Source organism: Spermophilus citellus, assembly GCF_964194105.1.
Source record: "Spermophilus citellus genome assembly, contig: SCAFFOLD_421, whole genome shotgun sequence".
Lineage (NCBI taxonomy): Eukaryota > Metazoa > Chordata > Mammalia > Rodentia > Sciuridae > Spermophilus > Spermophilus citellus.
The window spans coordinates 1-60352 of NW_027672878.1; the positions used below are offsets into that span (position 1 = coordinate 1).

The following is a 60352-nucleotide window of genomic DNA, read 5'->3' on the forward strand; positions in this document are numbered from 1 at the left end:
CCCCGACTCCGCCCTCGCCGAGCCGAGCCAGGCCCGGGTCGACCCTGACCCTAAAGCGCCGAGCGAGGTCCCCCGTCCTCAGCCCCGACACCGCCCAGCCGAGCCGAGCCAGGTCCCGGCCCCGACCCTGAGGCACCGAGCGAGGCCCCAGCCCCGGCCCCCTCGCGCAGAGTGAGGCCCCGACCCTGCCCCCCGCCGAGTGAGGCCCGGAACTCCGGCCGCGGCACACGCCCAGAACGACGCTGCCCCTGCGAACCCAACACCACGTGGGGACAGAGCTGGTGCCCAGGCGGCAGGGGAAGCCGCAGCAGCCGCCACGCGCTACCCGCTCGGGGCGGCCCAGCTCAACCTGAGGCGCCCGCTTCCCAGCGAGGAGCCTCGCCCGTAGCACCGCCTGCGAGAGGGACGCCCCCAGGGTCTTCGCTTCTGTCCCGCGGGAGCCCAAGACCAGCGGCGGGAGGGCGCCCCAGCGTCTGGGGCCCCCACTGCCTCCCGGCCACCACCTACCGTGGCTCCTCCCGGCCTGTCGTCTGGCTGCGGGCCCAGGGCCGGAACAGGACCTCGGAGCGTCGCGTGCTCCTGGTTCCACGTCGCCCAGGCCCTCCTTCCCCCGTCACCGTCCCAGGTCTGGCACCTCAGCCACTGACCACAGGTTCCACAGCGCATCCTCTTTAATACCGACCGTTGACGCACGACGCACGACGGGGAGGCGTTCTGGGGGCGTGCGCGTGGGGGGGGCGTGCGCGTGGGGGGGGCGTGCGCGTGGGGGGGGCGTGCGCGTGGGGGGGGCGTGCGCGTGGGGGGGGCGTGCGCGTGGGGGGGGCGTGCGCGTGTGGGGGGACCTGCGCGGGGGGGGGGACCTGCGCGGGGGGGGGACGTGCGCGTGGGGGGGCGTGCGCGTGTGGGGGGACCTGCGCGGGGGTGGGGGGACGTGCGCGGGGGGGGGACGTGCGCGGGGGGGGGGGGGACGTGCGCGGGGGGGGGGGGGACGTGCGCGCGGCGTGCGCGTGTTTTTAATGAAAATTTCCTCCAGGAGACTGACTTGAGTCAATGTGCCCTATAGGGTGATTCTCCTGTATCTGGCATCTGTTGTAGTTTTTTGCATAATGCACACCCAGTAGGAACTGATGGGTAACACTTGGCATGGGCGTCCTTCCACCCCTCCCACAGCACTTGGCATGGGCTTCCTTCCACCCCTCCCACAGCCACCCTGAACCACTAACTTCCAAATTCTTTAAAATCCTGGCCTTGAAAATTGTGAATTTGCTTTCATACTAACTGTAGTAGATAGATGGATGGAACAAACAGCTTTTCTCCTATATTTTTTCCCTTTCAAATGATTTCTTATTGTTTTTTTGCTTCTTTAATTAATGTTTCTTTCTTACATCCTTGCCAAATTTTATAATAATTTGATAGATTTTTTCTATAAAAGATTGATTTCTTGTATATATTTTCCTACAACTAAAATATTTATGCTGAAATATAAGATCTAAGAAATTTTCAAGTAAATATAGAGTCCAAATTCAAAAGTTATTTTGGCTGTAGTGATTGATGTGATTATTGTAAGATTAAAATAGAAAAATTACATTCCATGTTTTGACACTATTTAACGTGGAAATTAAAATTATATTGTACTAGAAGTACATCTCTTAATGAGATTGATGGGTTTTTTTTTCTAGCTCATGAATTCATGCAATTTTTTTTTTGAGACAGTAGTTTGCTCTGTTCCTCAGTTTGGCCTCAAATTTATAGACTAATCCTCTTGCCTCAACTTCTCAAGTAATTAGGACTATGGGTGTGCACTTCTGTGCCCCAGAGTAAAACAAGTTGTAGTGCCAAGTCTGCTGCTGTTTTTCTTTGTTACATATGTAAGAATTGAGAGTTCCTCTGGGCATGCTGGTACATGTCTATAATCCCAGCAGCTCAGGAGGCTGAAGCAGGAGGATCAAAGCGAGTCTCAGCAACTTAAATAAAATATTTTTTTTTTAAAAAAATGGCTAGGGATGTGGCTAAATGGTTAAATGCCCCTGGGTTCAATCCCTGGTTCCTGCTCCAAAAAGCAAAACAAAAGAACTTAGAAAGTCCCTATGCACATTCATTCATTCATTCATTCACTCAGTTTTTGGTGATGTGAACTGAACCCAGGCCTTTAGTAATGCTAGGTATGTGCTCTGCCACTGAGGCTACATCCCCAGCAATTTGGCACAAGATTTAATTCAGTAACCTGCATTGTTAATTTTCATTCAAAAATCAAACATATGTATGACCCTTAGTTAAAAAAAAAATAATGTAGAAAGCAAAAACAAACAAAAAACTTTCCCAAACTGCTTCATCACAAGTAGATATAACAGTCCATTACTATTAGATTCTTTTCTTTGTATGTTTGTACTCCCCCCCGCCACACACACACACCTTTTTTGGCTTATGGAGATTAGCTAATATTTCACTTGTCTCATTACGCGCACATTTTTATTTTAATTTTCCTACCTCTTGGATTTATATTCTAGTCTTTTTTTCTCCAAGCCAGTAATTTGTTTTCATTTTATAAATCTTTTCAGCACAGGTGACAAGTGGGCACCTGAGAGTGAGGGCCAGTGACTCCAGAGCCTGAGGCGCGGCTACCAACGAGACCACCCTAGAGCATTGCCTGCTGTTTAACTGTGTAGGGGCCCCAGAGCTGGGAGGAGGAAGCAGGGGTGTCCTGCCCCTTTTATACATTTTAAATTCCTTGTTTTCATGCCCTTCTTCTTCCCTTATCTTGCTTACATAAAGCAATCATTAATTTTCCCCAAACTAAAGCATGAACCAAAAGCATCTACAATTTCCCATTATGTACAACATTGAAAAATGACAACAAATTGATGACTTGTGGAATTATATTGATGAAAATTGGAATGAAGTCAGGAATAAGCACTGACAAAGAAGTAGCAGTAAGCATAGGCATTCTAAGTTTGATTTTGTATTAAATAATTTCATAAAGCCATTGATTAGCCATTGTACATACATCTACAGATATTTGGTTCACAAAAAGAAGAAAAAAGGAAAGAAAACTGGACATGCACAAATTTTAAAATTTAATATTTATCAGAAAGATAAATAGTCTTCCTATCAGTAAATCTACATAATTACTAACTTTTTTGGTATTCATGTGATTTGAAATAACACAAAAACCTAAGTATGTTGAATGATACAGCTAATACTCCAATTGTAGCAGATTTGTAATCACCACCTAATTTATTACTAAGAATGTCATTATATGCATACAGCCAACTTTAATGGCCAAGTTCCTCATTTTCTGATAGCAATGTGTGGTGACTTCAGATTAAAGCCCTCCAAATGCAGATTGTCTCATAGTAGAGAATTCTATTAACTAAAGTTCTCTTATACCCCTCTATGATTATATAGGAATCACTGATTGGAGAAATGCCCATGTTCAAACATCTTTTGGAATAGATGGGCTATTCCAAGAGTGACAGGAGGCATGGACACTTTAGGAAGTTGACGTGAATCTGAGAGACTGGAACAGTCCATCCTCTGGCATGCCTGAAGGGAAACACAGTTGCCTAAAGCTGTCATTTTATGATTTCAGTTCATGTAGCTATATCCATCCTTTCTATGCCTCTTTCATATCCCTTCTTCCTCTTTAATCCTTGCTCAGCAGGCATGAAAAGTACTGAGGAATGCATGTATTATAAAGGTCTTTTAGTTTAAAAACATAAAACATTTTCACACTTGTTAACGTGATATAGGTCATGCTTAAGAAACATAGGGAAGAGAGGATAAAGAAATCATCTTAACAGTTGTACAACTGTTGATCCAATAGGTTGGCCATTACCAAATCTCAGGGAGAACCAGAAGAATGGGTTGGTTGCATTCAGAATGCAGCATCCTCTCATTTGCATATTTCCTACATTATTGCTCCCCAAGTGCTATAGTTTAGACCCCCAAAGTCCAGCTATTAAAAGACTTAGATCTCAGTGTGGCAGTATTGAAAGGTGATGGAATCTTTAAGAAGTGGTCCCCAACTGGGCACAGTGATGTATGCCTATAATCCCAGCAGCTTGGGAGGCTGAGACAGGAAGATCGAGAATTCAAAGCCAGCCTCAGCAAAAGTGAGGCACTAAGCAATTCAGTGAGACCCTGTCTCTAAATAAAATACAAAATAGGGCTGGATATATGGCACAATGGTTGAATGCCCCCAAGTTCAATCCCTACAAGATGCTCCATGTTCATTTTGAATACTCCGAAGAGTAGTTCATACTGACATCTAGCCCATTAACTACATGGATCATTCTTGCCCCTTCTGCTTGCTTACCTGTGACCTCTCACATTGAGAAAATTGGCTTTCTCATCCCTCCATCCATTTAATTAGTTTTTCAATTCCAGGACATATGTACAGCTGTATCATGAGTTCAATCCCTGGTACTCCCTTCCCCCCCCCCAAAAAAAAATAATGGACATTCTTGCCTTATACTCAGTCTTGAGAGGTGGCACTAAGATTTCATAATCAGGTATGCTCTTAGCTATCGGCTTTTTGTAGAGATCTTTATCAGGTTGAGGAAGTGCATTCTATTCCTATTTTGCTGAGAGTTTTTATCATGAATAATGTTGAATTTTGTTGAATTTTTTTTCCTGCTTCAATTGTATGATTATGTATTCTTTATTAGGATTTTAATATGGTATAGAATATCAATTTATTTTTAATGGACTGTTTTTAGAACAGTTTCAGATTTACAGAAAAAAATTGAAGTTAGTAGAGAGTTCCCTGATATCCTACACCCATTTTACCTATTTATACAGTATGCCATTTATATTTATTGGGATGATATTTATAATTGGCATCTTACATTAATATGATAATTTGTTATAATAAGTGAGCCAAAGTCAGTACCTTATTATTAACTAAAGTCTATACTTTTCTCAGATTTTGTTAGTTTCTTAAACTCTTTTTCTAATCTATATTCCATCTAGGATACTACAAAATATTTAGTCATTAGGTGGCCTTAGGTGCTTCTTGGCTGTGACAAGTTTTCAAGGTTTCCTTGTTTTAAATGACTAAAGAGTTTTTAGGGGTATGGACCAATATTTTGTAGAATGTCCCTCTTCTGGGTTTATCTGTTATTCCCATCGCTAGGTTGTAGTTACTGGTTTTAGGTCAGAGGACTAGAGGTAAAGTGCCCTTTCCATCAGATCACGTTCACACAACTCACCACTGTTGATGTTGACCTTGATCATGTGGCCACGCAGTGTGTGTGAGGTTTCTTCACCGTGAAGTTATGCCCACTCCTCTCTCCAGTGCTCTTTCACAGGAAGTCACGCTGCTCTTCTCCTCCCTCGTTTATTTACTCAGTCATTTTTATATCAGTCTGTTCCTTCAACACCACATTTTGCTGCTTGGATTGTTTCAACTTTGGCCATCGGGAGTTCTTTCAGTTTACTCCTCTGACATACACCCCTTGTTGTGGCTGTGTGGTTTTAGGTTTGTTCATTTTCACTTTGGTGTTAGAAGCCAAGGTCTGGGCACGAGGTGTACTCGTTGCTGATGGGATGTTGTTGCTTCCAAGTCTTCTCAGCTGACAGACCACAGAGTGGGTGTGTGCACTAGCCCATGTGCTGTGTGCATCATGAAAACTTCATATGCTACCACCTGTGTTGGTAAGGAGCCGAAGAGTAGTTCATGCTGACATCTAGCCCATTAACTACAAGGATCATTCTTGCCCCTTCTGCTTGCTTACCTGTGACCTCTCACATTGAGAAAATTGGCTTTCTCATCCCTCCATCCATTGAATCAGCTTTTCAATTCCAGGTCGCACATATAGCTATCATGATTTTTAACACACATGTTCATGGAAAACAACTTCATCAGCTGCAGTAAGTGCTTATGTCCACTGCCTCTTCCTTTAGTTGTTTCCAGATTTACACACACTCTGTGTAACACACACCCTGCTCACCACAGTGAAGGTGTTTAATGTTTAAAATGCAGTTAGATTCTTGTGACGTAGTCTGTCCTTCCCAGGGTCCCCCGTCTGCTACATGCCGTATCACAGTTTAACTGCGCGTGTTAACTAGGCTCACTCTATGCATGGTCAATTTCTATGGTTTGGGCAAAGGTGTGATGTCATCTTTCCATCCTTGCAGTATCATACAGAATATTTTGACCCCCCTAAATGCTCCCCTGTGCTCTGCCTTTCCCATCCTCTCCACCCCACACACACTTCCTGTGCTCTTGGCAATGACTGATCTTGCTCTTTGCGGGTCGGTCTCTTCAGACTGTCACACAGTTGGGCTTATGCACTGTGCACCCTTTAAAAATGGCTCCTTCCACTTAATAGTACACATTTAACCTTCCCCATGTCTTTTGTAGCCTGATGACTCATTTTAATAATATTTCATTACATGGACCTATCGTTCGATTGTTTGCCTGTTCACCTATTGAATGGAAACTTGGTTGCTTAAAATTTTGGCAAACAAATAAAGCTTCTGTAAACATCCATGGGCAAGGTTTTTTGAGGACATGAGGTTTCAAACCAGTTGAGCAAATACTTGCGGGTGTGATTTCTGCATCATGCACTAAGACTCTGTTTAGCACCGCCATTTCTTATTCCTGGCAGCATCCCTGATGTCCCACATCCTTGCCCGCAGGTGGTAGGTCAGTGTTAGGATCTAAGTTGATCTTACAGGGAGGTGTGTAGTCACACACCATTGTTCTAATGTACAATCACAACATATTTCCCTGTGCTTACTTGTCATTTGTATTTCTCCTTTGGTGAAGTATGTCTGGACTTACTTTTTTTTTTTTTTGGTACTGGGGCTTGAACTCAGGGGCACTCAACCACTGAGTCACACCCCAGCCCTATTTTGTATTTTATTTAGAGACAGGGTCTCACTGAGTTGCTCAGCTCCTCACCTTTGCTGAGGCTGGCTTTGAACTCGCGTTCCTCCTGCCTCAGCCTCTCGAGCTGCTGGGATTCCAGGTGTGCACCACTGCACCCAGCCCTGGACTTACCATTTTTAAGTTGAATTATTTGATTTCATGTTGGATTTTTAAGATTTCTTTGCAAAACACGTATCTGACAGTAAACTTGTGTCCTAAACACACAAATATCTTCTCTCGGACTGTGGCTTTTCTTTGTGGAGTCCTCACGTGTTCTGTAATGTAGGAGTGTTTCATTTTAATGTTTTCTTTCATGGTGTTTCCAAAGACTCTTCTCCAGATCCATGGCCACTTTCATCTCCTGCTCCGTTGCCTTCCAAAAGTGTCTCGATGTGGCCTTTTAGGGTCAGGTCTGTGGCCTCTTCTGAAGCTCTATGTAAAAGGTAGCTTCTGTGTCTGGATTCTCTCTTGCCAGGGGGCTTGGTTGCCATGGGACCAGCTGTTGAGAAGAAGACCAGCCCGCCCTTAGTCAGTGTTGTATGGTTGGCCCCTCCACCCGTGCGTCTGTGCCCCCCCGGGCCACCTGCCGTCATTGCCGTAGCTTTCTATGCCATTCAGATCTCACATCAGCCTTGCTTTCTGTGACCGCCCTGCGTAACTGTGGTGCCTTGTTCTGGTTGCATGTTGCTAGATTAATTCTCCAGCACTTTAAGGGTTTCATGTCCGAGTTCACAGGAGATCTGGTGCAGGCCATCGTGTCCTCTTTTCTGCCTCCTCTTCCTGGTTTTGATGATGGGTCCTGCTAGTCTCACAAAGGAAGGGCCTTGGAAAATCTTTTCTCTAACTCTTGTAGAATTTACTGGTGAAATGATCTGAGTCCTAAAATGTTTTTTTCAGGGTGTTTTAAACTACAGACTCGACTTCCTTCCTTGCCGTGTGGTTGCTCAGACTGGCTGCGTTTCAGTCTGGACATTCCCTCTGGGTTCCTCATCTCTTCATTCCCACCACTTCCCCAGGAGAACTTCCAGACTGGGCGGGGGTCCTCTGGCGGGTGCTTGCTCTGCTCCCAGGACTTTCCCTGTCCACCAGTTGGTCTGTAGTGACCTGCGTGAGATGGTCATGTCTTCTCTCCATCAAACTGTGCATCTTGAGGATGGGACTGGGTTACCTGCGTGGCCCAGCTGTGAATGGATCTAACTAGGCAAAGAGCAACACCAGGGCAGATGGCCCCATCCTGGCAGCACAGGCTCGGACACAAGTTGGATTTCTGTACATGAAGTCATTCAGAGGAATACCAGATCACCTCTTAGATACCGTGGGGTTCAACTGTCGCTTCTGTCTGTCCGTATCTGTCAAGCACACCAGTCTTGCTAGGGATTCATTGATTCATTGGTTTTTTTACCCTTTATTATTTCCTTCTTTAAGATTATTTTGCAGTTCATTTTGGGTTTGTTTGGTTGGTTGTTGTACTAATTTGAAAGCTTTCCTTTTTCTAATTTCTCAAATTGGGAACTCAGATTATTAATTTGAGATCTTTCTTTTCCAATATAAACATTTAATACTATAAATTTCCCTCTAAGTATTGCTTTAGCTCTGTCCCATAAATTTAATTTTTTCATGAAGCTTAATACTTTTTCATTTTCATTCTGTCCAGGGGTTTTGAAATTTCCCTCAAGCTTTCTCTTTGCCCTGTAAGTGGCCTACTCACCGTCCAGAGGTCTGCAGGCTTTCCTGTCATCTTTCTCGCGTCATTTCCGGTCTCACTGCATCAGGATCCCAGGACACAGCTCCTCCCGTCTGCTCTGGGTGGCTGAGGTTTGCTTTGTGACTCGGGCTCCTGGCCTGTGCCACATCTTGGTCTGAGGTTCCAGGTACACTTGAAAGCACGTGTCCAGCTGTAGGAGCAGGACGGTCCACGACCCACACGTCAGTGCCCTTCAGTCAGTGGCCTTTCGCGGTTTATCCCTGCCATTTTCTGTCTGCTGGTCCGCTGGCTCCTGGGAGAGAAGTGTCCAGCATCCAAGCCTGGCTGCGGATTTGTCTCATGCTCCGGTTTTCCTTGGAAAGGAGCATATGCTTCTGAGTGGCCCGCCAGCCTGTGGACTTCGTCTGCCCCCAAGTCCCCTGCATCTTGGTGCCGTTTGCTGGGGCATTGTTCCCCTCCGTCCCCTTGGCCTATCTGGGGCTAGTATTTAAAGTGGACTGCTTCTGGACAGCAGACGAAAGAAGCTAAAGGACCAGAAGCTAACGTGTGTCCTCTTCTGGTCTCTTCGTGGCCTGTTCTTTTGCACTTAACCCAGTGATTCACGTGTTTGGATTTGGGTCTGTTTTGCTCCCTGTCTTGTTTCTCTGCCCCTCTCTTCCTCCTTTTTGACTGTTGTACCTTGTTTTAGTATTTCATTTTTCTGTTTTTTGTAGACTTTTTCTCATAGTTTCCCCATGGATTGCTCTGGGGGAGGCAGTATTGTGTTCAGTCCACCCTAAACCCTTGCTCTGGCCAGGTTGTGTGTTTCACCCACCCAGCGTGGCCCGGCGCCTCGCCCACTGTGACAGCACCGTCTGCAGGGCCTCCTGTGTGCTCGAGCCCTGGCTGGGACCGTTTTACTTGCGCTGCATGTTTTGAAGAACTTGAAAAGCATGGAGGCTGCATGCTCTCTGCCCGCGCGGCTCTTCATTCTGCCTGTTTGAAGTTCCAGGCTGCCCTCTGGCGCCATTTCCTTTCTTTCGAAAGAACTGCTTTTAGCCCTTCTGAAGATCAGGGCTACTGACAGCAAATTACCTCTGCTTTTCTGTTGTATCTGAGTGTCTCCGTGTCAGCTTCCTTCCTCGAGGATCTCTTGAGTTGCATGTAGAATTCTGAGTTGCCGGTTCTTGTCTCTCAAGACACTGGAAGTGCCGTCTGCCGCCTCCAGCTGGGGTTCTGACTGCCACGCGGATGGCTGCCCCCACCTGGGATGAGCTGCTTCTCCCAGTGGCCTTGAAGATCTCCCTCTGGGTCCTCAGCTTTCCGCCTTTGATCATCATGTGTCTGCAAGTGGACTTCTTGCCCTGCTGGCGGTTTGTAGTGCTTCTTGAATCTGTAGTTGATGTCTTCTGCCAAACTGGGGACATCCAGCTTGCTTGCTTTTTTCCTACACCACACTCTATCTTCTCCTGCTGGAAATCCAGTCACATGGACACTAGGTCTTTTAACTCTGTCGCACGTATCCCCAAGACTCTTCTTGGTCTTTTAAGTACATGTTCTCTCTCTCCAGCTTGGGTGGTTTCTCTGGGCTTGGCTGCAGCCATTTATCTGTTCTCTTTTCTTTGTGGAGTCCTCATGTGTTTTGTGAGGACTGATCCCATGAAGAGTGGTTTATAATGTGGATTATTTATTTTTCAGCACTAAACTTTCTACTTCATGGTCCTTTGCTTCTGTTTCTTTGCTGAGGCTTTGGGTCTTCATTTGTTTCAAGTGTGTTTTCTCTTCTTGCAGCATTTCTATAACACATCCTTTAATGTGTTTATCAACGATTTCAACTTCTGTGTCAACGATTTCAACTTCTGTATCAGCTCAGCCTTGGCACGTGACAATTTATCTTTTCCCCAGCAAGTTGGGATTTTTCAAATTGTTTGCACACTTAGGAATTTTGTATTAAAACCTGATCATCTCGAATAAGACTCTGGATCTTGCATAAATCCTGTAAGTAATGTTGGTACTTGGATTTTAGGAGATAATCAGCCTGGTTAGAGTTAGTTCATAGGTCCCACCTGGCCTTCTGTGGATTGTGATTTCCGTGTCCATCTCATTTATGGTCCCTTTCCAATCTGTCCACTTGTATACCATTCAACGCCCAGTTTGAACTTGGTAGTGCCTAACCCTATACCAGTTCTCAGAGTTTGGTTTACTGTCAGAACCACCTGTGCACAGCTCAGCATGTGGACAACTCACCTGGACACAGGAAAGTATAAACAACCTTTTGGTTGAAAGACTCCTCTTTCTTCCAATCTCCCTCATAGCTTCCAGTTCTCAGGGCTTCCTTTTCAGTCCCCTGACACAAAAGTGTGGCTTAATGAACCCAGCTCTGCTACATACTTTCAGTGACTGAGCCCGGATCAGGGTGGAGCAGCAGAGAGGAAAAAGCAAAGGGTTTTGCCACCTCCCAGGGCCACACTTTCCTATCAGAAAGGACGTCTCCTTCTCAGGGGTTTAGGCTCTTGGGCACCAGATTCCACTACACCACCATAGGATTGCTGGGGAGGGCTGAGGCACAGTTGTTCAGAGGTGACAGCATGGGGCAGGTCCCCTTCTCTAGACTCTGCTGATCTCTGTGCTCAGGTTCCAGGAAGGGACGGGAGCAGTGTGCCGCCTCATCTCACCTGGACCAGAGCCTCCATCGCTCTGCTCCACTTCATTTCCAGAGGCTTATTCTGGCTGCTCTTGATGGCCAGGTGTCATCAGGCCTAATAGCCAGGACTCTTGCCTGCTCCAAAGGAGTCCTGATCCCAGCTGGCTGAGACTGTGTGGGGAATTCTGCAGCAACTGGGTGCTGATCTCTGTGGCCAGCCAAGTGCGTGGACACAGCCCAGCTACTGGGATGATTCCTGAGCAGGGCCTGCATTGGCACGTGGCATGTGCCCCTTAGCTGTCTCCTTCACTGCAGCCTGGTCAGGGAAGAGCATCAGGGACAGGGCAGCTGACAGAGGGCCCCTCTGCGGCACCTGTTTGATGAGGTGGCTCTTGCCATGATGCCACCACAGGGGAGGACAAATGCCCAGGACAAAGAAAGGACTCACCGGAGATCAGCAGAGCAGAGCCAGGCTAGGCTGATCCCTGACTGCTTCCTCCTCCTGCATGCCTGGCACATCGTGCCATCGGCCCTATCAGAGCCACTCTGGCTGGCGGCCCACCCGCAGGCCACCGTGAACTCCCGGACATGTGGAAAACCAGCCACCGTGCACTGTTCCCCTAAACCTGGGGTTAAAGAACGACCTCCCGCCTCCCAGCTGGTGAGGCACAGTCCAGGTGGATTTGGTTAGAGTGTGTGTCTAAATAGCCACCCAAGCCAAATGAGAGGAGAGGGAGCTCTGAGACCCAACTCGGCCTGCAGCAGAGGCCGCCTAGACCCAGCCACATCAACACAGCCTGGTTCCTGGAGCCTGGAACAGGCTGGAGAAGCGGGTGGCGAGCAAAGGAAAGGAACACCAGAAGGTGGCATGCAGAGAACGCCTCTCACTGCACTGGGGCCCACTCCCCAGAGAGCCATACTGGAGAAGGATGGTATTTCAGTGGTTGTCCTTTGAGCCACCCAAAATGACTGGGCCACTGAGGACATGGAGTCCTTCAAGACCAAATTCTATTTTCCACACTGATGTGTGCTGATTTTTATGAGCAAATTTTCCTACACTGTCGGATGATGTGCCAGGAAGCATCAGCCCCTGCTTGTATGCTGATGCAGTACAGCGTCTGACTGTGCCTAGGCTGGGGCTAGAGGCTTTGCCTTTGAGAGGTGCACAAACTAATTAGCACCCTGGCTCCCTTCAGGGTGAATTTTAAGATACATTTGTGATAAGATATGCTCAGTTGTGATGTATTGCATCCTTTGAGCTATGCTGCCTCATAAGTCACACTGTGTGTACCTGTTCAGAGATGGTTATTCCCATGATGAGCCAACAATGAGCTGAGCATGTTGGATACATCTGCTCCTATGTGGATGTACCATGGTTTCCTTATGTGATGCGTTTCCACCTAGAAAGGTGCTATGGAATCTGGCATCCTGTGTCAGAGGAGAGCTCAATGGCCCCTCTCTTTCTTGGCACGGCTCTGCTCCGGTTGGGTTCCCTACCTCACGCTTTATTTGGACAGGTTGAGGGAAGACCTCCAGTCTGTTCTCCCAGAAACATCCGCCACATCCTTGCCCAGGTCAGAGCACAGAAGACAGTCCACCGACCCTGCGCCTTCCAAGGAGGGCGGGGCGTGGCCCCTAAGTTTTGCTGTGTCCTGCTGCTTTACCAGGAGGGCCCGCTGGAGATCCCTTTCCCCAAGTGACACTGGGCTGCCTCGGCCTCCCGCCACCTTGCCTCTTCTCCTGTTCCCTTTTCTTTAAGTGAAGCGTAACAACAACAGTAACAATCACCATTAGCAGTGTGACTTCAGACCCCTTCTGAAGGGGCGACGGTAAACAGTCTGTTTGCCCAGGGAAGCCTCCCAGCGCTCGGCACTCCCACAACCCGTGCTAATGAACCCAGAGCTGCTAATGCGGTTTCTTCAGTTAAATTGATTCATGAATTTTGAAGAGAACATTATCTAATGAATCTTCTTTGAATAGAAAGCAATTAAAAGGACAAATCAGTCTGATTAACCCCAAAGTCACCCTCCTGCCACAAATGGTGTACAGTTTGAAAATATATCATAAAAAACTAGAGCACATTTGCTATCTTTGTGCCCTCTACTAATCCCTGTAAATTAATGGACAACAAAGTTAATTTCTTTGATGACCCTTTTCTAGCATCACCTGGATTATGCTGATGTTTAATTTGCTTAATGTTATAATAAAGACTAAACAGATTTTTTTTCCCAGTGAAGTGATTATCGTTCCCTTCAGTTAAGAAGTGATTTTTATTATTTAACATGCATGTAAGGGTGTGTTTCCTCTAAGAACCACATCGCACTTTGCCAGCCTGGCACGGGAGTCGTGGGGCTCTGTGGAGGCACTCCGGAGTGCTCCTGCCCGAGGAGGCCTCCCCTTGGTGGTCGCGGTTCACACGCGCCTGCCCCCGAGCGCTGCAAGCCCTGGGATGGAGGACGTAGCTCTGTCTGCAGTGTTCCTGAGCCGCCTCCGGTCCCTTCTGGAAAGGCCCTACATAATGACTCAGAATGGGCTCCTCTGCCAGGTTTCTGCCCTAGGCGCTCCAGGCTTGGAAACAGTTCTAAAGCCCAGAGGTGGAGGGCCAGAGGTGGCCGAGGGTTCTTCTGCTGGTCCTTCCAGCAGCAGGTCATCACCCATGCGTCTGATGTCGTGTGAGGAGTCAATTAAAAGGGGGATAGTTGTTTTAATTTTGCAGCCCTATTGGCCAAGGTCGCCACCCAACCTGCTGCCATGGTGCTTGGCGTTGGGAGCAGTGGCTCCAGCCGGCTGACTGCTGGAAGGACGGCTTGCGTGATGTCACACAGAGCCCGTCCCTGGCTGCTCTTTCCTCTGTGTCCCAGCTAGAGTTGGAAATTAACCAGCCATCCAAAAGGTCTGCGGTCGGTGAGCTGGCAGGGACACTGGCGATCCCTAGTTGAACCACGCTCGACACACACGTGCCACCTGCGGGAGGAGCATGGCGCACCATCCTGCATGAGCTCAGAGGGGCCGCGCCCTGCTTTGTGCCAGCCTGGCCAGGATGACGCGCGCAGTGCGGAGGCCAGCTTTTCATTGACTGTAACACTTCTGTTTGTGTCGTTGCATTTTCTGATCCCGGACTGCAGCTATTTATATCAGAGCTGCTGGCACCATTTGTACAAATAACGTCATCTGTATTCTTCCTTTCAGACTCTTTCACCAGACAGGTGTTGTGGAAGCTGCTGAAGGTTGTGAAATTTGGAGAAACGGTTTCTTACCAGCAATTAGCAGCCCTGGCAGGCAACCCCAGAGCAGCCCCATAGAAGAATTTAGAAGATAAATTATATTATTGACTAATAAGGTGACCAAAAGACATGTTGAAACATACATGGATTAAGGGCCCTTATTTCAGAGAGAACATGTGGCCTTTTGTTTCTTGGAATTGGCTCTGATTGCTAACCCACAGGGAGGTTGAGGAGGGGAACAATAGAAATCCATTGGATTCAACAAAGGGGAAGGAAGGGAAGGGGGGAAATAGGAAAGACAGAAGAAACTTGGCCATAACTTTCCTAGCCTTGTATTTTTACACACGACCAGGAAAACTCCACACAAGAGTTGGATCCTAAATAGAATAAGTTATACTTCATGTATGTATATTCTGCCAAAACATAGTCTACTGTCATGTGTAACTAAAAATAAGAGTTTAAAATATTTTAAAAGGAGTCCTTATTTCACAGCACTATACAGATACAGGTTTGAGGCAACAATTCAGTATTGGGTGCTATTCTGTCATTGTTTTAAATCTAGGACCAAGGCACCACAAAATAATCATGTCACTAGTAGGGACAGCTATTTTTGCCATTTCTGTCTTTCAACAACTTCAAGAATTGCTTCTTGGGCTGGGTCAGTAGCTCAGTGGCAGAGTGTTTGCCTAGCATGTGAGAGGCACTGGATTTGAACCTCAGCACCATATAAAAATAAATAAAATAAAGGCATTCTGTCCATCTACAACGACAAGAAACTTTTTTTTAATTGCTTCTTGAGTATATTTTGGCCATTTCTCCTTTAACTCCCCATCTCTCCCTTTTCCATTCCTTTCTAGAAATGGCTCTCCATTTTCCCCATTCATTTTACCATCACTTCTCTAAATACCATCTCAAAAAGGCCTTGATCACCAATATTTTGTTTGCTGGCTAATCTATTAAAAACTACATGCCCCTTAGCAATTGAGAGATTTAATCCAAACTGTTGTGCTGACACCCAGTGGCCAAAGGGTAGGAAGGCTGGGCCTGCAGAGTTCCCAACTTGTGTTCCTCCCCCTCCTGGTAAAGGTCAAGAGCAAAGACTACAAAGCCAGTTATCTCAGGAAAAGGTCTTCTCTCTCCTTTACAAACATCTTAGTAAGTATTTCCACATTAATCTATGTATTATTCATCTAATCCTCCTCCTCCACTGAATCCACAAGCCTTGGATTGTAATAGTGCTGGGGATTAAACAGAACTCTTTAATATTTTGATGTTCCAGAGTACTTCTAAAAGTTTATATTCTAACTCATGCTAAACACACCCTCAGGATTGGGGCACTCACTAGCCATCATTCACACAGGCCCAAGCCAGACCTGTGTTTGCTTTCTTATGTTATTCCACACTCCTGTCTTACAATAAACTTTCCTAGAGGCCCACCCATACACCCATTCCACCCTACCTGAAAAGGAGCCCAACCCAAAGCTCTAGCAGGCTTTCTAGTGAGGAACTGCCCTTTCCTTTCAGATCTTGACCTCACCTGTTTCCTGAAGCAGGGTGGGGTTGCTGAGGATCAGAGCCAGGAAGGGTCTGCTCAGAACTTTTCAGGGAAAGGAAGGACTCATACATCCCTTGTGACTGAATCTGTCATCTGCTTCTGGATCCTTTCCAGAGAGGCTCTAAGATACCAGTATGCTTCATAGTCAGCCTGGGATATGTGCCTAATTGTAGGCATCCTCCTTCTCAGCCTCACAGCATCAGTACAAACTTGACTTGGTCTGCCTTGTGCTGCAGTTAGGAATGGAATCTGGGGCCCTCCTCAGGGCTTCTGAGACCCCACCTCTCACCAGCCTCATATCCTGCCATATTCCCTGCAGTGCTCTCTAGACTCCAGCCACAAATAGGACATTCTTCCTTCCACCCGCTATGCCTTCGCACACATTGTTCCTTAAGCCCAAGTCAGGTGTCTCTCCACTCTTGTCATGTCTCCCTTCTTAATTGGCCTCAGCTCAAAGGTTCCCTCTTCAAAGGTACCTTCACATAACCCCACGGAAAGAGACGACTTCATTGCTATTCTCAATCATAACCTAGTTCATCATTTGACAGCATGTGCCACAATTTGCCACTTAACTGTTTGCACATTTATCTCCCGACCAGAACACGTGCTCCAAGCCAGTAGCTTTGCCTGTCTTAATCACATTTGCATGCTCAGCCCTCAGTAGGTGCTGAATAAATATTTGTTGAATAAATTTCCACCCACACCAAGTTATTTTCTCTTTCCTAAATCAGGATGAACTTCACTGCCAATGTAATCGGCTCCTTACTCTTCCTTTCCTAAATGCCAGCTTAAATATTACCTTCTCAATGAGGCTTTCCAGCATTATCTCTGCTTCCCTTTCTCTGCTCCAAACAGTTAGCCGTGTGTATGGGAGGGGGGTGTGCTGGGGATTGAACCCAGGGCATTGTGCATCTGAGGCAAGCACTCTACCTACTGCATTATATCCCCAGGTCTGAGCCATTTCTTCTCTGGAGTCCTGGGATCCCAATTGCTTATCCTTTTCTAAGCACTTGTAACATTATCTACTTATTCTATTATACTAGTGCAAGGATGGCCTTAGGCCTTAGCCTAAGCAACTCCATTTTAAAATTCCAGTTTGAAACCTGAAGTCTTACCAGGCACACCTACAGAGCCTTCGAGTATGGCCCTTGGGCCCAAACGAGTCATTTCTCCCTACCCTGAGAAGCTCAGAGTGAAGTCTCTGTCATGTTTTCCTCATCCCAATAAGGGGGAGAGGCAAGAAAAATCAGGATGGGGACCACAAACCAGATGCTTTAACCCAAGGGCAAATGACATTACTGAGAAATTTGGTGGCAGCTGATAGGGATTGAAAGGGTGGTCAGAAGCCCCCAAATTTAGTATAAATGGTGGAGCAAATGAACAGACATTCAGCCAGCCCGCACTGATGCCCTCACAATAGAGAGCCTGATGAGAACCTGGACTGACATCCCAACTCTTTTCATGGATTGCCTGATCTTCTGCCTCTTCCTCACACTCTCAAACTCTACAGCCACATCTTGACCCTGGTGAGAGCTGAAACTTCTCCCTAGGACTCTCTCCTAAACTGGCTGCCAGCTCCACCCCAGGAGAAGCCTGCCTTGGTTCCTGATCTGATCACCATGGTCTGAGTGAGTGTGCATCCGCTGGTCTTAAAGCCTAAGTTTTGAGACTTTTGATCTGACACTTGAGGTTAGTGTCAGGTCAGTGGCGGTGACTTAGGAACAAAGAACCAAGAAGCCTGAGCACCACAAAGAAACACCAATGAGGCACCAATGGAAACACCTGTCAATCAGCAGGATCTCCTGGCTAATGCCTGTCAATCAGCAGGATCTCCTGACCAATCCTGGTCTCAGCCAGTTCCCCAGACCATCTCTAGTGGGGCAAGGGACTCTAAAAACACCTTTTCCTGTCCCAAGCCCTTCCCCTCCTTCCATAAGCTTTATAAAATTCCAGTCCCATAGAGCCCCATGCAGTTTCTCCTCATACCCTTCTCCTGTCCACTCTGTCTCAATAAAGCCTCCTTCAGCAGCCTTTTAAGTCTGTCTCCTTTGGTCACCGCCCATTGCCTGACCTCCCACCTGGTGCCTAAACCTGGGAGAGATTTTTGAGCTTCTCCCAAAGGGGATTGAAGTCTATCCCTTCCCCTTTCAAATGAACCTGGAAAATTCCTGAGCTGCTCTTTCCTTCTCTCAGGCTAAAAGGAATGGGGTAAGTTCCCTTGTCTCTCCCGACTTTACAACCCCTTTCTGATTCTGGGGTCTATCCTTAAGTCACATGCATGCCATAGACCCTGCATGTCCCGTTCAAGTCTCCGGGAACTGTGAAGACACCCCAGTCCTCCTGCAAGCCCCCAAGTGGGTTGCTGGGATGCCTTAACCCCTGACGGGCCCTTATCCATTCCTCAGGTGAGTGCAAGCAAACTTTGGGACGCCTTTTTCTGTTCCCACTCACCCCTGAGGGTGCAGGAAGGTCATGGGAAACAGAGTCCTCTCCTTAGACCCCAAAAGTACAATGGGTCACCATGGCCCCCAGAAGGACCTTTTGATTTAAGCCCTCACTGAATTGGACAATTTCTGTTGCCAGACAGGGAAGTGGGCAAAAACGTTCAGGCTTTCAGATTGGCTCCCGTCCTTCCCTCTGCTCTCCGCTCCTCCTCTCTGTTCTGTTCTACTGCTAAAATTTTCCTTTCTTTGGAGCCACTTTCCCATTGTTCCACTTTTTCTTCCTCATTCTCAGATACCCAAGCTTCTCTCAGCCTCACCTTCCTCTGTTCCCCCTGCCAGAGGTATGGCTTGGCGTCCCCGTCCCCTGCCGCCTCTGCTGCTGCTTCCACAGCCGCAGCCTCCATAGCCACCCCCGCCACTGTGGCAGCCCTCTCTGCATGCTTCAGGTCTGCCACCCAGGTTTCATCAGTTAGGCAGAAGGAGTCCTGCATTTCTGGGAGTGGGTGGGGAAGAGTCAGGGCAGTCCTGCCAGGAATATCTCGGGATCCCTCCAGGCCTCCTCCCCCTTCTCCTGCTGACACAGCTCCTCCCCTCCCCTCCCCTCTTTTACTGAGAAACTTCCCCCCTCCCCCCCCACTCACTCCTCTCTCCTATCAGTTCCCACACCAGATCCCACCAGGTGATCCCACCAGCTAACCCAACTCCTTGTCCTCTCAGGGAAATGACTGGTGCTGAAGGGATCATTTGAATGCACATCCCATTTTCACTTCAAGATCTTCCCCAAATTAAAAAGTACCTTGGGTTCTTCTCTGCTGACTCTTCTACTTATATTAAGGAATTCTGATAATTCCCCCCCCCACTTAGGATCTTACCTGGCATGACCTCTATGTCATTCTGTCCTCCACCCTTACCCCTCAATGAGTGAGCCTGCATCCAGCAGGCTGCAGGAGATCATGCTGATCAAATTTATTTAATAGATATGACTCTCCACAAGGGTGAAGCAGCCATTCTCTTAACCCAACCCAACAGGGACTATCAAGATGGCCAACAAGGTTGCTGTCACTGTGCTTGCATGGTCCAATACCTTATAGCAGGCATGCAGGCAGTTTCCAATAAGGTGGTTAACTTTAATAAGCTGAGATAAATCACCCAGAATCCAGATGAAAATCCAGCCTTATTTCTCTACCACCTTACAGAGGCACTCACCAAATATACTAAGCTGGATCCTGAGTCTCCCACCAAGGCTACAGTGTTAGCAACCCATTTCATTACTCAATTGGCTCTTGATATTAGACAAAAGCTCAAACAAGCTGAGGAGGGCCCTCAGACACCTATCTGAGATCTGGTGAGAATGGCCTTTAAAGCAGGTTCCATTGCAGAAAAAAGTAACACTCCAAACCCAGGCCTTGGCAGGGGCCCTGAGGCCTATAGCTCAATCGAGAGCTTCACAGGGGATCTAGCATTCCTCTCTGCCAGGGGCTTGCTTCCAATGAGGATGTGAAGGTCACTGGGCTTTCCAATGCCCAAAGTCATGGCCTCCTTCCAGGTCATGTCCTGTCTGGGGCTGGGAGTGGCCACAGAGGCACCAGGCGTGTGGCACCAGAGAACAGGAGACCTGCAGTCCCCTGCACTCATCACGGGGCCAGCCCATCTGTCTGCTCCCCCGAGGTTCCCGTTGCAGATGGAGCAGGTAAGGCACAGAGCAGGCAGGAAACCCGCCTGGATCACCCAGCTGGAAAAGGGGAGCAGGGGCCCAACAGAGTGGTGCTCTCCGATACAGCAGCCACATGTGGCTATTTCAATTCAAATAAACTAAGAGTCAGTGAAAGTAAAAATTCAGATCCTCAGGCCACAGACATGTTTCCAGTGTTTGGCAGCCACTGTGGCTAGTGGTCGCCAGACTGGACAGAGTAGACCCACAATGTGCCACCACCGTAGGTAGGGCCATGGACAGAGCCACAGGGGCATGACCTGCTCTGCCAGGAAGGAGAGGCCAGGGTGGGAGGGGACGGGGCAGGGGGCCTCCCCCCAGCCCTGGCGTCCTCTGCCTGCCTGGAAGCTGGGCTGGTGGCAATGGCCAGCACACGTCTCAAAACTGCTCTTGCCTTGACTGGCTCTGCACTGGACACAACAGTGACCACAACTGGCCCAAATGCCACATGGACAGTCAAGGACAGTCTCTGAGGAGCTTCAGACCTGGAGCTGCTGGTGTGAGAGCCTGGGACTCCCTGGCACTTGTCTTGTTGGGGACCCTTCTCTGGAGGGGAGGGGCTGCTGGGCAGAAGGACCAGGGATGGTCCCACGATGTTTGACTTTGCTAATGGCTGGGCTGAGAGAGCAGTACCTGCCGTGTGCCTGGGACCCGCCAGGCCACCAGGGAAGCTTCTGGAGGAGCAGGCCCACCGGTCTCACCCCGGAGGGCCTGGTCAACAGAGAGCTCAGTGTCACTTCCCCCCAAACAGTCCCTCCCTGACAGCCTGATGGCCAGGGTGCAGCTGGGCCAGGGAGAGGCTGGGGGCTTGAGGGCAGAGTGGAATGGTGGCATGATGGCAGGTCCCACGTCCTGACTGTGGCTTGTGGCCATCACAATTAATCACAGTGCATGTGACTTAGCCAGGCACTCCCTGTGTTCAGGTCCCTAAAGGTACTTCAGCCTTGGGTTTGCAAAGCCCACTGGACAACTGGGAGGACCGTGCTGTGTTCAGGACCAGCGGCAGGACCTGCCCTCACCGGTGGCTCCTGGGCCCTCACCGGTGGCTCCTGCACACTGAGATGCCCACCACCCACCCTGGCTCAGGGCTGGATGTCCAGTGGGGCTGGCAGGACCAGTTGCAGGCTTGAGCCCGTGACTCCTGCAGATGCTGCATGCCCACCTGGCCTTCCAGGACACTGGGTTTCAGGCTTTCCCGGTGCAGTTGCGCATGTCTGCAGAAGGTTCCGTGTGGATTTCTGTCTTGGTGTCTGCTAGCCGGGGAGCAGTGGAACTGGAGCGTGCGTCTGTCCCCTGAGCCCACCTGAGTGCCCTGTGTGGGGAGGCCTCCTGCCTCAGGCTCCTGCTCCTCTCCTGCCACCCATGGTGGCTGCATCCACTTTGTCCTGTTTCTCTCTTGGCCTGTCAGGTGGCCCCCTGTTTCATGGGACCCCATGGAGCTCACTTGGGGGCAGAGGTGATGCATCCCTCTTCCAGGGGCAGAGTTTCTTTGATTTGAGTCTGAAGCTGGCGCTTCCCCGCAGGTGGAGGGCACTTCTGCCCCTCAGGGCAGGTCAGCTCAGTAAAAGGAAGTCCTTTGCCCCAGCCTAGGGCACCTAGGATCCAGCTCTTTTGAGAGTTTGGTGTTTCCAACCTTTGACCTTCAACCAGGAAGTTGATCAAAACAAGTCCCAGAGAACCTGAAACTGGGGGGAGGGGGCTGGTGGGGACACTACTGTTTCTGTTAGATCTGCCCCCAGCCCGAGGCACCCTGACCTTGCCTACCCTGTCTCCGCAGTGCTGCTCACGGCCGTGAACTGCTACAGCGTGAAAGCTGCCACCCGCGTGCAGGACGCCTTCGCGGCAGCCAAGCTCCTGGCCCTGGCCCTGATCATCCTGCTTGGCTTCATCCAGATCGGGAAGGGTGAGTGGCAGCTGGCCTGATGCGGTGCTGGGCACCTGCTGTGTGGCCCCAGCCAGGTGGGCCCTGCCCTGGCACCATGCTCCCACATGGGGTGAGTCCTCTGGGAAGGTTGATGCCCTTCCAGGTGGGCAGGGAGCCCCTCCTGCATACACCCCAGGAAGTGTGTGCGCAGACTGGCCCCCCGCGCCCCAGGATCAGGGCGGGAGTTCAGTTCTCTGCTGTGGGTGCTCACCATCAGGGCACCTTCAGGACACTGTGTCCTGTGAGTGGCCTGCTGCCCTGTGACTGAGCTGGGTTCCTGTCACACCGCAGGCTGTCATTGGCAGCTGTGGACAGGGCCTCCAGGGAGCTCTTGTTGGTGTTCCTTGGCAAATGCAGTGGCCTTGTCCCTGGGCCTGCAGCTGTGTGGCTTTGGATTAAGCGCACACCTTAATCCCAGCTGCTCAGGAGGATCTTGAGTTCCCAGCCAGCCTCAGCAACTCAGTGAGGTCCTGTCTCTAAATAGAATCCAAAACAGGGCTGGGATGTGGCTCAGTGGTCAGGGCCCCTGAGTTCCGTCCTCAGTACTCCCTGTTCCCTCCCCTCAAAAAAAACCCTGGAGGATTATTGAGCCCCTTGAGAGGGAGTGTCACCCAGGGGGATAGCATAAACCCTAGTGCCTGTCCTCGGTGGGGAACCACCTGGGGGCATATTCTGAGTGGTGTGGAGACCGGGCCTGCAGGTGAGGAGCACAGTCCTCCTATGTTTAATGGAAATAAAAGACCAGATGAACAGACAGGGGCCAAGTCAGCAGCGCTGGGAGCACCTGTGTTGAAGTACAGACCCAGGTTTGGTGGTGACCTTATGGCTCTAGGCGAGTCACTGGGTGTCGGAGTCTTTCCCTGGCCACCTTCTCCGGAGGCTGGGGGGAGTGAAGGGGAGTCCTGTGCAGGTGTGCTCTGGAGGTGTTGACGGACGGGCCACCTTGCTGGGCCTCTTCCTGGGTGCTCTGACACACAGACGCGCCTGCCACCTCCTGCACCTTTGCTGCGGGCCCGCCACCTTCCTTTCCAGGCTGTGGAATGTTCCGTAGCTAAGAACCTGCAAGGTCTTATCAGACAGTCCTCCTTCGGTTGGTCACAGGCCCTGGACACACACTGAGTGCTGAGGTTGGCCTCTGTGGGTTCTTGGCGGCAGAGGGTCCTGACTGTTCCTGGCTCTGGGGGAAGGTCACGAACCCAGGAAGGCCTGGCCACCCGTCCTCCCCACTGGCCCTGCCCCCCTGGGCTGGGGTTCCCATGACCTGTGAGCAGGAGAGCTCTGGACGCAGGTGGGGCGCCCAGAAACACCCTTTGGAATGTCCCTTCTCCCCAGGTGACCGGCTGCATGGCTCTGTCGTCCTAACCAGTGCTGATCTGTGGCTGTTAGGACCAGGGTGCCCCTGGGCGGGGGCCGGGGCCAGGGTGCTGCCTCTGGGTCTAGTCCAGTGCTTTCGGGATGCACGCGGCTCAGATGGGCATTTCAGATGTAGGCAGTCAGCATGGGGTCCGAGCTTGGGGCAGGTTAGCCCAGGGCACCACGTCAGGGAGGGGGTGGCCGACGAGTGTGTGGGGCATGGGCGCCACCTGCCTTCGGCCATCTTGTCAGATGGCCCTCACTCGTGACACAGCCCGATGGCCTTGGCCCAGGGTCAGGCTGTTCCCAAACACGAGCGGGCGGCCAGGGTGGGAGTGGGAAGGAGGGCCGCTCCCCGCACTGCTGCTGGGGAGGCACAAGGGGCCATTGTTGCTGACACCCAGGGCGGGACCTGCTTATCTTTCTCCAGCAGTTAGGCTGGGTGGACGGTGGTGAGAGAGGCATTCCTAGAGCCCTTCTCCTCCTCCACGCGCCTCCCGGGAGCAGTCTGGGTTAGACCCCCTCGCTGCCAGGTGTCCTGGAGGTTGAGTGCTGCCCACCCAGGGCCCGACTCCCACTGCGTCACCTGCCAGGGGCTGGGACGTGGGTCTGTGTGGCACTCCTGGTCTGTGGAGTGAGTGTTCTACAGCGCTCTTAGGTGGCAAGGTCCCCCAGGCTCCGAGAAGTGCAGTGTCCCAGTCCGGTGGCATGCAGGGTCACGAGCCCTGTCCTTGAGTACCGCTGGGGACAGTGCAGGGGCCTCGGCCTTACTGGGAGAGTCCAGCTCCAGGTCTGTTCCCAAAGGGCCTGAGAGGTTGCCAGAAGCCACCACCGCCCTTCTACCTGACGCTGAGGCTCCTGCTGGCTTCCCACTGGGGCCAGAGCACCTGGGAGTCCGGCTGGGGTGGCCAGGGTGGGACCCTACGTCCTGGATGCTGAGAGCAGCTTCTTGCAGGGCGGGTTCCAGCCAGGGGCCACCTGAGCTTTGTAGAAGGCACCTGCCCACGGTCACTTCACCTGGTGGAGAGAGCGAGCCTCCTGGGGTCTCCACAGATAAGGACACTTCCCTTTGTCCTCTCTGCCTTCAGTCACTTCTCCCAAGCCCACTTCCAACCGCAGCTGCAGGAGTCTCAGGGCTCTATCGTCTGAGCTGGGGACACCACTCGGTCCTCCTCAGACCTGCGCTCGGGGCCACCCCTGCCAGCAGGGGGTGGGATCCTCAAAGTGAATCCTAAATAGTCCAGGGGCTTCACGGAGAAGAAGCCAGCCACTGCTCAGCCTCAGGCTGCCAAAGCAAAACTTAGAGGGACCCCCCCCCCGGCCAGCCCCCCCTTACAGGGGTCCAGGGAGCCGGTCTGACAGGGGGGCTCTGGCGGACTTGGGTTACTCTAGAATGGGGTTGGCCTGCCCAGGGCCTCCAGGCACCCTCTGGATTCATGCCAGACTCAGGGTCAGACCTCCACAGCGGGTGACCCAGGCCCTGGAGACAGGAGTGCCAGGCCATGTGGCATCCTCATGGGGCCTCTGTGGCCACTTTAAGCTCTGTGGTTAAGGAAGCTACTGCCCAGGGAGCCGCTCTCCCGCTGGTGCTCCTCGAGAGCTCTGAAGTGCGTTCTTGCACCACAGGAATGACAGATGTGGAAGTCACATGTACCACTTGTGCCAGCAGGGTGGGATCAGAGGGCAGGAAGATGGGCTTCCAGTGCCCCGGGCCAGTCAGCACAGGATGGAGGCTGGGGAGCCCGAGCAGGACGAGGGGCGGTCACTGCCATGGCCCTGACAGGGGCCCTCTACTGCCCTTGGCTGTGGATTGGGAAGGCCTTCCTACTCAGGGTTGCTGGGCAGAGCTGCTCTCCAGGCGAAGGGGCTGGTTCCACCTACGTGTGGTGCTGGGAGTCAAAGCCAGGGCCGCGGATGCCAAGTCTAGGATGCCCGCTCCTAGACTTCCAGAAGCCAATGCCACTCACCGTGGTGGACAGATGCCATCTGGTCCCAGCCGTAATCCCCAGAACCAGGTTTCTGCCGTGTCCACATTCCCAGACTTAAGGCGAAGGCAGAGCAATATGGGCCTGCACTCAGGCCAGGGGACAGGCAGAGGGAGCCCTGGGGTGGCCAGCACTGCGCCTTCTCCTGAGCCCGCTGAGCCAGCAGCCACACAGAGCAATGGAGGCCCTGAGTCTGAGGCCCCACCAGTGTCCACCCAGCACCAGCCAAGGGTCAGCCCATCTTCCAGATAGGGAATTGCCCAGAACTAGGGTGGCATGTCCGAGACACAGTGGGGGCACCTTGGCCTGTTGGCTCATAGGATCCCCCAGCACTGGGTGGCTGCGACAGCCGATGTTCATCTTAAGGCAAAAGGGCTGCTTCTATGGACTTCAGATGCCCATCTGCTATAGTCCTGGAGGTCTCAAGTCCAAAGTCAAGGTGTTGTCAGGACCGTCCTTCCCAAGTCTCCAGGGGAGGACATAGAAGAAAAGAAAAAAAAATTGAAACCAGAGTCCTTGGGGAGGGTTAGGGTTAGGGTTCCAGCTTGGGGGGCTCCAGGCGTCCCTGAGCCCATGGCTGCTTTGCCCCAGATCTGCCTCCGTCTCTCTGCCAGACATGGTGGGGACACCTGTCTAATTCCTGAGGGGCCCACTGCAGCCCTCACTGGCCCGCTCAGACCATCTCTTCAGATAGGGCTCCCCCTGCCCTCCGGCGGCAAGCCTCGCGCTTCAGCGCCTTCCTCTGTCTGACCGCTGTGCTGGAGCCCAGAGGCAGAGTGAGGGACAGGATGGCAGCTGTCCCCAGTGGAAGCGTGGCCTTCCTGCTGCCAGGGATGGAGGTCCCCTCCCTGCAGCAAGTGTGCCTGGGCTGTGCCTGGCTGTGGGGTTCTGAGGCTCCCCCCACCTCCGAGCACAGGAGTGAGCTCAGAGCTGGCCATCTCCAGATCACGGGTTTCCCAGGCCTGGGCCCTGGCAAGCTGTAGCCAGGGCTTTCCTCAACACGAGGGCCAAGCAGATCTCGGGGGACACAGTGGCCATGGGGAACCTCTGTCCTGAGTCAGGGCCACAGGGCTGGCCACGTCCCCGGTGGGAAGAGTTTGACTCTCAGTCCCATTCCCTTATGCACTTGGCCATCAAGGGAACCCTCCCTCCCCGGCATCTGTCAGGGAGGAATCTGAGGGCAGGGGCAGTTCCCTGTCCCCCGGGGTGGGTGGTTCCCATGGCTGCACTGGTGTGACAGGGACTTGGACCCTTTCCCTGAAACCTCTCTCCTGGGTCTCTGCACACGCCCACCCTCCCCCAGTTCTCAGGCCCCACCAGCTCCCAGGGCCACGCGGCCTCTGGTTTGCTGGGCTCTCAGCGCTGCTTGTGCCTCGGCTTCCTCCAGCCCCTCAGGAAGGCGCGCTTTATGGGTGGGGATGGGGACACCCAGGGGAGGGACTTCAGGGGCTGCTACAGGCTGCCAGCCAGGAACTGCCTGGGACGGAGTCACTGCCCCTGGGCGGCCAGAGCAGGAGAGGAGGCAGTGAGGCCCTGCACCTCAGTGTGGTAGGAGCTGCTTTGTGCTGGACCAGGCCTGCACCCAGCTCTGCTGGGTCCACATTGTCCTTTCTGTCCGTTCCCTGAGCTGGCAGCGCAGTCCTTTCCATCCATGGCAGGCTGTGGAAGTCACCTCTGCCTGGCCTGGGCAGTGGGGGACAGGCCAGTGTGACCCAGCCTGGGGCTGCGCCAGGCGTTTCAGACATTGAGCAGCCACTCTGACCTGAACCCTTCTGTGTCACCCAGTTGTGGCGACCTGGAAAGTGTCCAGGCATCGTGGGGTGGGACTGCCATTCTGGGGTCATCTTCTCAGGAGGGTGCGTGTCTCCCATTTCTCCTTGGGGCCAGCACCAGCCTCCCACAGAACCGCTGCCACCCTGCGTGGGTGGCCTTGCCGCCTCTGGCTGCCCTGGAGAGGGCAGGGACCAGCCTCCCTGAGCAGAGCTGTGGCTGAGCAGCACAGTTGGGGCAGGTAGAGCCCTGGCTCTGTACGGTCACCCCCAAACCACATCAGGCCGTGCCAGCCCCAGCCCAGGGACAGCTCGGGGTCCAGACCAGCAGACCTAGTACCACCCCATGGCACCTGTGGAGAGAAGGTAGCCTGTGATTGGTCAAGTGGCCAGTGGAGCTGTGGCCTCCCTCCTGGGCCAGCATCCAGTGTAGACGGAGACTGGCCACACTCCTGGGCTCTGCTGCTTGCTGAGGTCCTTGGACTCCTGTTGCACCCCATGCTCCCTCTGTCCATGGTCAGGCAGGACAGCCAGCCTCCAGGGCCTCAGTGTCAGTTGGGGGCCCACGCCAACAATCTTTGGCAGAGCTTCACCTCCCGGGGGACTTGACCCTGCCCTCCCACTATCTCCCACCCGATGGCAGGTGGGAAGCTGGAGCTGACCAGCTGTGCTCAAGGCTAGGTGGTCTGGGGTACTGTCCCATTGCACCTGGGCAGCCGTCTCCTCCAGGGGAGGTCCTGGTAGGGTGGCCGAGCCACACTGTCCCAGGAACAGAGCCACATGGCTGGTTGGGAGGACCTGGTCCAGCGTGCGCTTGGCCGTCTCAGGCCACCAAGTCGAGCCGAGTCCCAGGAAGTCCTGCCCTGTAGTAGGAACTCTGGACCATCTTGAGTGATGATTGCCCCCTGAGCTGGTGGCCAGAGTGGTGTGCCACATGGGCACTGGGGTCACCAAGGTCTTGGGCTGCAGGTATCTGGCTCTGACTAGGAGACCTCAGCATGTCCCCAGCCCCATGTCTTGTCCTTAGTGGGTAAGAGGCTGCTATTGTCCAGTCTGGAGGGCAGTGGTGGTGACCCGTTGGTAAAACAGGGATCTGAAGTGTCCTGTGTGCTGGCTTGGTCCAGTGCTGCTCACCAGCAGGCAGGCATGTGTCCCTAGTCCCTGGGGCTTACTCTGCCATAGCACTGTGGGTGGGTGTTACTCAGGCTGGCAGATCCTCACACCCCTGGCACGTGGCCATGCCTTAGTTTCCCCACTGGTAGGACAGATGCCCTCCCTCCCAGCAGAGTGTCTGGGTCCAGGCGCTGGGAATGTGGCTGGGTTCCTCAGAAGTAAGGTACTCCAGAATATTCCACTGGAGAGCAGGTGGGTTAGAACCTAGAGGGGCTGTGGGCAGCTCAGCTGAGGTGTTGTTGAAAGTGCCTGTCCTGAATGCCTGTCCCCAGCCCACAGGGTCCAGCCAGCTTGCTGACCATAGTATAACCAGGAGAGCAGGAGGCTGTCCCCCGGGGCTGGGTGAGGTTTTCTCAGGATGCCAGTCCCGGTGGCAGGTGGGTCCGCAGCCTCCCAGCCCAGTTACGGGAGACTCCCAGGTCCAGAGCGCTGTAAGAACAAGGACCCCCAACAGGAGTGCTGTCCACCCTCCAAGGGGCCCCAGCAGTGTCTGCTGTAGGAGGTCCTGTGCTGCGTTTGAAGCACAGGCTTCAGGTGGGTGAATGACAAGTGGACCCTTCGTGGGTCCACCCAGTGTTCTCTCCTGTCATCCTACTGGGGTCCCTTGGCCAATGGGGTGGTCACCCTCATTGAGCCAAGTGGTGACCCTGACCCAAATGGGCAGCAGTGACCAAGTCTGCAGAGCTGCCTGTCCTCTCTCGGAGTGGCCCAGGCTCTGGCCAGGCCATGCCCCTCCATGTCAGGGAGGGGCCCAGCTCTCTTCTGCCGGGGCTCAGCAGGCTGTTCAGGTGGTGGCAGGGAGAGGCCCCCGCGTTCGCTTGTTCCCCTGCCCTGCTCCTCCCGGCAGGGCCCTGCCTGGCATCCTTTGACCAGCGTTCCCTCGTGGTCTTTTCCAGGTGGCGTGTCTAATCTGAACCCAGAGTTCTCCTTCCAAGGCACCAACCTGGACGTGGGCAACATCGTGCTGGCCTTGTACAGTGGCCTCTTTGCCTACGGAGGGTGGTAGGTTCCAGGACGTCTGGCCGCTTCACGGTCTCACAGCACTGAAGTGTGCAGCTGGGGACAGGCAGGACAGACACTGGAAGCCCTCTCAAGGGCATCCCAACCCCAGGCCGCCCTGAAGGGCCGTGAGAGGACCCCTGAGGCCTCCGTAGCATGTGTCCCTCTCTGTGTCCTCGGAACAGGCACAAGGTAGAGGCTTGAAGCCTCCCCAGCTGGGACCTGCAGCTCTGTGGCCAGCAGGTGGGAAGGTGCTAGAGGGAGGTGAGTGGGCAGGGATGCGGGAGAGCAGGAGCAGGTGGGAGTGACCGCCCTGGTGCGCCCAGGCCCCACTGGGCAGACGCAGTGCGATCCCACCTGGAACCCAGGCCCTGGCCTTCCCTGCTCACCAGGGTTGGCTCTGATGGGTGGAGTGAGGGGGCTCGCAGGGGTTATGGGGGCTCCCTGCTGAGTTTGTATCTTTTTCCTAATGGTTGTGGGGTGACATAATGAAACCTGATTTCTAGGAATTACCTGAACTTTGTCACAGAGGAGATGATCAACCCCTACAGGTACGTGGAGGGGTGAAGGAGACATCACAGGGACAAGTCACAGGGACAAGCTGGTTCCATCCAAAACCCTTTGGTGGGCTCAGCTCGGCCTCTGGGGAGCTGTGCCAGGTGCTCACAATTAGGGTGATGGGCGGGGCTGGCTTCTGGGCCCCTGTCCACCTGTGTGAACTGGAATAAGCCGTGCCCTGGGAGTGGACCACATGTGCCCCTGGGACACCTGTCCTGCATTAGATGCCCTCGGCAGCCCCAGGTACACAAAGGGTGGCCCTCTGTCCTCTGGACCACTCCAGCGTGTGTATGAAGGTCCCCCGCCCCCGGAGGTGACTCTCAGCCCTGGCCCCCAGGGTGTCCTGGGTGGGGACTGGTCAGGGCTGTGGGCCTTCACACAGGACCCCATCAGGGGCAACGAGGCAGGCAGATGGAGCCACCAGCCAGGTGGCCCGGCTCCCCAGGCCCAGGCAGCTGGCCCCTGCCCGAGAAGCCAGCTGAGACGTGGGGACACACAGGGCTGTGCTCCAACAACCAGCCCCTCCCTGTTGTAGGAACCTGCCCCTGGCCATCATCATCTCCCTCCCCATCGTCACCCTGGTGTACGTGCTGAAGAACCTGGCCTACTTCACCACGCTGACCACTGAGCAGATGCTGACATCCGAGGCTGTGGCCGTAGTAAGACAGCTGCCCGCCTCCCCGGGGTCCAAGAGCCCGAGACCAGGCTGTCCCTGCATGTCAGCCTCTCGCCTACCTGGAAGGGCCGTGCAGCTGTCCTCAGTCTCCTTGGAAGGTGTCACAGGAGGGCTCCCCCGCTGGCCGGGGCGTGGCGTCCTCCTCAACCTTGGCTGCGATGAAACCACAGACGCCAGGCAGCCTCCACCATGATCAGCATGTCTGCGGTTGGTCAGGTGGACAAACTGCCCCTGGGCTGTGTCCTTGGCCTCTGGCTCCTGCCCCTTGCCCTCCCATGTGGGAGGAGCAGGGTGTCCTTGCTGTGGCTGAGTCTCACTTGGTTCAGATCCCGCGCTTGCAGAGACCCACTCACCAGGCCCTGTGAGAGTCCCCAAGTGAGGCAGGCAGATCCTCGTCCCCAGACCCGCACCTGCTCTTGGTCAGGCGAGAGGCCAGCTGGGCAGAGCCAAGCAACCCAGGGAGGCCCACCAGAGGGCCTGCCATCAGGAGCAGCCAGAGTGCCACCTTGTGAGCAGGACTGGGACAGCCAGGGAAGGGCCACTGTCCTGAGCTGTCCCCACAGTCCAGAACTGATCCCAGGGATGGCTGTGTGTGCACAAGCCAGGATTAGGCCAAGTGGGTCCTGGGTCGGCCCTGGTGAGGTCCCAGGGCTCACGTCCTTGTGTCCCTGCAGGACTTTGGGAACTACCACCTGGGAGTCATGTCCTGGATCATCCCCGTCTTTGTGGGCCTGTCCTGCTTCGGCTCTGTCAACGGGTCCCTGTTCATGTCCTCCAGGTGAGTGCCCGCCTGGGGTCGAGGGAGTCACCCGGCTGCCAGCCTCATCTGCTTTGCAGCCTGTGCTTGGAGTCCTATTTGGTGTGTAGAGGTCGGGTGACAGGGAGGCCGGAAGTGTGACCTTTGCCTTCGCCCTCCCTGGAGCTGGTGGACTGCTGGGTCCTGCAGGCCCCTTCCTGGACTGCAGGAGTAACACCAGGAGGGCTGGAGGGAGGCCACCAGGGCTCCTGCCCCTGCTCCTGGGACCCAACTTGCTGGGTGCGGTCCACCCTTCAGCCGCCTGTAGGCACCTCCATCCACGGGTGGGGTCGTGGGCCTGACTGCTCACTGCTTTGTCCACAGGCTGTTCTTCGTGGGGTCCAGGGAAGGCCACCTGCCCTCGATCCTGTCCATGATCCACCCACAGCTCCTGACACCCATGCCGTCCCTTGTGTTCACGGTAAGCCTGCCACACAGCCCTGCACCCTCCGCCCCGCCACCTGTGTTGTCCAGGTGTACACAGTGGCGCTCTGGGCTCTGGAGCAGCCAGAGCGCCACCTTGTGAGCAGGACTGGGACAGCCAGGGAAGGGCCACTGTCCCTGAGCCGCGGATCATGACTGGGATGCTGCAGGGGCTGGGAGCTCTAGTCAGCCAGGCCCCGGGCACCGAGAAGGCACTTTAACTCTGCAGCACGTGCTGGTGTAGACAGTCCCACTGCCGAGGCTGTCCGGGCACCTCTGGGGCTTGGGCATGCATCCACCGTGCACTTTTCTCTCTCCTTCTCTGAGCCTGTTTGTTAGTTCTCTGCTTCTGTGTGACAGCCACCCAACCTGGGGCCCAGAGCACAAAGCCTTTACCTTCCCACATCCTGCAGCGCCAGCGGGGGCTGCCCACCTTGGTCTCAGAGCTTGATGACTGCAATTGGCATGCTGCCCTCCAAGGGCATGGCAGGGGCTGTGGACAGGAGGCCAAAGGTTGTGGGCACAAGGGCTTCTCCACAGGGAGCTTGGGCACCCTCGCGATGGGACGCTGGCTCCCGCTGCACATGTGATCCAGAGAGCAAGACGGCCGTGTGCTTTGTGGCCTAGCCCCGGCCGGGTCTGCTGTCCTTGCTGCCTGGGCCTGGTTGTTAAAGTGAGTCCGTAAGTGCCATTCCTCGGGGAGCAGGGTTAGGCTCCACCTCTTAAAGAGAGAAGTATCACAGAAGTTCTGGACATGCTTAAAGGGCCAGCTTGACCTTGGTTTTGAAACGGCCATCTGTGTAGCGTGGGGACTCTGTACTTACTATGATCCCCAGTTGGTGGGTGCATAGTTTAGTTCCAGGTTGCTGCTTTGATGCAAGGTGTGCAAGAAGCGTTGGGTCCAGGCATCTGTGCTTGCTCTGTGGGCAGCACCTCCACTGTCCTGGAAGCCCATCGCTCTCCTGGCCTCTCTGCACCTCACATGACCCCAATGTGCTGGAGGCTGAGGCTGGTCACGATCCTCCCTGGATCGGGCATGGCCCTGCCCAGGGCTCAGCCAGCCCCTTTCTCCTGGCAGTGCGTCATGACCCTGCTGTACGCCTTCTCCAAAGACATCTTCTCCGTCATCAACTTCTTCAGCTTCTTCAACTGGCTCTGCGTGGCCCTGGCCATCATCGGTATGGTCTGGCTCCGCTTCAAGAAGCCTGAGCTGGAGCGGCCCATCAAGGTGAGTACTGGTGGTGGGTCCAGCCAGCGCCGCAGGCAGAGAGCAGGCAGAGAGCAGGCTGGAGTGTCCCGAGGAGCCTGAGGCAGGAGTGGGACCCGCGCGGCCTCCCAGTCTCCACCTCCCCCCAGCAAAAGGGCATTGCTGCCCTCTGGAGGGCTCTGGGAACTGCAGTCAGCTTCGTGAGCAGGAGCGGTGGAGGGGGCACGGCAACTGGGAGTCCTGGGAGCAACAGGTGGCCACTGGCAGCAGCTCCTGTCACTCGGCCAGCTCCCTTTGGTACTAGGTCATTATAACTGGCTCCTACCACAGGCTTTGACCTGTCCCCACCCCACCCCAGCTGTCTTTAGAGAGGGGAAGAGCCTGGCTCTCTGGAGGGAGCCCCGTGACTTAGTGCCCAGGACGCCCTGGTCTCCCCTTGCCCTGAGCCTGGGAGCTCAGGTAGCCAGTGTAGCACCTTTTAACATATGGTTAATGTTCCACCTGACGAGGGCCCATAGGAAGGCTGGCCCACAGGAAGGCTGTCGGAGGAGTGGCCAGCTAGACACCCCACCCTTCACAGGGACCAGCCCAACAGCTGGGGCAGGTGTCCACAGGAGGGCTTTGTGCAGGCACCAGGTCCTGCGGGCACGCTTTCCCAGGGGACTGGGCACTGTCGTGGAGTCGGTTCCCTTGAGCCTGGCCGCCTGTGGGTGCAGGACAGCAGAGCTCTCAGAACAGGCCTGTCGGCACCGCCCACAGACAGACCGGGAGAAGCTGGCTCTGCTGCCCAGGCCTCTGCGGCCCCCGCCTTCCCTGTGCCCCGGCTTCTTCCCCAGCCTGTCTGCAGGCCGCGGGTTTGGGGCAGGAGTGCCTGGTCCACCCACAAAGGGCCCTCTGAGCAGGCAGGACTCTGCTTGCTGGTGGGTGGCCAGGCCTTCCCAGAGGCTCCGGGGCCGACCCTGCGGAAGGTGCAAGTCAGCGCCTGCCCTGTCAGCACAGGCACTGGCCGGGGCTGTGGGTGGGGCGGGCGCAGATCCCAGGGAGGCTCCAGGGTGGCACGCCGCTGGCCACAGGACATGGGCTGGAGCTCTCCGTGGGCTGGTGGAGGTCACTCGGCGGGGTGTGGTGGTCGGGAGGAGCCCAGGCCCGGATGCTGACGCCCTGCTTTGTGCTGTCCCCAGGTGAACCTGGCCATGCCGGTCTTCTTCATCCTGGCCTGCCTGTTCCTCATCGCCGTGTCCTTCTGGAAGACACCTGTGGAATGTGGCATTGGCTTCGCCATCATCCTCAGTGGGCTGCCTGTCTACTTCCTCGGGGTCTGGTGGCAGAACAAGCCCAAGTGGCTCCTCCAGGGCATCTGTGAGTGTCCAGGCTACTGGCCGAGATGGGCTGGCATCAGCCAGGCCTTTGGCCACTGCAGGGTGTCAGTGGTGAGGACACCCACCTACTCCCAGCTCAAGAGCTGGGCAGCAGCTCATCTCAGAAAGAGGGGTTCCCAAGAACCAGGCTGCTGTTGCCAGAGAAGTGCCCACTGTCACTCACCAGCCTTGACACACTGCCTGACCTTCCTGGGCAGAGCAGGAGAAGGCGCCAGGCCCGGGGTGGTCCACATCAGAGTGGGCCCTGTCCTCACCCGTGTGGAAGGCCAGGCTTGAGAGAGTCCGCACCGGCGGGCCTTGCCAGCTAAGATTCTAGGGTGGCCCCTGTGCAGGCGAGGAGACCCACACCAAGGGCTGAGCCACCCATCATTTGAGCAGTACTCTCCTCCAGCCTGGGTCCCTGTGGAATCTCACGCAGGGTCACACCCAGAGCAGACTTAAGACAGAAACCTTGTTCTGAAACCACCTGTCTCCCTCCCCAGGCAGGCTCTGCGTAGAAAGTGCCAGGGTGGCCCTGGAAGTGGCTGGGGGGGGGGCGCTGGCCAGGCAGCACCACAAAGAAAAAGGAGAGAGAGTGCCAGGCGGTTCCTGGGGCCCTTTGCAGGCAGCCTGTTCTCAGGGCACAGTGGTGACATGGGCAGTGTGGGCCGGGCACACGCACAGTGGCAAGGCCACCAGGTTGCTGTGCAGTCACAGGGCTCTGGGGTGGGCAGCTGCACCTGCTCCCACACTCCTCGCCTGCTGGCCCGGGCAGTCTGGCATGACGGAGAGTTGCAGAATGTGCTGCTGGCCAGGAGGCCCTGGGGAGGCGCCAGTGCTGACCACACGGTCTGGAGGGCCACACAAAACTTGGAGTTCCTGTCCTCCTGCAGCTTGGCACGGTGTGGGGACAGGTCAGGTGGGAGCTGGGCTTGTGGGTCCTCGTCTCCACAAGAAGGACGCCTGGCCCAGCCCGAGGCCTGGCCGCGCTCACTCTGTGTCCTCTCCCGCAGTCTCCACCACCGTCCTTTGCCAGAAGCTCATGCAGGTGGTCCCGCAGGAGACCTAGCTGGCGGCAGACGCTGCTGGCAGGGAGCACGCGAAGGCCACGCGCAGACAACTCGCCCTCAGAAAAGCAGCTCCCGGTCTCCCTCGTCCCCTCATCGTCCCTGCCCAGGGCGGCACCCACAGCAGCTGTGAACACTCTGGTACGAATGGTGTCCTGGAAGATGGATGTCCCTGGTGGCTCCCGGGCACAGTGCCAGCAGTGAGCTGGGGCAGGCCTGGTGGCCCCCCCCATGGGACCCACCGCCTTCTCCCTTCCCTATTCATCTGCATTCAACTTAAATTTGGGGTCAGGTCAGTGCCACCAACTGATTGCTGTTTAGAGAGGTCAGGAGGAGGTGGGAGACATCTCGACAGTGCCTTGTGCCTCCAAGGGACCCGATGCTGTGGCTGCACAGAGCACTGAGGACCTGCACTGGCGTGGCAGTGCCTGTCTGCGGGCGCACCTCCAGCTGCTCCAGCCCTCTTCCCTCCAGCGCCGGTGTAGGGCTGAGAGAGAAGAGCCCTGGCTGTGTCTTTGCCTTAAAGTCTCGAAATGGCTCCTGCCCTGCGAACCCTGGAGAACGAACCTTCAGCAGCAAGAGCCAGCCCTGCCTGTCCCTGGGGTTGACCATGGGGCTGTGTGCATCTAGGGACAGCCAGGAAGGCAGGCAAGGCAAGGCTGGGGACCCCGGCCTCTGCCTCCCACTGACCACAGCAGCCCTTCAGCCCTTGGGCTCGCTTCCCCCGTGGCCAGGGTTTCGACTTCCCCTCACGTGCCCCATCCCACTCTCAGAAGACAGCAAAGCCTTCCTGGGCTCTCCTCTCTCTGCCTCCGGTGGGCTTTGTCTTTGTTGTGCCCTGGGGCACTTGAGGCCTGGCCAGCACATCTGGCCACACTGTTCTTGCTGAGCTGTCAGGAAGTCCCTGCAAGTCACCCGCAGAGAGCGGTTCCTCTCTTCAGGTCAGACTGAAGGGACTCTGAGGCCTGAGAAGAGCTCAGCAGGCTCCTGTCTTGCACTGGGAGCTCAACCTCAGCTTCAGACCACTGACCCCCCCCCAGGAGGAGGGCAGTGCCAGCCACTTGGCAGGGTGCAGCGTGTTCCTGGGGTGCGGTATGGCTAGGTCGGTATGGCTAGGTCATGGGACCCCCACCTGCGAGGCAGGTCAGAGGGGTCCGTCTGGTTCTGGGGCCTGTGTCCACGGTGCTGACTCTGACTTGCCGGCTAGTGTCCAGGAGCATAGTAGGACCATGGCCCATCTGGGAAGTCTCTGCTGTCCAGCCAGGCATGGCCGACAGTCCGCAGGGCCTGGGATAGCAGACCCTGGCCTGACAGCCTCTGTTTGTCCCCTAACACTTACTAACGCGGAGGTATGGTTGGCACCGTGTTTATTTATTTCAGGTGGCCGGCTGGAGCCGTGGTGTATTGGCACCGCGTCTGAATCGGCCACCTTGGCCATCCACTGTGGCGTCCACAGAGCTAGTGACTCGTGGCTGGTACATCTTCTATTCTGTGTTAATGGCTAACCTGTTACACTGGGCTGGTGGGGTGGGGAGTTCTATTTGTGGGGTCTTTTTGTTTTTAAAGAAATGCGACTGAGATTCTAAAAATCGCTGGTGCTTCTGTGTTCTTCTTTGGGGCCACATTGGGTATTGGGATGTTCCAGGTCCCCCCCAATATCGCTCTCACAGTCATCAGGGTCTGGACAGGTGCGGGGGATGTCACGACCTTACAAGTGTGGGACCCTGGGGTGGCCAGGCTGGAAGGCAGCCAGGGACAGGGCAGGACCAGGGCAGGGACTGCAGCTGAGGGAGCCCTGAGGTGGAGGGGCCCAGCCTGGGGAGCCAAAGTGCTGGTGTGGTGCACCCAGATGGGGGATTCCAGGCAAGGGGAGGGAGGGGGCATAACACAGTGTCGACCTGTGGGGCCAGGACCTGCTCTGGGGACCTGGGGACCTTGTCCAAGAATGGTGTGGGGAGGGTGTAGGGCTTGGGTCACAGGCCCAATCTGCCATTAGGGTAACTGGGCTGGCTGCCTCCTCATGCAGCGGGACTTGCAGGTGCCTCCCATGCAGAGAGGATGGGCACAGAGAGGCCTTGGGCAGGTGCCCTCCCTCCACTTTGTGAAATGAAGAAGTGGGCCTGTCCACGCCGGTCCCGCTGCCCACCTCCAGGCAGTTCCTGGTCCGCCTTTTATGTGGCCCCCAGCCCTGACACAGTGAAACAGGCAGCTGGTGACACAGCAGCTCGGCACCCTGACACCAGCCCTGGCGCCACCTGGGGCAGGAGACTGGCCACGAGCCCCGCTTCTCTGGGTGACAGCCCAGTGGGCGACTGGCTACCCCAGCTGCGGTGGCCATTCTCCAGCAGCGGCCACACCCCTCTTGCTGGGGTGGCGCCTTGGGCACTCCTGAGGGGCTGCCAAACCCCCTGCCCTGCGGCACTTCCTGATGACGTCCACTGTGAGCTTAACACCCGGTGTGCCTGGACAGTGGCCCAGGTTGAGCAATCCCCACCCATGTCCTCAGGAGCAGCTGGCTAGGAGAAAGCCCCTTTCCCAGGTGACCTAGGGGAGGGGCAGGCCCTCCCTGGGACAACACCAGTCCTAGACCCTCAAGCTATTCCCTCAGGCACCATGTGGGAGTGGAGAGCCCCCACTGCCCCACAGCCCTGCCCCTCCCCTCGCCCCGCTCCTCTCAGCCTGGCATCAGCCTGGTCAGCAGGTAGCCACTCACCCTGCCTATGTTGTCCACTCGCAGGACAGGACATGGGCTCCGGCCAGCAGCCTGGCTGCTCCCTGGCACCGGTAACTGGCCCCCCACTACCCCTCAGGTGCCCCTGCAGCCCAGAGCTGGGTGGCAGTGCTGGCTTCCTCTTCAAGAGCTTCACCAGCCCTGGACGGGCAGAGTCCTCGGCCCTGGGAGGACCCCCCCCCCAGGACCCTGCAGGAGGGAGTGGGCTGACCTTGGAGAGGGACCCTGAAGGCCAGCCTGGCCGGAGGAACTGGGTGGGAGCTGGCCTGGTGGACTTGTTGCCCCCTCCTGGGGCAGGGCAGGGCGGGCTGCTTGGGTAGGCGCGAGGCAGGGGTTTGTTTTTTTTTTTTAATATTTATTTATTAGTTATTGGCGGACACAACATCTTTGTTTGTATGTGTATGTGGTGCTGGAGGATCGAACCCGGGCCGCATGCATGCCAGGCGAGCACGCTACCGCTTGAGCCACATCCCCAGCCCGAGGCAGGGGTTTTGAGAAGGGAAACAGCAGGTTTTACGAAGGAGAGACTTCCTGCAGAACTACCGCAAGGAATGGAGATGTCTCACTGGGGGTCCCTGCTCCAGCCACGTGTTAGCTCTCTGTGACCAAAATGCCCGGCAAGAACAATTAAAGGAGAGAAAGTTTACTTGGGCTCACAGAACAGAGCCTCAGTCCATAGATGGCCGACTCCATTGCCCAAGGTACGGCCAGGGCCCTTGTGGCGGAAGGGCCTGGTGGAGGAGAGAAGAGCGCCTCTCTGCAGGAAGCCCCGGGAAGGGGCGGCGGGGCACATGTGCCCTCGCAGGGCCTGCCCCCAGCGACCAGCTCCAGCCATGGCCACCTGCCAACAGTGACCACCCGCCAGTCCAGTCACCCTGGGTGAGCTCAGGAGCCCCAGGGACTAGACACCTCTGGATGTCCCTGCAGGGACACTGGAGCTTTGGGGCACACCTCATGTCCACACCCTAAACTGTCAGGCCTGGGAGGGTCTCCAGTTCCAGGTGAGGGGAGGGAATGGGGCCAGGGATGGGGGTGTGGTAAAGGGCCCTCGGGAGGCCTCTCCTGAGGGGCCGGTGGGTCCCGAGTCTTCAGGCTCCTTCCAGGCTCTGGGGAAGGAGAAGAACTGAACCAGTTTGCTCATGGCATTTTGTCTCACTGGGTGTGGTGGCCACATCTGTAAACCCAGCAGGAGGCTGAGGCAGGAGGAGCATGAGTTCAAAGCCAGCCTCTGCAACTACCAGGTGCTGAGCCACTCAGTGAGGCCCCATCTCTAAATGGAATACAAAATACGGCTGGGGTGTGGCTCAGTGGTCGGCTGGGGTGTGGCTCAGTGGTTGAGTGTCCCTGAGCTCAATCCCTGGTACCACAAAAAAAAAAAAAAAAAAAAAAAAGCATTGTGTCGTTGGTCACTGATGAGACAAAGGAGTGGAAGGGGGGGGTCTGTGTAGACCCCTGCCCATGCACTTCACCGTCCTTCCTGCCCCCCAGCTCCAGCTGGCTCCCTGATACCAGAAGAATTTGGGAGACGGTGGACGTGAGTCCTTGGTGCCAGGCAGGGGCAGCTCTCCTCCCCAAAGAGTGGGGTCAGGGCTTGGGGCTGGACTTGCGGTGTACCCCATGAGGCTTCTACCAGGCGTCCCCTGAAATGAGAGCAGGGTGTCCTAGGCCCCCACCGCCCTGCCCGTCCCTCAGCAAGTGTCAGCCAGCCCTGTTCTTTGAGGACTCAGCCCACGGAATCCAGGTGCACAGGAAGCCCAGCCGCTGCTAGGACCAGCGTGACAGGAGAGGCACCAAGAAGTGTGAGAGCCCTGACTAGGTGTGAACAGCACGGGAACAGCACCACCCTGCCCAGCTCCCCGACTGTCACTGATGTGAAAGGTCTGGACACTGTCCACAAAGCCACCTGGAGAAGCTGGGCCTGTCCCCCCAGGCAGCGCTGCTGATGGAGGTGGGTGGAGAGAGCCGGCCTGCTGCACCAGGGCCTCAGGGCTACTCTCAGCTCCCATGGGCAGAGCAGGAGATGGGGCCACTGGGCGGGCCTCTCCTGTGGACCCCCAGGCTCACACAGCCATCGGGCAGGTAGCAGGGCTGCATGGGGAGCCCCCACCTGGGGCGCTGTCCGAAGCCCGCACAGGCCTGAGCTGTCAGCAGGCATGAGGCTGGGGGTGGGCAGTAGGACTAGGTCCTGGTTGAGAGTGTGGACTGCTGACCTCTAGCAAGTGGGGAGACTCAGGAACCTCCCTGTCCCCAGGACCCCAGAGAGGGAAACTAGCACCTACTCTGGTCCTCCCGGCCTTGGGCAGGGCCTCCCAGGTCCCTGAAGAGTCTGTCAGCCCTCCACCTGCTTCCAAAACATCTGCAGGGGTGGTGACAGTGGAGAGCACCCTCCAGCTCCTGTAGGCGCACTGCAGGGAAGAGTCCCGCAAGCCCTGCCCCTTCCAGGTTGAGGCGCCGCAGCAGAGCCTCCAAGGGGCTCCCCCAGGTCTACGGCTGGCTGGGTGGGCAGCAGAGGCCACCCTCTAGCACCTCGTCCAGAACCTGTGGGGCCCACTGGTCGCTCCTGAGAAAGTGAACTGACCCTGCAGTCGTACATGGGGAGATGGGTGATGTTGCCCCACCCTACGGAGAAAATGGGGCCCCTAGACATCCCTTAGCCTACCTGAGAAAACAGGAACTGAGAGGTGGGATTGGACCCATGTGTGTTGGACACAGAATGCAGTGTGGAGCCCCACACCCTGGCACCAGAACACCTCGGCCCCAGGAGAGGCGCCTGGCCCTGCACCCCGCAGGCCTGCCCCACCTCCAGCCCACCCTCTTCCTGGGCCTGGCCTCAGCGTCCATCTTGCAGCCCACGTGCATCTGGTCCTGTCTCCAGGGAACAGGCAAATCCTCCCCCCAGAAGTATCTTGGGCTCCATCCAAGGCTTCATCCTCCTGCCAAGCCGAAATCCCCGACTCTCGTGTGCCGAGGCCCGCCCTGCTCACTTCCTGAGGTCCAGTTCCAACAAGACCCAGTTCTTTCCCTTGAAGCAAAGAGCGACTAAATTCTGCAAGTAGGGGCTCAGCTGCTTCAAACACGTGCCCCCAGTGAACAGGTCCTTCACAAACTCGTCTCTACCTGTTCATTAGGGAGCAAATCCTCTGGGTCAAATAGGGTAATGGAAGGTTCCAGAAGTCCCCTCTCCCTTGCTGACGTTCGCAAGGGTGGGAGGTGAGCAGGCAGGTGGCCCAGGTCTCACCCCCAGGAAGGCTTTTACCCTTCCAGTGAAAGCCCAGGGCCGCCCTCTCTACAAGAAGCCCAGCAGCCCGAGGCCATCTGTCCTCAGTAGGACGCTCCAGTTAGTCCCACCAGCTTGTCAGAATCCCTTAATCCCAGCAGCTCCTGACTCAGGTTGGGGAGGGGCTGGGGAAGCTCACGACAGATCTCTTTGGCTGGGTGGCTGGCACACAGGCTCCGGTCCTCCGGGTCTCCAGGAGGCTTCGCCAGGCAGGTCCTCCTCGGCACAGTGCACATGGGCAGTTGTCTTTGCTTGCTGGTGACATTTCCTAACATTTCAGGGGGCTTGCCCTTCTGGACAAGGGTCCAAGAAAGCCCTGGGCTTACTGTCCCACAGTTGTGACACTTTATCCAAGACTGTAGCCCTCCTGGGAAAGGAGCCCTGCCATAGCGGAGCCGCGGAGCCAGCCTCTTCCATGAAAGCTGCTCCCATGTCATTGCTAAACTTGGCTCATTCCCCGGAGCTGGTCTGTGGAGGATGAGCTGTCAGGGGAGAGCCAACTTGGAGGAGAGTGTCACGAGAAGGCTCGCGGGGGACATGCCCTGCTCCCTGCAGGCCCTGGCCCCGTGCAGATGCCCGCTGAGCTCCATGGGAGGGCCATCTGCTGGCCTTGCTCATCTGTGCCTTCTGTGAGAACAGCTGGGAGCTGGGCTGGGGACACACACCAACACGGACAGAGGCTGAGGCCGGAGGAGCCGGGGGATCACAAGTCCAAGGCCAGACTGAGGGACTTGGTGAGACTCCGTCTCAACATTTAAAAAATAACTGAAAAGGGCTGGGGTGTGGCTCAGTGGTGAGGCTCCCTTGAGCTCAACCCCCAGCACAAAAACAAAAAATACTTTAGAGGCTGGAGATTCTCCAACTTCTTTCAACCGAAGCTGAAGAACAGGCAGAGCACTGCCCGGTTGGACCCCGGAGGTGGTTTTCTGTGTGGAGTCCCAGCTGGGAGGGCTGAGCGGGCAGCTCCACCTCCCAAGTCCCCCCTCTCCTGTGAAGTGGGGTGGCCAGAGGACCCCCATGCAGGGCGGGTGGGGTCAGGGAAGTGGCCCCTCTCCCAGGACACCTGCTCTGTCTGGGGTCCACCAGCCTCTGGAGTCCAGGGACTTCTGGGAGGCCAAGGCCCGTGGGCAGCTGCAGGGGTGCGTTGCCCCTGTCCTGGGGTTTGCTTCAGGGTGGCCTGGGGGAGACTTGCCGGACCTTCTGGAAGCTCTGCCTTCGGAACAGGAGCTGCTGGAAGGGACAGTTCCTCTTCCGGAAGCAAGAGCCTGGGGAAGGGAGGCAGGGAGGCCGCCTGCCCCGGCCTGCGTGGCAGCCTGTCCTTGCTGTTCCCGTGTGACTTAGGCCCCCGCTCCGGGGCGAGTCCCTTGGGACCCAAAGACCACACTGCTTTGGACCTGAGGCTGGTGTCCAGGGTGCCCCACAGCTGTGAGCTGAGCTGTGTTCCTGCTGTGACGGTGACCGCGCCCATCCCCTCCAAGAACCTCTCAGGGAGATAGGCCTGGAGTGGACACTGGGTTCAGCCCAGACCCCGGTCAGGGTGGGCCACACTTCACAGGGTCTCCACAGGCTCAGGCTGAGTTCTCCCGACTTGTCTTCCACCTGGGAGGCCATTCACACGAAGCCCTTTTGGGCTGCCAGCATCCAGTGGCAGGTGGACATGCAGCCATGAACCCCTGTGCCCCAAGCCAGAGCAATGTGGGGAGGTGCCAGCCACAGAGCTTCTGGGGATCAGCAGAGGCTGCTGGTGACCACGTGCCCTCGCACACTCGGCCCAGCCCTGCTTCCCTGGGCAAGGCCCCTAACCTCCACACCTCAGCGGCAGGGGGAAATGCAGTGTCAAGTCCAGTCCTCATGGGGTCACATTGTCCTCTGGCTCCTCAGACCCTGCCCACTTCTGTTTCCTTTCTTTGGGTTCCTCTAGAGGAAAATCCATGCCTCGTCCCACGTGGGGCAGCTCGGGGTCATGACTAGAATCCCACCCTGCCCTGTGCTCAATCCCGAGCTCTGCTGACCCTGACACCTGTTCTGGGTGGACCCGTGGTATCTAATCCTCCAAGAGGAGGGGCCTGTTGATCCCACCATCTGGGCTGGTTTAGCTCAGGTCTTTACATATTTTTCAGACCCTTGCTGATGGCAAAAATCCTGGCCATCGAGTCCCCTGGAAGTCACCTGGGGTCTCAGTTCCACCTTGTCTCCTTTGCTTCAAGGGACGCTCAGTGCTGAGGTGGAGGCCTGGGGTCTCAGGTGAGCCGAACCGCTAACTCCACACCCCCAGAAAGGGCACAGTGAGTTTCTGGAGCCAGTGCCCCCTGTGGCCTCCCAGTGTGTGAAAGGCACGGCACAGGTGCCCAAGCCAAGGTGGGGACGTTCCTGGGCACGGGGCTACATCAGCCCTCACTGGGAAGTGCCCACAAGTCACAGAGGCAGATGAATGAGCTGAGTAGTCCCCTGGGGACAGAGCACTCCGTGCCGAGAACGCTGCTCAGCTGCCGTGGGTGGCAGTGTGAAGAGGCCTTGCTGACCTCCCCTTGCAGAGAGGCAGTCCTGGGCTGTCCTGGGATGGGCTGCATCAATTCCCTCCTGGAGGCCTGGAGTGGACACTGGGGTTCAGTCCAGACCCTGGTCAGGATGGGGTCAGCCTAGGATCAAGGCGTCCACAGGGCCACTCTGCCCCTAGCAGCCAGAGCGCGGACGCTCTTCGGCCCCCAGTTCCTGCAGCCCCAGGCCCCCCTGGCTAGCGGCCCCTCCCGTTTCTGCCAGTCCAGGGCAACCTCATGCTAACCCATCTGCCAAGACCCTATTTCCAAATAAGGTCACGTCCGAGGTCCCGGCAGACCTGCCCTGGGGGGAGGCTATTTCACCTGGCACACGGTGGCCAGGTGAGTTCCTGCGGGGCTCCTGCAGAGTGGGCATGCGCTGATTCTCCATCTCAGTGGTGGCCCTGACCTGGGGGCTCCTGCTGACCCAGCAACAGGCCATCCATGTCAGCTGCAGGGAATGGAGACAGCTGCCCCTGCCTTGCTCTTAGGCTCAGGGAGATGACCCCCGGGAGCCACACCCACAGGGCCAGGGCCCAGCTCCCACTTCCCAGAGCGATGGACAGTGCTGGCCAGGCCCAGCTCATGTACACTTGTGGGCATCTGTGGGATTTCCACAGAATATTCTAGAAGGCCCAAACGGGAGGAACAGATGGAAAAGAGCTCCAGACCAGAAGCTGGGCCCACCACAGTTCCAGTTCCCCACGGCCTCTTGGGTTTCATCCTTGCCACCAGAGGGCCCCTCCCCGCCTCTGACCCCTGCACCTGCTTCCCTTCCTCTGTGGCACTGATGAGAAGATCAGGGCCTCCAGATGGGGAGGAGGGGGTGGTGCAGGGACAAGGGGGCAGCTGGGCGTGCTTAGTGACAAAGCCCTGGGTCCCCTCTCCAGCACCACAAGAAGAGAGAGGAAATCTAAGGAGGTGCTCCTCTGCGGTCAATGGTGCAGGATGGACACCCGAGAGTGGCACTTCCCTGACTTTTTGGAACCACTTTAGATTTACGGGAAACTGGAGAGTGAATAGGACGCTCCCGTGTGACCCACCCTTGTTTGTAAGGGACAATGGTCACACCGTGAGCCCCATGGGCTCATGATAGGAATCAAACTCACTTTGTACAGGCCTCTCTGGCTCCTCCTTGCACCCAGTCCCCGTCCCAGAACCCCACACAGGATACCACATCACCTTCAGTCCTGCCTCCTCAGCCCGTTAGGTTTTGCACCCTGGGGCACCCTGTGCCCGGCACCCTGCACCCTTGCCCGCACCTCGGCCAGCTGTCTGGCAAGGCCACCAGCAAGAGTCTGCAGGCCGGCCGGCCCCTGCCCTCCTGCTGCAGATCAGCACCCTGTGGCCTCATCACCTGGCTGTGGGCCAGGCAAGGGGACGCAGAGAGAAGGGGCCCATGCCAGTGGCTCTGAGCCAAGTCCTTTGTTCCAGGAGCTCCCTACATGGACACTGTCACCAGTGGACACAGCCCTCGCCACCGTCCTTGTGTAAGTGGCTTATCTGAACACAGTGGCCTCCAGGTCCTGTGACGAGGCCTGGCACAGACGTGTGTGAGTGCAGGCTCCCGTCATGGACTCCCCACTCCATTTTATCAGGGCTTCTCTGCGCACATGGTGTGTCTTGTGTGGGGGCTGTCCCCCGAACCACGCTCCCGCCCCGCTCGGGGTGGACGAGGGATTCCTTGGTGCTGGAGACCTCCACGGCACCAAGAGTCTGGGGAGAGAACAGACTTGGGGTGCAGGCAGGGAGCAGGAAGCCAGGGGCCGCGGCAGGAGCCAGGCAGCTGCTTCTCTGATGTCTCAAAATGGCGGCAGAGCCGTCGCCCCGCCGTGACCCTGGGGGTGCTCCCCAGCGGGAGACCGAGGGGCCTGGCTAAGGGTGCTTCCTGTCTCCGGACAGTGCCTGGCCCCGGGTCAGCGTGATCCCATGCGACCTCTGTGATGGCTCTGCCCAGCTAGGCCAGCGCCTTGGAGGGAACCACTGTTCCCTGATGGACCTCCCCCGACTTTGCTGGAGGAGACCCCGGGCTCCAGTGTAGTGGGCACCATGGGGACTGTGCTGCTGACCCCGCCCAGCCGGAGCAGAGGCAGCCTCATGGCTCTGACTCTGCTTCTCTGCATTCATTCTGCAGCAGCAGCGGGCCGCGGCTGGAGAGGGCAGGGCCCCTGCAGGGCACGAGGAGGTGCCGGCCAGTGCCAGTGAGGCTCAGGACCCTGCAACCAGCCTGGCTTCTGCGAGAAGCCTCCTGGGTCCCGTCTGTGGGGAGTTTGCATGGCCTTGGGCCCATGGTGTGGAATCCCAGGGGCCAGGACCAGGTGGGGAGCAGACACCCGTGCACACGCAGCTCTCGGCCTCCCGGAGGCAAGGGGGCCCCTCACGCTGCCTCCTCGGTGTTCTGCTCTGGGCCAGATCAGGACAGATGACAGCTGGGAGCCGGGACCCACTGAGAAGATGGGATGCTCCAGGTGCAGAGCCACGCCCCTGGACAGAGCCTTGGATGCATCCAGACCCGGGGCCTCCCCCTCACAGGTAGGTGAGGTTGGCCTGGTGGAAAACGCCGACAAACGAATCCATCACAGAGCCAATGCCCCCTTGGCGGGAGCCTGGAGGGGGTGGCACATGGCCATCAGGCAGTGGGGTCAAACAAGCTTTCAGGGTCTGCTCCTGTCACCTCAGACCATCTGAAGATGCCTCTTTGCTGCCACTGAAGAAAACATGGTTCCAGTGTCCTGTGCCAATGTCCTGTGGCTGCTGAACCACTGGCCCCACCCAGGTCGACTTAGCAACTACCTTCACTCACCAGCTTGCGGCCTGAAGGCCAGGAGTCCACGCCAAGGCCCCGTCCTGCCTCTCCCAGCTACCAGTGGCTCCAGGTGTCAGTGCCTGTGTCACTCTGCCTCTGCCCTCCTAGGGCCCTCTCTGTTTGACCCTATCTGTCTCCTCCTCTCTTACCAGGATGGTCTGACTGGACTCTGAGATGACCTCATCTTGATCCTCTCCTTTATCACATCTGCAAGGTCCCCATCTCCAAGCACAGTCACCTTCTGATGTCCCAGTGGACATGGTACTCTGGGGGCATCCATACCTGGCTCCCTGCAGTCTCGACGTGTTCCCTCCTCCCAGGGGACATTCCCAGTCTTGGTCCATGGGGAAATATCCTGCAGTGGGGTGGACAGCCTCCTCCACAGTGGTACCTGAGTGGGGGCAGCAGGGGGCCACTGGCCCTATCCAGACCAGAGGGCTGGAGACTTTGCAGCCACACGGCCCTCTCTGTACACCCCAACAAGGACAGTGCTCGGGGGTCTGTGCCCGGGGCTCTGTGCCTGGGGCTCAGCAGTCCTGGTTGCTCGGTCCGTGTCCGGAGCAGCTGGCCCCCTGGAGAGGGAGCGCAGGCCATGAAGGGGGTGCTGAAATGGGGTGACCCTGAGTTCTTGGCACACCCCACCTCTCGAGCCTCCCGGTCCTCCAGTGAAGGTGACCTTGAGGGTGGCTGTGAGGTGAAGTGGCAGACAGCGGCACGCACCCCAGCTAACGGCTACACTCTACAAGTGCCCTCGGGCTCCTCCTGCAACCCCAAATGATGTTCCAGTTACTTCTGCTTCTAGGTTAGCGTCCACTAAGTGACCCAGTGACAGAAGCAGACCCAGGAGGGAACTGTGGTCTGGGCCGCCTGGAGCCGGGACTTGCCACCCCAGACACCTCACAGGGTGGGTGGGAAGGCCGGTCCCCACTCCGCCCCCACGAGCAGGCTCAGCATTCCTCTGGGCTCCCCACACCCTGCTTCCTGCCCCACTCACACCCCACGGAGCTGCTCCCGGACACCCACCACCCCTGCCCCACCCTCGCCCTGCGCACCATGTCCAGCAGGGGCCTGTAAGTCAGGCCCAGCCTGGGGCTCTGCTCTGCCCCCACCCCTGCCCCGCCTGGCCTCTCCCCTGCCCGGCGCACATCCCACGCTCAGGAAGAGCTTTCCAGGACCATGTCCCACTGTACCCGGACCCCACCGTGGCACCTGGCCACAGAGCAGTGTCCCTGGAACAAGCTCCCCCAGGAGGGGCTTCCGCCCTCATCTCCTCACACTGAGCGCTCTAGTGGGCCGAGTGCACGGTGAAGGTTGAGGGCATAATCCAGCAGCCTTGAGGCCCAGGTGTTGGAGGACAGCGTGGGTGACCAGGACCCCGGTAACTGCCCGTGGCTCTGCCTTGTCCAGGCCCTGCAGCTGGCTCCAGTGCCCCATGTGTGGGATTCCAGAGGGCATCAGGGAGGAAGTCTAGAAAGGGGAGAGGGGCTCATTCTGCGTCCTGCTGCCCCTGCTGGCCACACTGGCACACCCCTGCCCCCAGAGGCGAGCTCCAGTCCTGATCTGGCCCCTTGGAGGGGACCGTACTTGGAAACAGGGTCTGTGCTGGTGTAACTAGTGATAACAGGTCACGCTGGTGTCCTGTAGGAGGGAGACTCGGCCACAGACCCCAGAGCCGGCCTCGAGCCGATGGAGGCAGAGCCGGGCAGCCAGGAGGAGCTGGGGGCAGGGCAGAGCCCCGGCCTAGAGGTGTGGCCTGCCCTCTGTCCTCTGGTTCCGGCACCAACTCAACGGCCCCCTCAGTCCTGAGAAGCCACCACCCTGGCCACAGCAGCCCTGGAGTGAGGCTAGTGCCCTGTGCCACGCTGGTGCCACCCTGAGCCTTCCCAGTTCAGATCCCTGTCCCCCCATGACGACACCCTGCAGGGGCACACACCCGGGATGTGCTGCTGCTGGTTGCTGACCATAAGGTCATAGTGGGTGGCAGGTGCTGCCCAGCGCACCTGCCTGACAGAGTGCCATGCGCCTGGCATCGCTGGGCACAGTTGAGGGGCCCAGTGGCACTGGGACCAAACCTACCGGGCTGGCAGAGACCGAGAGTGGGGACACTGGCCCAAGTGGGACACGCTGGCTTGGGGTCCTGGTGTCATGGCTCTTGTGCCCTGTGGTATATGAAAGGAAGACGGCCATTTATCTGTGGAGCCCACGCTAGAGAGCCACGGCTTGCTGAGGCCATGTGGGTCAGGGACAGTGGGCAGCGGGAGTGGGAGAGACGGCAGAAGGGGCTGCGGGCCCTGCCACCAGGGAGTGACCAGCAGCAGGCAGCTTGGAGCCAGCCAAGCCCTGCCCTGGGCTTCACAGCCGGGGTCCCTGGTGGGGCTGCGTGGTTCCTGGAGTCAGTGTGACTGGTGACCACACGCCGCCCCTCCCCACGCCCTGTGCCTCTGACAGCCTGGAGGCCAGAGGACGCAGGGCCTAGCAGGGCCGCAGCCTCAGAGGCTCCTCCTGACTGCCCAGCTCCTGGCTGCTGCTGGCCATTCTTGGTGTCCCCAGCCAGGGGCACATCCCTGCAGTACCTACCCTTGTTGCCACACAGCCTGCTTGCTTCCCTGTGTCTCTGTGCCCTTCTCCTCAGGACATCAGTCATCGAATGCAGGGCTCACCCTACTCCAGCATGACCGATTGTGACTTCCTACCCCTGCAGTGACCCGCTTTCCAAACATGGTCGCAGCGGAGGTCCCGGTGCACGTGCCCTGGGGAGCATGGGGCTGAGCCTGGGCCTGGGCACACCCCAGCATCTATGGCCAGCAGAGCCTGAGCAGATGTCCCCAGGCCTCGGTCCCAAATGCTCCAGGAAACACGGGTTAGTCTCCGACTTGGCAAAGCTCTGTGGGAGTCCAGCCCACAGCGTGGTTGGCCTCGCCCTCGCTGGGCCTCCACTCTGCCTCCTCTCCTGCGGACGATTCTAGCAGGGCCAGGACTCTGCCCCAGGAGGAGTGAGCGCGGGGTCTCATGATCTCACGGGTCCTGGGAGGGGTTTGCCACAGCTCACGGGTCCCCAGGGAATGGACGACTTGACACGTGTCCTGGATTGGACTGGGGGGATCTCTGACTCGGCCCGTGGTTTCTCACCTGTGCCATGGAGTCCAGCCAGTGAGCCTCCCTGGGCTGAGGACAGGTGAGAAGCCCTGCTGTGCCGGCCAGGGGCTGGTCCAGGCCTGGGCCTGCCGACAGGGCTGAGCGAGTGGGGAGCCGAGGTCTGCAGCACCCTGTGTTGCGGCTTCCTTCCTCCTGGCGTCCACTCCCTGGTCCTCCCTGGCCCTCCGTGGCCAGTGTGCTGTGGCAAGGCTCAGCCCAGGCAGCAAGCCACCTCAGCCCCTCCCTGTCCTTGTTGTTTTTATGTAATTTCTAAAGGAATTTTTTGAAACTGAGAGGTTCACAGAACACAAAATCAGCCATTTTCATCTAACCAACTCAGTGGTATCTCTACCTTCACAGGGTTGTCGCCTCTGTCCAGTTCTGGAACATTCTTGTCACCCCAAAAGGAGACACACCCCCTCAGGCAGCACCCCGTGCCCCAGCCCTGGTGATGGCCATCTGCGTTCCGTTGGATCAGCCCCTTCTGCACGGCTCTCCAGGTGGAGGCTCAGGGGGGCGTCGGTGACTGGTTGTGTCTCAGAGCCGTGCCTTGGGTTCTCCTGTGCCGGGTGGACCACCTTCAGCGGCTGGCCTCCCCCAGCAAGTGAAGACGCACGCGTCCTCCGCCTGTTCACACCTGCTGCACATCTGCCCAGCTTCCACCCTTCCTGTGCGTGGGCAGCGGTCAACAACCATGCCCAGGTTCTGTCCACACCTCTTTTCTATTCTGTGGGTCATGAGCCTGGGGACAGAACTGCTGGGCCTCTTGGCTGTCCCTGGACCTGACCTGAAGTCCTGGGCGGGTCCCTCAGCCCAGTTCACCGCAGTCACCTCGTCCAGTTCACACCCTGGCGAGGCTGGTTCAGCCAGGGGCAGAGCAGGACGGCTAGGAGGCTGGGGGAGGGAGGCAGGGAGGTGGGGAGGGTCAGGGTGCCCTCGACTCTGTTCCTAGCACCGTGGGCCATGGGGAGTCAAGAGGCATGGCCTGGGCGGGAGGATCCTGCACCCGAGGGGGCCACACCAGGTGGGCACACCTTAGCCTGCCACCACTGCCGCACACAAGGGCACGGGGGAGTGTGGCCGCTCACCCAGGGCCCACAGCTGGGGTGGCACAGGCTTTCCCATGGGACCCAAGACGTGGAATAAGGTGGCTGGCACTCCCTCCAGGGCACTGTCCAGAAGACTCTGCTCAGGACCTCTCATGGCTTTTCTGGGGGTCAGAGTGAGGATGCAGGTCATCATTGCCAGTTGTCAAACTATCGTTTTCCTCAATCCTGCTACAGGGGTCTTAGATGCAACAGGTGGCCACAAGGAGGGTGGCTGAGGAGTACCAGAGTCAGGGACTGTCCACAGCCCATAGTCAGCAGCATGGCCAGGATGGCCAGTGCCTCCCACTACCCCACCACCCCCTCGGGCAACTCAGAATCCATGCTGGCCCAGCTCTGCGGCCAGCTCTGAGCAGCCCCGCTGTCCTCATGTGCTGGACCCTCGGAGGCACCACTTCTGTGGGAGTGTGCTGGGGAGGGAAATGTCAGCACACCTGGGCAGCCAGCTCCCCTGCTCCCCTGGACCGGGAAGTCCGTCTTCTCTTGTGGCCTTGACCACAGCCTAAGTGCCTTAAACACAGAGATCCTCTTACAGCTCGGGGGGCAGGTTCCCAAACCTCGACTCATGGCCGCAGTCACCGTGTGAGCAGGGCTGGCTCTCCAGGTCTCCGGGGAGAGGCCACTTCCCACCCCTGGCAGCTGCTGGCGGCCCTTGTCCCTGGGCCCACCCTCCACCTTGGAAGCCAGCAGCAGTGGGCCTTGCCCTCTGCACCTCTGCCTCTCTGATGGCACACAGGGCCATCCAGGGCCATCTCCCCTTTCCAGAGCCTTGACGTTTGCACCAGTCCAGTCCCTGTGGCCCTGTAAGGTCACAGTCCCAGGTCCCTCCTGGGGACCAGCATGTGGGGACCTCAGGTGTCGTTCTGCCCTACCTCCTGCTCCCCATCACCCTCCAGTGGCCTGACTCTTTCTGACAGGGTCCCTGGCATCACTGCCTGCTCACCACCCTGCAGCAGCCCCGTGGCACTCAGAATAACCCAGAACCTTCCCCCTGCCCACCCCCTGAGTGATGGGCCCCCTCATGTCACAACATCTCCAACACCCATGGCTGCCCATGGCCACCCCTGGTGGGGGCCTGTCACCTAGAGGGAATCGTCTTCTGTCCAGTTAGCTCCTCAGGCCCTGGTCATCAGCCTGCCCCTCCTGCCCCCTTCTCCAGCGGCCTGCGGGTCCATGCAAGCAGAGGTGCCCACAGCGCGGTAGCAGCAGCAGACCTTGGAGACGGCCACCGGTGGCAGACCCTAGAGAGTTAAAGTCAGCCCTGCCGCTTCTTGGCGAGACTCACTGTCCAGTGGCCGACCAGTCAGCTATTCAGAAACACAAAGCCTTTGGCACTGTCGGGGAGAACAAAGGGGCTGTGTGCTGCTCCAGGCCGAGTCCTCGGGGAGAGTCCTCAGAGTGCTCATTATGGGCTTCCGCAGACGGAGCCTTCCTGACGGGGAGACAGGGCCCTCACGGGGCGCTGGCGGGGCCTTCTCCACCCGGGGTTTGGAGTCTCGCTTATCTAACCTGCCCTTTCCCGATCCCAGTTTGGCCTCGGCCCTTGGGAGCAGAGAACAGCATTCCTACACTGGATGAATGACACCGAGCCTTGGCAGCAGGACCCAGGCTGCTCCTTTTGGGGAGCCTGTGATGAATGGACGGCAGAGACACGGGGAGCGCCGAGGCCAGCCAGGCCCCAGCACGATTGTCATCTCTGATCTGGTGGGCAGGAAGTTCAGAGGGCTCTGGCGTGGCTTAATTACAGCAAAACACGGTTAATTATCTCTGGGGAATGTGATGGGGCATTATTTTACCCAGGGCTAGAAGGTGTGGCACAACCAGGTAGATGGAGAGCCAGGGAAGCGCCAGGCTCCTGTTTAGTAGGACGAACAGACTGTGGGAGTTTATTTTCATTTGCCCTGTCAGGAGCATCTCCCAGGGACCGTGGAGACCCAGAAGCGTGGCCTGCAGAGGCAGCAGGGGTCTGGCTGGCTTAGGGAGAGCATCTGAGGGTGCTGTGGGGCCAGCAGGGAACTCGGAAGACTTGGGGAGGAGGCATAGTCAGGAGCCCCCGCCCCCCACTCCCAGCAGAGACGAGGATGTTTGGGGCAAGGCATCTCTGTCCCGGTTAGCTTGCTCTCTACGGCCTCCTGCGTGCCCCCGACCCCATGACCCTGCAGGTCGGCTGGCACCTCGTGCACATGGAACAGTTCCCTCCACTCTGGCACTGACACCAGGACTTTGCCAGCTCATGACACGTCCTGTTCCCCAGTTCTGGCCTGGCTTGTTAAAACCCTCAGAATCCTCTGTGAACTCCCAGGAATGAAACAGCCAGAGGGGCCCAAAGCAGCCAGGACTCATTCCAACGGATCAGCAACTCCCGCCTGGCAGAACAGGCCTGCGGAGCGGCTCCCTCCTCCCGACTTCCACACTGTCCTTTGTTCCTTGTGCCATGTTTTCAATACTTGGCCAAAGGTAGTGCCCATGTGCCCTGTACGCATCGTGGGCTGGAAACACAGCTGCCACTGCAGAGCCAGGGCTGTCACAGCAGTGCTGCCCTCAAACAAAATCACTGATGACTCCTGACACTGTGCTTTGATCTGAAGACTCACAGTCCTTTTCTTTGTTTTTTTGGTACTGGGGATTGAACCCATGAGTGCTCAACCACCGAGCCACATTCCCAGCCCTTTTTTTGTATTTTATTTAGGGAAAAGGTCTCACTGAGTTGCTTAGGGTCTCACTAAGTTGCTGAGCTGGCTTTGAACTTGAGATACTCCTGCCTCAGCCTCCTGAGCGCCCCTGTGCCCATCTCACCAATCATTTCTTAATAAAAATGACAAAGCCTTGCCCTCAACATGGAGTCTTCCTGCTACTGGATAAATCCCCCTGGAGGACGCAGGTGACCCCCAGGAGGCTGTGGGGAAGGCAGACATGACAGCCAGTTTGTCTCAGGAGTGCAGGAGGTGGCTGGATCAGGACCCCCCAAAGCAAATGTCCCATAGACCCTGAGTAGTGACACAGAGGGGGACTACTCCTGGCCATGCCCTGATTTCCTCTTGGCCCTGGAGTAGAACTTGGGAATGGGCCCAGGAACTGTGATTGCAGGAGCACCACTGGCTCCCTGTGAAGTCACATGTCCACCTCCCGGCTGTCCTCCTTCCTAGACACCTGAGAAGCTCAGCCCGCCGTGACTCTTTTCCTTTGCATGTCCATGAAACCAGCTTTCCTATCTGTGGGTGCACATGCGTGCGTGCGCACACACACACACACACACACACACACACACACACACAGAAAATCGGAGATTTGTTGAAAATGGCACTGAATCCAGAGATAATGTGGAGATAATTGGCACCTTTTTATACTGAGTCTCCCCTCAATAATTGAGAGGTATCCTTCCTTTTATTTATGCCTCCTTATATTTCTCTCAATACTTGGCAGTTTTAAGCATAGAAGTATTTCACATCTCTTATTCAATTTATTCTTAGGTCTTTGGTGTGTTTTGCTTCTCTTATAAATGTTGGCTTTTTTTTCTTTCAATTTTTGTGTGCTGGGGATGGAAGCCAGGGCCTTGTTCACAACTGGCATGTACTCTCTCACTCGGCCACATCACTACCCGCAAGGGAAACTTTCAAGAGTTTACTTTCTACTCGTTCATTGCTGGTACATAACCAAAATTTTAATGTTGATCTTGTGTCCAGCAACTCAGCTGATCTTGTGTCCAGCAACTCAGCTAAAGTTACTAATTAATTATGGTAGATTGTGAGTCAGTTATTTGAACTTTCTGCATTGTATTGTGTCTGAAGAGCAACAGTTTAATTCCTCTTTGCTAAACCTTACACCCTTTATTTATTTTTCCTGCCTTATTGCTATGGCTAATTCCTCTATGATGATAATACATGTGGCAATGAGGGAGATATAGAAGGGCTTAGCCAGCCAGGGCAGATGGCAAGTGAGGAGGTCAGGGCCAGGGCCACGTGGAGAGGATCTTCTAAGAAGGTCAACTTTCTGCTTGACAAAAGCACTCCTGGACCCAGGCGGGGGACCCAATCAGACAGATGCTTTTCTAGTCTGTGCTGCTAAGCAGGGGATTCAATAGAAAAACTAAAACAGACACGTGGACAGAGGGAACACCCATCAATAATAGTGAAGAATGCAAGGACAGGGGAGGAGATAAGGAAAGGAGGAAATGCCGGAGACCACAAAAAGAACAAGCCCAAACTTCCCCACCAGATCCCAGCTCTGAGCCCCCCTCTTTTTGGAGAAGTCTGTCCCTGTCACTTTTGCAATAAACCTGCTGCTTGCTGACTGTCTCCGTGTCCCGTTCTTCAATTCTTTGCTGAACGGAGACAACCAGTCCAGCAGCCCTAGATGGTAACAGCGAAGAGGACAGAACAGCTTTGCGTCCTGGTCTCACCCCTCCCCACCACAAGCTCATGGAGGGTTCGTGGGAGAGGCAGTGGCAGCACACTCCAAAACCCCCACATGAAAATAGAGAGTCCGAGTCTCTGGCAAGATAAGGACCCAGGGTTCTCCTGTGGAGATGGGTTTTCCAGGGACTGTGTGACAGGCGACAGGCCAGAAGATTAAAGGCTGGAGCAGAGGTACGAACCCAACCTCTTCTGTTAATGCAGACAAACGGAGATTTGCAGGAACAAAACAAGCCACTGTCCTCACTCCATATTGTGTTTTCAAAACTATAGTCACTTTTCACTTAAAAATAAGTTGTTTATGTGAAGATGTAACTGGACCTGCTGGCCCAGTGTGTCTGAGGGACGCAGAAGTGGGTCGGAGTGAACCAGGGCAAAGACAGTGGAGCAAGTGAAGGAAAGTGTTTAGGTCAAAGTGAGGGAGAATCCTGGACCGACCACCCCAAGGCAGGCGCCCTCCTTGCTGATGTCACACAAAACAGCACAAGGACATCCGTGACATGAGAGGGGCTCCTGTGGCCAGCCTGCTCTCAAACCACGGCCACCACTTCTCCTAGAAAGCCGCAGCAAAGCACCTCCCACGCGAGGTCACCCTAAAGGAAGCAAGAATAAAGAGCAGAGTGACGACTGCGGACCAGGGAGCACTCCAGGAGGATGTGGCCACGGGCACAGACAAAAACGGCCACCTGCCGCTTCAAAAGCTAAAATGTCTGAGAAAATTAAAAAAAAAAAAGGGGGGGGCTGGGGATGTGGCTCAAGCGGTAGCGCGCTCGTCTGGCATGCGTGCGGCCTGGGTTCGATCCTCAGCACCACATACAAACAAAGATGTTGTGTCCGCTGAGAACTAAAAAATAAATATTAAAAAAAAAAAAGAAAGAAAGAAAGGAAGAAAGACAGAAAAGGCCCAAGTAAAATCCAGAGGCGAGGTGCAGACTCAAGACGTGAGCTGGAAGGTAAGTACATCCTCTGTCGGTGGAGACTGGCCTAGAGGAGGCAGAGCAGTAAACTGACCCGATCAGTGACATTTGAGAGAAACACAAGATGATGAGGAGACACCTTTAAAACTCAAAACAACCACAACAAGCCCAGAAGGAGCCACGGGAGAGTGAGAGAAAGGGACACCTCCAACCTAGGCAGAGGCCCAACGTCCGGATAACGGGGGTCTGAGGAAGACGGCCGGGGCCAGCGGACCCCAGAACTCCAGCCCAGGAGGCCAAGACACACACGGCTGGCAACATCCACCCCCTGGGCTTCCCGTCCACATCGCGGACTCGGGAGAGAGGAGCTGAGCTCTCGGCAGACTTCCTGTGGCACCGCCCCGCAGTGGACATGGAGTGACGGACATCAGAGGCTCTAGAAAGCACCTCGGAGCTGAAGTCTGTCCAGCCAAACGGCCACCTCGACACGAGGAGCACAGAGGAGACGCTGTGTGCTGTGAACCGTGTCCCTGCAATCCTTCTGAGGAGCCTGCTGGGGAGGGGCTTTGACCACCTGAAGGACCCAGGGGACATGGACACCAGGATGGCTCGTGACCTGAAGACAGGCAGGTTGGGAAGTACCAGCATGAAAGGAGATGTGGTAAAGTGCAAGGGCTGTGCGGTGTGGTGGTGTAGACGTTGTGCAAACGCACAACAGGGGACAAGGGGGACATCTGCTGAAAGCCGAGTGACTTTGTCAGCAGTCACACTGGGTGGTGGCATTGATATGCTCTCCTGAGACTACTGTGTGTAACCAGAACACAGCCAGCCAGCAACGAGGGGCAGTTGCCCTCTCCCCTGGGGTCCTTGAGAGGGACCAGGTGGTGGAGAATGGAGGGAGTCAAGCAAGGTTCCAGCTGGGGTCTCCACTCCCAGAGCCAGGAAACGGACGCTTCCAGGGCTGGGCAGAAAGTCGACAAGGGGAGCCCGCGAAGTCTTGGTGCCTTGTTAGGGTCTGTAAACAAGTCAGGATGGCGCCTGGCATTTTGCAGAGGGAGTGGTTTGTGAAGTAAGGCCAGCGAGCCATTGAGTGTGGAGATTCCTGATTGGTTGACTGCTGTATCTAGTTTATGGTAATTAAGATAAGCTTTATGGAATGTGTCTATACCCCTCCTGTCCTGCAATAAACAGCTCCCACTCCTGCTGTATCAGTCTTCACAAGTTGTTCGTCACCCCCCCCCCCCCCGCAGCCGGACTGCGGCAGTGCCTCGGGAGCCGGGAGCCGAGAGGACTGCAAGGGGCCCTCAGCAGGGTCTGGCGTGAGTGGGGAGGTTCTCTCTGCCGCAGGATGGGGGGATCTCAGTACCATGGTGTCGGGAACTGCGACAGACTTGAAGCCACCAGATCTATTTAAACCCAAAGAGTCCACAACGGTATTTAAAGAGGAGAACAAGTGAACTGATCAGTCACAGCGTGAGAGTGACGGGGCAATTCTCTCTCTTGAAAATGAGGTCAGTTAGAGTAAGAACTGGACTTCCTGTAGGAAGGGCACCACTGTAATCCAACAGCAAATGAGGGAGAAGACCTCTTTGTAAATCACAGATTATTCCGACTATTTGATGAACACAAAATGGTCAATTAACTTTATACGCCCCGTGGCTCCCGACATCACAGAACAAGGTGCCAGCAGATGCCTGTGTCCAACCCAGGCGCAGACACCGCTGCGAGCCTGGCGGGAGACCGCGCTGTGGGGTGCCAGCCAGCACTGTGAGCGCACACCCAGCCAAGCCCAGGCTGTGGGAAATTCCTCAGCTTGAACCGCGTGGGCACAGCACAGATTGCTGACGAGGAGCACAAAGGTGAGAACGCTTGCGCCACACCGACAAAGAGTGAGCTTCCTGGGCAACGCCCCAGGGTGCGCACAGGACCCGAGCCTCCGGGAAGCACGAGCAAGGAGTGGTGACCAGACAAAGCCCATGGGCGCCCAGAGAAGAGGGCTTGTACTGGGGTGAGGCCGGTGGGGGTTCTAGTGGGCCACAAAGGCCGCTTCTTTGTTCTTTTCTTACCCCTGGTAAGCCGGGTGTGTGTGTGTGTTTGTGTGTGTGTGTCTTGGTATCAGGGTATTTATTCTTGTTTTGCATGGCTTTCTGTATCTGTGTTCTACTTTTACAATATAGAGGTTAACAAGAGCGGGGTGTCCTGTGCTGAGCTGTGTTCTCCCGGCCTTCCTGCATTGAAGCCTGTGACCCAGTGACTCGGCATGTGACTGCATCTGCGACGAGGCCTTTCAAGAGGTGACTAAGGTACAATGAGGATGTTAGGGTGGGCCCAAGTCCAGTCTGACTGCTGTCCTCAAAGAAGAGAGAATTTGGGGGATGGGGTCATGGCTCAGTGGAAGAGCACTTGCTGCATGTGTGAGGCACTGGGCTCAATTCTCAGCATGATGTGAAGCAAACAAGTAAATAAAGGTCCATTAATAACTAATAAAAATATTAAAAAAAAAAAGAAGAGGGAGTTTGGACAGGCCGAGAGACACCAGGGACACCTGTGTGCTCAAGGGACAGCCATGGAGGTGCAGCCGGGGGTCAAGGAGAGAGGCCTCAGGGGAGATTAACCCTGTTGGCTCCTTGACCTTGACTGCCCAGCCTCCAGGACTGTGTCACAGAAATTGGTAGCATGGTTTCCTCCTCAATAACTGCCCAGCTATCCTTCAGCAGTCTGAGCAAGAATACTGGGGAGGTGGAGTCTCAGCCCCAGCTGAGGGGGGGACTGCAAAGTGGGGCAGAGGGCAGGGAGCAAGAGCCCAGACCCTGCCACTCGGGACAGGAGCCAGCAAGCCGGGGGCCACCCAGGATAGCCAAGCCACACGGGGGCTTGCTTGTGTCTTTCAACAGACTTTTCTTTTAAGAGCAGTTTTAGGTTCATGGCAAAACTGAGCAGGAAGTACAGAGAGTTTCCACACGTCCTACCCCCATACCCACACCCCCCCACTGACAACCCACACCAGTTGGTCACGATCCAGGAACCTCACAGGTACATCATGGTCACCCAGAGCCCTTAGCTGTTCTTTAGAACAAGTTTGTTCTTCCTCCGGACTCCACGCTGGCGTAGGAAGGCGTCTCCTGGTCCAAAGTTCTGGGGCATGAAGCAGGTGAAACCACAGAGAACAAAAGGAAAGGCTGGGGCGGAGCCGAGCACCCTCCGCGAGCTGGCGCTGGCGAGGGGCAGGAGGCCAAGGGCTGGAGTGGGCCTGGGCTGGGACAGCGAGGGTGGATGCCTTCCCTGGGCGGCTGGGCCTGAGGAGAGACACTGTGGGCTGATGCGACCGACCTAGCAGCCTGAGCGAGACAGCTGGAGGCTGGGAGGAGGCCACAGACCCCAGCCTGGCCCCACAGCCAGGGGCTCAGTGTCTCTGTGCTGGTTCCCTGAGTTTGCAGAATGAAGCCAGACATTCTGCAACCCCAGCATGTCTGGGAGAAAGAATGAGACAGGATAACAACTGGCCAGTGCGGGTCATCTGGGCCACAGGAAAACACCAGGGAAGCCCTCTTCCTGCAGCCGCAAAGACACCCGAGAGGCCACCTTGAGCAGGTGACTCAGGTGCCACTGAAGCCTTTCCACCAGGGGGCAGCTGCAGGGTGGTGGGGTAAATGTACCTTGTCTTCTCCTCGGGCCTCACTGGGAACAGAACAAGCTCCTCCTGAGAACCAGCGACATCCAAGTGGGGGCTAGAGTTGGGCTGGCAGCAACGTCCCTGTGTCGTCCTCTTAGATTCAACCACTGTCCTGTGGCCATGAAAGCTGAGCCCAGAAGAACTCTCAGAATTTGCTGCCACTTCTCTGCAAACCTAAAATCATTCTAAAAAAAAAAAAAAAAAAAACACTATCAAAAACACACAAAAAGGGCTGGGACTAGAGCTCAGTAGGTAGAGCACTTGCCCAGCACAGAATTAGGCCCTAGATTCGATCCTCAGCACCACATAGAAATAAATAAATAGAATAAAGGTG

At 56.2% G+C, this 60352-nt stretch overlaps 1 protein-coding gene across 1 annotated transcript; it reads left to right on the forward strand.

Annotated features, from left to right (window-relative positions):
- Positions 1 to 19956: 19956 nt before the first annotated feature.
- LOC308640484 (large neutral amino acids transporter small subunit 1-like) lies at positions 19957 to 35433 on the forward strand (the record flags this gene model as incomplete). Its single annotated transcript, XM_081312375.1, has 11 exons — positions 19957 to 20115; positions 21284 to 21416; positions 21914 to 22039; positions 29237 to 29342; positions 29846 to 29890; positions 30433 to 30556; positions 31248 to 31351; positions 31694 to 31790; positions 32871 to 33020; positions 34181 to 34358; positions 35371 to 35433. The coding sequence occupies 11 exons, from the start codon at positions 19957 to 19959 to the stop codon at positions 35424 to 35426; spliced, it is 1278 nt and encodes a 425-aa protein (XP_081168501.1). The 3' UTR covers positions 35427 to 35433.
- Positions 35434 to 60352: the final 24919 nt, after the last annotated feature.